At 48.6% G+C, this 71,776-nt stretch overlaps 3 protein-coding genes and 1 pseudogene across 3 annotated transcripts; 1 reads left to right on the forward strand and 3 right to left on the reverse strand.

Moving 5' to 3' along the window:
* Positions 1–15,471: 15,471 nt before the first annotated feature.
* LOC136466632 (large ribosomal subunit protein uL3c-like) lies at positions 15,472–16,895 on the forward strand. Its single transcript, XM_066465103.1, has 2 exons — positions 15,472–16,103; positions 16,473–16,895. Exons 1-2 carry the CDS (start codon positions 15,587–15,589, stop codon positions 16,760–16,762), a joined length of 807 nt encoding a protein of 268 aa, XP_066321200.1. The 5' UTR covers positions 15,472–15,586; the 3' UTR covers positions 16,763–16,895.
* Positions 16,896–17,079: 184 nt separating this feature from the next.
* Positions 17,080–23,804, reverse strand: LOC136466631 (uncharacterized). The gene is made up of 9 exons (XM_066465102.1): positions 23,491–23,804; positions 23,226–23,328; positions 21,911–22,264; positions 19,486–19,591; positions 18,574–18,762; positions 17,978–18,448; positions 17,779–17,862; positions 17,601–17,693; positions 17,080–17,426 (listed from the first exon to the last, which is right to left on the reverse strand). Exons 2-8 carry the CDS (start codon positions 23,274–23,276, stop codon positions 17,626–17,628), a joined length of 1,323 nt encoding a protein of 440 aa, XP_066321199.1. The 5' UTR covers positions 23,277–23,328; positions 23,491–23,804; the 3' UTR covers positions 17,080–17,426; positions 17,601–17,625.
* A 2,370-nt stretch (positions 23,805–26,174) lies between these two features.
* On the reverse strand, positions 26,175–48,337 carry LOC136466633 (uncharacterized). The gene is given in 22 exon segments (XM_066465104.1): positions 26,175–27,133; positions 27,225–27,278; positions 27,698–27,771; positions 28,826–28,918; positions 34,897–35,041; positions 35,132–35,253; positions 35,363–35,649; positions 35,723–35,927; positions 41,598–41,700; positions 42,421–42,581; positions 42,938–43,120; positions 43,239–43,314; positions 44,071–44,182; positions 44,343–44,457; positions 44,822–44,888; positions 44,970–45,106; positions 45,371–45,552; positions 45,643–45,730; positions 46,119–46,186; positions 46,287–46,585; positions 47,141–47,250; positions 47,252–48,337. Coding segments are annotated over 22 exon segments (3,894 nt in total). The 5' UTR covers positions 48,155–48,337; the 3' UTR covers positions 26,175–26,823.
* A 21,143-nt stretch (positions 48,338–69,480) lies between these two features.
* The window catches only part of LOC136465145 (probable protein kinase At2g41970), a 6,339-nt pseudogene continuing 4,043 nt past the window's right edge, over positions 69,481–71,776 (reverse strand).

The following is a 71,776-nucleotide window of genomic DNA, read 5'->3' on the forward strand; positions in this document are numbered from 1 at the left end:
CCCTCTACGAGCTTCTCAACGAGGAACCTGTATCGCTCTCCAGCTCAGATTCCAGTAGGGGGAGCCACCACCCTTCCCGGGAATGCTACATGACGCAGACCCCCGAGGGTCACGTCGAAAGCGCCTTCAGGGAAGAGGCCACCCCTACAAACAATCCTGATAGCAGATCCGGGGAAGAAGGGACAGCCCCATCTCACCTGAGGATGGGGCAGCTAAGGGCTCGTCAGCAAGAGATCGATGAGGCCGGGCAAGGGCTCGCACGGGAATACGCGGACATCAATCGCGAGATTGAACGCCGCAAAGACGGGGGGCGCGCGCGCGCCACGGCCCGCACCGTACATCAAAGGATCCTCACCGACGATGGGACCTTTCCTCACTTTGCTCGAGCCAGCCAGAACATCGCCGCAGCAACTGCCTTGCTGCATGGCCTCCCGAAGGCTGCGACGTCCGAGGATCGACGCGCTTATCGGGAGATTCGCACGTTGCTCGAGCGTGCAGCAGCGCAGCAGGCGGAAAGTTCGTTGTCTCGACGACGTCAACCCGACACCAGCCAGCGCACGCCCTCAGTGCGTCCCACCAAGGACGCATCCGTACACCAAACGCCGCCAGCCGGCGGGCAGCCCTCCGTCGTCCCTATACATCAATGCCTCGATCGTGGCCGCGACGTACGCAGCATCATCAACGCCCGGAGACATGCCCACGGCGACGAAGGAGAAGCAGCGCGCCGCGGCTATCATCCCCGATGTGGCGGGCGCTATGACAGCAATGAGGACCAAAGCCCGAGCCCCGTCCTGCCAGGCCCTCAGGCCTTTGGCCGGCACATCCTCAACGCTGCGTTCCCTCTAAGGTATCGACCACCTACAAACATTCCTAAATATTCTGGCGAAACAAATCCCGGGCTTTGGCTCGAAGACTATTGGCTTGCATGTCAGGCCAGTGGTGCAAGTGATGATAACTTCATTATTCGCAATCTCCCGCTGTTCTTGGCCGACTCGGCGCGAGCATGGCTGGAGCACCTACCGTCCAATGCTATTCAGAGCTAGGCGGATCTGACTGAGATCTTCGTGGGTAATTTCCAGGGCACGTACAAACGCCCTGGAAACCCATGGGACCTCAAGAACTGCCGTCAGAAGGCCGATGAAACCCTCCGTGGGTACATCCGGCGCTTTTCCCAACAGTGCAATGAGCTCCCAAATGTCGCCGACGCCGACGTGATAGGAGCCTTTCTGTTCGGGTCGACCTGCGAGTCCCTGGTCCACAAGTTGGGACGTAGGGGCCCGCGAACTACCAAGGAACTTCTGGACATCGCCACCAGTCACGCCTCTGGAGAAGAGGCGGTCGGAGCCATCTTTGATCGCTCTGACGGAAAGACAAGGCGGGACGAGGACGCCAGCGAAGGCGCCTCCAACCGTCCCGCCAAAAGGAAAAATAAAAAGCAACGGCGCGACAACTCACTTGCGGCCGCTGCCGACCGCAAAGGTGGCCGGAAGCCTGCGGAGGGCACTCTGAACCACTTCGAGAAAATGCTCGAGGGGCCATGCCCAAACCACGCCTTCCCGACCAAGCACCTATACAAGGAATGCGGCCTTAGGCGCAAATACTTGGCCGGGGGCCTGAACAAGGAGGAGCAGGGGAAGGAGCCTGTTCCCACCACTAACGACACGGAGGAGAAGGACGACACCTTCCCAACTCCAACCGGTGCCCTCATGATCTTCGGAGGATCGACGGCCTACGACTCCAGGCGCCACCAGAAGGTCGCACGTCGAGAGGTCTATACCGCTGGACCGGCTATACCAGCTTATCTCCGGTGGTCGGAATCCGCCATAACCTTCGACCGGACCGACCATCCGGATGCCATCCCACACCCGGGAAGGTATCCGCTTGTCGTCGACCCGATCGTCGGTCCAAAACGGCTCACCAAGGTACTGATGGATGGGGGCAGCGGCCTCAACATCATGTATGCCAAGACGCTCGACGAGATGGGTGTCGACCGAACGCACCTCCGTCCCGTTCGAGCACCTTTCCATGGCGTCGTGCCTGGAAGGCAAGCCGTGCCACTGGGGCAGATTGACCTGCCCATCACTTTTGGGGATCGATCCAATTACCGGACCGAGACCCTCACCTTCGACGTAGTGGGGTTCCCAGGGACTTTCCACGCCATTCTGGGGCGACCATGTTACGCGAAGTTCATGGCCGTACCCAATTACACATACCTGAAGCTGAAGATGCCGGGCCCCCGTGGGATCATCACCATCGGCACCTCCTTCCAGCGCGCTTACGAGTGTGAGGTCGAATGCTGCGGACACGCATCCGCGGTCATCGCATCCGAAGAGCTCGCCACCCTGAGGGAGGAGGTCATTGAAGGGACACCCAACGCAAAGAAGTCGTCCGAATCGTTCAAATCAGTAGAGGGTTCCAGGGACATCCTCTTGGATCCCAGTAGCTCTGAGGGTAAAAAAGTCCAAATCGGGACCGCGCTCTCCTCCGCATAGGAAAGCGCGCTCGTCGACTTCCTCCGCACCAACAAGGACATCTTTGCGTGGAAACCCTCGGATATGCTGGGCATCCCGAGGGAGGTCGCCGAGCATACTCTCCAAATCCTCCCGGGCTCCAAGCCAATGAAACAACGCCTGCGCCGCTTCGACGAGGAGAAACGCAGGGCCATCGACGAGGAGATATCCAAACTACTGGCCGCAGGATTCATTAAGGAAGTGTACCACCCAGAGTGGTTAGCAAATCCTGTTCTTGTCTGGAAAAAGAGCGGGAAATGGAGGATGTGTGTTGATTATACTGGCCTCAACAAATCGTGTCCAAAGGATCCATTTCCTTTGCCACGAATAGACCAAATAGTCGATTCCACCTCAGGGTGCGAAACCCTCTGTTTCCTTGATGCATACTCAGGCTATCATCAAATCGCGATGAAAGAGTCCGACCAGCTCGCGACATCTTTTATTACGCCCTTCGGATCATTTTGCTACGTTTCAATGCCGTTTGGTCTGAAGAACGCTGGGGCAACGTACCAGCGCTGTATGCTTAGTTGCTTCGGAGATCTCATCGGGCGAACCGTTGAGGCCTATGTCGACGACATTGTAGTCAAGTCCAAGCGGGCTGACCACCTTGTCGCCGACCTTGAACGCACCTTTGCGAAACTCCGAGCGAACGGCATCAAGCTCAATCCCGAAAAATGTGTTTTCGGGGTCCCGAGGGGCATGCTGCTCGGCTTCATCGTCTCCGAGCGTGGCATCGAAGCCAACCCAGAGAAGATATCAGCCATCACGAGGATGGGCCCGATCCAAAACATAAAGGGGGTTCAGCGGATCACCGGGTGCCTTGCCGCCCTCAGCCGATTCATTTCACGCCTCGGTGAACGAGGACTCCCCCTTTATCGACTCCTGAAGAAAACTGACCGCTTCGAGTGGACGGCCGAGGCTCAGGAGGCACTTGACATGGTTAAACGATTTTTAACTAAGCCACCGGTCCTAGTTCCTCCATGCGATGGAGAATCTCTCCTACTATATATATCAGCCACCACCCAAGTGGTTAGCTCCGCCTTAATAGTAGAGCGGGAGGAAGAGGGGCATGCCTTCAAGGTGCAGCGCCCTGTATATTTCATCAGCGAGGTGTTATCCGACTCCAAAACCCGCTACTCCCAGATCCAGAAACTCCTCTACACCGTCCTCATCACCAAAAGGAAGCTACGCCACTACTTCGAGTCACATCCCGTAACAGTAGTGACGTCGTTCCCCCTCGGCGAGGTCGTTCGTAGCCATGACGCTACGGGAAGAACCGCAAAGTGGGCACTCGAGCTGATGGATCAGGGCATTTCTTATGTCCCCCGAACGGCGATCAAATCTCAGGCGCTAGCTGACTTCATCGCGGAGTGGACCGAGGTCCAGATGCCACCAGCAGCCGTCGACCAAGAGTACTGGATAATGTACTTTGACGGATCGCTAATGAAGAAGGGCGCTGGAGCAGGACTAGTCTTTGTATCCCCCCTCGGGGTGCACATGAGGTACATGGTTCGGCTTCATTTTCCCTCATCAAACAATGCTGCAGAATACGAAGCGCTCATCAATGGCCTACGAATCGCCATCGAACTGGGCATCCGACGCCTCGACGTCAGGGGCGACTCTTAGCTGGTCGTCAACCAGGTCATGAAAGAGTCAGGCTACCACGATATCAAGATGGAGGCATACTGTCAAGAGGTCCAACGTCTGGAGGACAAATTCGATGGCCTCGAACTCAATCATATCCCCAGACGCCTCAACGAAGCGGCCGACACACTCGCAAAAGCAGCATCCAACCGAGAGCCAGTTCCAACAGGCGTCTTTGCCAGTGATCAACACAAACCCTCGGTACGCTATGCGGGGTCAGAACAAGCCGACGATGGCCCTTCAAGTCCGACCCCCAGGGCCGATCCGCCAACTGCTCCTCCCGACCCCGAGGTCATGGAGCTTGAAGAAGACCCAGCAATGGAGTCCGATCTTCCCAATGACTAGAGAACGCTTTACCTCGACTATCTCCTCCACGACGTACTACCAACCGACAAGACAGAAGCCCGATGGTTCGCGTGACGCACCAAATCCTTCGTTCTTGTAGAGGGCGAACTCTACAAACGAAGTCACATCGGAATTCTGCAACTTTGTATCCCTAGCGAACAGGGAAAACTCCTACTGAGCGACATCCACGGTGGAGCATGCGGTCACCATGCCGCACCAAGAACCTTGGTTGGGAAGGCATTCCGACAGGGTTTCTATTGAAGCTCGGCCAATATCCACAATCAAATCCGAGCAAGCTGTGCTGTTCTTTCTCGACATCATCCATCGCTTTGGAGTACCGAACTCCATCATCACAGACAACGGCACGCAGTTCACCGGTAGGAAATTCGTTCGTTTCTGTGATGAACATCACATCCGAATCGATTGGGCAGCCGTCGCGCACCCCCGGACGAACGGACAGGTCGAGCGCACAAACGGCATGCTTCTTCAAGGCCTCAAACCCAGAATTTTCAACCGGTTGAACAAGTTCGGCGCGCGTTGGCTCGCTGAGCTCCCAGCTGTGCTCTAGAGCCTAAGGACGACTCCTAGCCGGGCCACCGGCTACACACCCTTCTTCATGATCTACGGTTCTGAGGCCGTTCTCCCGATGGACCTCGACTATGGAGCACCAAGAATCAGAGCATATGACGAACAGGGAGCCGAGGCATCTCACCAAGATGCCATGGACCAACTGGATGAGGCCCGCGACATCGCCCTCCTCCGTTCAGCTAAGTACCAACAAGCGTTACGGCGGTACCACAGCCGACGGGTGCGGGGTCGAGCCTTCAACGTCGGAGACCTCATCCTCCGTCTTGTGCAGAGCAACAAGGATCGCCACAAACTCTCCCCGCCCTGGGAAGGGCCCTACATCATCGCGGAAATACTTCGCCCAGGCGCCTACCGGTTGAAAACCATCAAAGACGAGGTCTTCACCAACGCCTGGAACATTGAGCAGCTACGTCGTTTCTATCCTTAAAATAAGCTTACACTTTTCCTTATCAGTTTTTGTCTTAACAGAACCCCGATCCTTAGTGACTTCCGACCCCTGCAAATCGCGAGGGGTCAGACCTCACTCAGGGGCTGGCATGTGATCGTAACATATGTCATGTGAAATACAAAAATCCCTGTGTTATACTTACAAACATTCTCTAAGTTTTCCATTCGCCTCGTAAACGAGTCTCAAGGGCTAAGATCCTGGGAACCAATTCTGAATACAACTGGTAGGACTGTGAGACACCCACGCCCCAGCGGCTGCAAACTCTTTGCTCACCAGTTCAATCAGAATTAGTTCCCAGGATGTTCCTAGCTTCCTATGACTTAGACCATGAGAAGAGTTGGAAAGCGTTAAAATGACTTGCCATAAGCAAAAGATGTAATTTTGTTCATTTTTTGCACAAATTCACCACTTACAAAGCGATGTCATTACAAAAAAGGAACAATATACTCTGAGAACTGTTTACTTGGGGGCCTCCCCACAACGTTATTTCATTACAGTCTCGGTTCAGCTCTACCACAAGTACTACTGCGGTCGCCGCGCCACGCTCTCCATCGGTGACGTCCGGGGCATGTACACGGCCCAGCTCGTCTACTGCGATCGCCATGCCATGCTCTCCATCGGCGACATCTTCGCTGGATCCTCGAAGGTGCCACCATCTGCGACGCCTCCGCCGGAGCGTCCGGGGACTACGCCATCATCGTCAGCCGCAACCCCGGCAGCAATGCCACCGCCATGGTGTCTGGGGACTACGCCATCATCTCCAGCCATAACCCTGACAATGGCGTATGGGCAGGAAACGCCTCCCGCCAAGGGAGGAGCGCGGCAAACGACGGCGCAGTCAACGACGTACGACGCCCACCGACGCCTTTTTTCCTTTAGCAGCAGCGACTCCTCAGCAAGGGCCGCGCGCACCATCTCATCTACGTTGGATAACCTCCAGCTCGACATCACGCACCAGACTCACAAGCAAGTTTGTAAGTTCTCTATCTCTCTCTGGCATTACTCTTCCTCACTCAGGAACCACCACGACGCACGGACGCGTTTGGCGGAAAGGAAGAAGAAGGAGAGATAGCGGCTCGGAGGCAGAGGGGGAGGTGGGATGAGAACTCCTCTCCCCCTCCCTATTTAAAGAGGAAGCGCTGTAACTAAGGAAAGGCGAAAGGTCGGACGAAAAACCCTCTCCCTTCCCCTTTTTTAACACGCAATCAATGCTGATTGATATCTGAGGGGACGCGCCAGAGGTAACGGGACGAACCCCGGTCTACGAGGCGTCCCTCTTTGGTCAAACTGAACACTGCCTGGGTATGGCCCGCCACTGACCCGCTCCAGACGCGGCGATTAAGGCACCCACATAGGCAGACAACTTTTTCGCCTCCCCATGCAGGACCACGGACGACCCGGCGACAGGACCTTTCGGATCTCCTGGGTCGGCCGTTTGGCCCAGAAGACACGACGAACGAACGACCAAAGAAAGATAAGCCTCTTAGCTTTCTCACTTTATGCGTTAAAATTTGTTCGCAAGATTCCGACCCCGTCAAATAGCAGGGACGCGAGCATCACTCGGGGGCTGTCGAGGATGACTACCAATCTAGACATCCTCTCCACCCGACCCCTCCGTACGCTTGAAACTAAGGGCGCGACATACAGGCACAAAGCTTTGGGTAAAACTGGACGAACTAGCAAACCCTACGCCCCGATTGCTACGGTGTTTCTATTCACCAGAAAAATCATGCTCAACGCCTCTCGCGTCTCTAGTTTCGACGTCTGCCTCCCCAAAGAGGGGATCGGAGGGGTCTGCCTACAGAATCTCCCCCAAGGGAGAAGCTGTCAGGTTGCCCAAGTTAATCAAACAGCTCGGATTGTCACCGAGACACGAAAACAAAGAATAGCAATTCTTACGTAGGCTTTTCCAACCTCGTCACAAACGTCAGGGCCCGAACCCATCTGGTAGGAGCTTTTCCGCCACTCATACCACCAAGGTAACGTCACCGCCTTTACTTTCAATTAAATCTTGCATTCAAAATGCAAAAAATTGCATCCCAACGATTCGTGTCGCCCCACGAAACGGCTGTCGCCTCATTTCGATATAGGCAACCACAGGCTGAGGTTCGAAGGTCGGCCCGCAAAGGGCTCGAGGCCGCCTCACGCCGAACAGAGCCAGGGAGAGATAACCAAGACAAGCCCCAGCGGCCCTGCCCGACTTTGCTCAGAAGCGAACCGGGACGTCTCGACCTTCTCTCATTCGATTCTAGCCTCGAGCCAAACCCACAGAATCTCCATCGAGGAGAGGCCATCGGGCCCCTTGAGCTTATCGAATGACTCAGGCATCTGCCGGGAGGCGGGTTAAGAAGTTGTGGAGTGCCCCCAAAGGGCTCTGCCGACCCCATCAGCAAATGATGGACCCGGATTCCGCACGAACGTACCCGTTAGTGAGCTCGTTGAGCGCGGTACTCAAGCCGTCGAGGCAAGTGTCGTTCCCTCAGCCCCTCCGATTGCGAAAACCGACGACGGGGTAACACGCAAATAACGGCCGACCCCTATCAGACCCTAACAAGGATTGGGGGCTCGGGCCAAACAATGCAGGGACAAAGGCCCCACCTTGCCGAGCCCATAAAGTCCCCAGTGGGGATTTCTGTTGGAAGACAGGGCGGGGATTATTGCGCTGACATCCATTGTCACCAAAACCACGATTCCAGTCTCCAGTAACACCCGACCCCAGTAGGTGCGGGGGTCGGACCTTACTCGGGGGCTATTAAGATACGGCTACCTCCTCAATCTCGTCGCATTATAATCAGCGGCATAATTCAGGGGAACATATTGGTAAGACCGTAAAAAATAAAATCGCAAAAAATCAAACAAAACAAAATTAAGACGCAAAAGCACGAAAGGCGTCCAGACTCAAAAAGTACCGATACTTGTCCACATATTACATATAAGCTGTTCTCAAAATTGTTCGATTAATTACTCCCGCGAAGGGAGAACCATTTCTTTCAGATTGTCTGCCAGGTTCTTCGCAAGGGGAGCGACCATCTTCTCCATTTCCTCCAGCTCTTCATCCTCGTAGGTGGACGGAAAGCCTTCGCTCATCACCTTCAGGTTTATTTCCTTCTCATAATGGGCGTGGGCGACGGTGAAGGCCTGGGTAATCTCGGCGTGAAAGGCACTCTCCTCAAGTTGGCCCACCTGAGCCGTGATACCTCCGACACGGGCCGCAAGCGGGCTAGTCTCCACTGGCTCCATCACATTCAGGGCGTTAAGGACCACCCCGACCGCAGCTTGTAGAAGATCATGCTCATCGTTCTCAACCTGAAGGGCCCTTCGCGTATAGGCAGCCTCTTTCTCCAGCTTGGTGGCGATGTTCTCAGCACTCAACTTTCCTTTCACCGCGTCATCGAGCTCCGCTCGGAGAGAGCGGACCACCTCGACGTCCTCGTCCACCTTTTGCTGGAGGGCTGTGGCCCTACTCTCGGCCTTCTGCCGGAGGTCCCGCTCCATCTCCAGCTCCTTCAGGACTTCACCGGCCTTCTCATTGGCCGCGGCATTCCTCTGCAGTAGCTCGTCTCGCTCTTTTTTGAGCCTGGCAATCTCCTCTCCATCCAGCTTAGACCTCGCCGACAGGTCCTCGAACATCCCATGTGCCTCCTCCGCATCCTGACGCGCCTGGGCCTCCCGCTCCTGGATAGTAGCAAGCTGGGCGGCCAAGTCTGCTCGCAGCCGGGCCTCCTCGGAAAGGCGATCCCTCTCCGCCTTCTGTTCGCGGAGGAATTGGGATTTATCCCGGCTACGAGCAACAAGAATCTGAGGAGGAAGAAGACTGATATCAGGAATACGAAAACACAAAAACACATGAAAAAAGAAGAAAGTCCAGAAAATACCTGAGTGGTAGGGATAACGATCTCACGGAGGGCTCCTCTGGCCTGGTCCAGGGTGTTTAGCATGGTCGAGATCCCGATGTCAAGACCCTCCCGCTCCATGCTCTCGGAATGATCATCGAGCGAGAAAAGAGCCAACGTCGGGTCCTGAGCAGCCATCCACTGGAGCGGTGGCTCCCCCCACGCAGGGGAGCGGCTTCCTCCCGACAAAGGGGTCGGTGGCGGCTCCCTCCTGACCCTGTGCGGCACCACCGCCGCACTCGAGGACCCTCCGGCTAGACCCTCCTCCGTCTGGACCGCTTCGGGCGCCACGGGCGGATCCACATGGGCGCCTGGCAACGCGGATTGCACCACGCCCTCGGGTGCCACCACGACCGCGTCCGGCTGATCCTGGCTTGGCGCAGTCACGACCACCTTCACCGGCGGTATGCGGTCCTCGGCCGGCTGTTCCACGTCCGCCACGGAAGAGACCGCTCGCTCAGTAACCTCCGCGGGCGTGGGAGCCACCATGGACGCCGTCGGCTCGGCCAACGCGGCCCCGACATCGGCACCACTCCTGCCTGAGATAGGGGTGACTCCAGGCGACGCCGTCTGTCCCGCTTGAAGGGCGAGACTCTTCTTGGGCGCCAGCCCCAGGGGGTGACCCGTTCGCAAGAACCTGCGCAAAGGTAATAACCATTAAGTCAAAATAAAAATGGAAAAAGGATAAAAACAGAGGAATCAACAGCTTACGTTGACGTCCTCGGCTGGCGGAAGCGTTTTGGGGATGGATCCCCAGACCCCTGCCCTGACTCATCTGGGCAGGACCGTTTCATGCCTGCCCCCTGCTCCGGGACAGGGGGGTTCATCTCGTCGGGCGCGGCACCGGAGTCGCTCCTCTCCATCGTCTCGTCGGGCGCGGCACCGGAGCCGTCCCCCTCCATCGTCTCACAGGGTGCAGCACCGGAGCTGCTCCCCTCCATCATCGCCTCGGGGATGGTGGCGACAGGCCCACCCTCCCCCATCCACCAGTCCTCGGCCGGCACGCCGTGCGAAGTGGCGGACTCGCCGGCCTCCACTGACCTCATCGATCCACTTCCCTCTGTGTGGAAAGGGAAGGGCCCCTACACGGATGGGTGGCCACTCGTCAGCGTGTCCTCGTCCTCCAGGACGCCCCAATCCACGTCGACGGCTACCTCGTCGTCGTCATCATCATCATCATCATCGTCGTCATCCTCACTACTCACGTCCTCTCCCCGATCCCGTGCCTCCTGCTTCAGTCGTTTCGCCTTCTTCATCTCATCCTTTGCCTTCTTGTCCCGCTCGGCCGCGAGTCGATTCGCCACCGCCACAACCTTGTCCTTCGGCAGCGGGGCCGGACTATCCTTGAAGACTAGCCCCCTCGGCTAGCCCCAACATTACAAAAGCAAGTGTTAAAAGAGGGAGATTCAGGAGAAAGAAAAGAGTGCGGGAGAAGAGGGCTTACGAATTCGAAGAACCCAGGCTCCGGCCGCATTGGAGGATGCCCAGGCACCGGATACACGATGTCGAGGACCCTGCCGGTGGAATCCTTCGTCAGCTCCGTCGCCTCCTTGATACGCTGCGCCACTTCCGAATAAGGGAGTGCCTCGTCAACGAGCACCGTCCCCTCGAACGATATCCCGGGCATCATCCGATGCAGGGGAAGCACACGCGCCATCAGTGGTGCCACCCTCCTCGCGTGGTAGGCGCCGATAATTCCCGACCCCTTTACACCCCGACCCTTCAGGGCATGGAGGGCGGAGAGAAGGTCGGAGATATGTTTCTTGTCTTTAGTCAGGACGCCCTAGCCCCACGACTCCGGAGCATCCACAATAAGACGTCCGATGTACTTCGGTAGGGTGGCACTCACATCATCCTTAACATAAAACCACTGCGAATGACATCCCTTGTTGGATGTAGCCAAACGCATGTACGGGTAACCCTTCGACCGGGTATGGCGCAGGTGAATGCTGGCACACCCCATCGGCGCATTCACTTCTTTCCCCCCAATCTTCCTCTTCGACAGACTAATGCTAAAGAAATACCGCCACAGATCAAAATGGGGATCGATCCCCAGGAAACCCTCGCACAGGGCAACGAACGCCGCCATATGCTGAATCCCATTGGGAGTGAGATGCTGCAGCTCTACCTCATAGTAATCTAATAGCCCCCGAAGAAATCTATGCGCGGGTACCCCAAATCCCCGCTCATGGAAGATGGCAAAGGAGACGACATACCCTTCAGGCGGCACCAGCTCACCCTCGTCACCGGGGAGTAACCACTCCTGGACGGCGGATAGTGGGCGGAGAAGGCCACGGTGGACGAGGCCCTCCAGACGCCGGGAAGTGATGCTTGATCTGCCCCACAACTCCATTGAAGCAGGAGGGGGGAAGGGCAGGCGCGAGCTTAACGGCGGCTGGAACACGAACGTAGGCCGGTCGACGGTGGCGATGCGGGCGCGAGAGGCTAGGAAGATTAGCGGCGGATGTTTCAGAACGCAAAGGAAGGGGAGTGAAACACGGGACCCTGGGGGCGAACCCCGCGGTTTTATAGGGGGCGACGAACACGAGAAGGGCAACCGTCCACCTTGATCTCCGGGTCTGCCACGCGTGCCACCGTGTCACGTCGCGGGACACGCGCCCGTAGTCCCTATCCTCTCATCCCAAAAAATCTCGGCGGACGGTTCGCCTTCCCCAAGCGAATCCGGACTCTCTACCCACCGGGGAAGCACAAGCCACAAAGGCCCATTCTTTTCTCTTTGGCCCACCTAGGGCCCAGCAGCTCGCCGGCCGGCCCAACTAAGAAGGAATCCACGAACAATCTGCCACCAAGGGCAGAAGCACCAGTGAGGACGGCCCCGAATCAGTCCCTAGCGAACGGGACGCCACGACCCACTCGGAAAAACACCCAGTTGATAAAAAACTAAGTCCTTCAGCCTTACCCGCGAAGGGGCCGATACAACCCCCCGGGCGACTCTACTCGAGTCACCCGGGGGCTCGGGGGCTACACCCATCGGGTGCGCTCGCGCGCACCCTCCGGCAAATTAGCTTCAACGAAATCAAAAACACCCTCTAGGCGGTTCTACCCGAATCACCTGGAGTCTCGGGGGCTACTATCGGGGACCTAATACCAGGGTACCCCAGAAGGTGGAACCGATGACCACCGAACGTGAAAAACTTCTAGATGCGTAAGGGCTCCATGTCATCCCTTGTTCGAGTGATAGGAGTTCGGTTCCGCCTCGCCCGACACCTTCGGGACGGGCTCGGTCTCGCCCGAGGGCCGAGGGATAAACTCCGCCTCGCCCGACGCCTTGAGGGCGGGCTCGGTCTTGCCCAACGGCTGAGGGATGAATTCCGTCTCGCTCGACCCCGGAGGGGCAGGGTCAGCCTCACCCGACGCCTTTGTGGGATAACCCTGCCTCGCCCCAAAAGCTCAAGGCTAATCTCCGTCTCGCCCGATGCCTATAGGGTGGGCTCGGTCTCGCCTGAAGGCAAAGGGATGGATTCCGCCTCGCCCGATCCCAGAGGGATAGGTTAGGTCTCGCCCAAGAGATAGGGATTGGTCTCCGCCTCACCCGACGGCCCAGAACGAGCCTCGCCCTGATCGATATCTATCCCTCATAATGATGGGTATAGGACGAGACAAGACGTTCGGGTCAACCATGGCTCCAACGACCATACCCTGCGCCCTGGCAGGAAAAGGACTGCCAGGGAACGACAGGACTGATGCTTTAGACCCTTCCGGGCGCCACAGAGCCCAAAAGGTATTACAGGTGCGTGCACCTCACCCTGTAGAGTTGTAGGCGCCGCCTTCAGCTCTGGGACACGGAACCCGATGAAGATATACGACAACCGCTACGCTCCAGGAAAGGATTTGCTATCTCCACGAACGACGGGTATTCCGTCACCACACGGTGGACCCGAGGGAGCGGCGCCCGCTTCCCGACCCCTTAGGTCCTCCCAGTCAGAAGGCCTTGGCCACGGCGTTACACCGGACCCCGACCCCGCATTCTCCCAACGAGGACTCATGAGAACCAGAAGGCGTGTGGAGCAAGGCTGGGGGAGGCTCATAAGTCAAAACCACTGTACTGCAGCCCATACCCTGCGCAGGGCAGCATTCTGTGACTAACCTGACATCCTACAGAGACATCGACAACATTGTAAACACTTATCTTCCTTCGCACTCATCAGAGTGGAGGACCTGACCAGGTAGACGTGAGCCACAAGACTAAGTAGAGTACGCGTCCTGGGGCCCTTACCCTTGTAAAGCCGGCCCCTTCATCTATAAAAGGGATGCGCTTCCTCCATCAAGGAGGGCCCGAGGAAAAAAGACCGAACAAGAGAACGCACTCATACGCACAGTCAAGCGGCTACGAAGCTCTTGACCACCTTTCAACCCTTCCACCAGAGACTTGGGACCAGTCCCTCTCTCGATAGTTTGTACCCCTCACTACAGATCGTTCATGGTGCTAATAACACAAGCAGCAGCAAACTAGACGTAGGGACGTTCCGCCCGAACCAGTATAAATCTTGTGTCCTTTAGCGCACCATCCGAGCCTAATGCGCATTACTATAAATTTACTTGCCGGTGCTTGTACGAAACATCGACAGCTTGGTTGATAAGCCATGGCTGAAAGTACTGTTAGCTGATTTATTGTGAGAGAAAAATATTGTTCGTTGGCTGAAAAGTACGACTTATAAGCCAAGCGAACAGGACGAAACTCTTTCTAATCCTAATGATAACACTTTTAACTGTCTTTGTGATCTACCAAAGTGACAGTGCAACAAGGGATCATAATTCTTTAGACTATATACGGAAATACTGTGGGTAGGGCGTCCGTTTCTTCCAGCCGTGCGTTTTTGGCCTCGACACCCGCCCGAACGGCCAACACTGCCATCCGCATGGACGCACCCATCTCATGTTGCTCAAAATAAAAATCTCCGTCACTTTCCTCTTGAATCGCCGTTGCGTCCGCATCCATTTACTCGAACCCACTCTTGAATCGCTGTCATGCCCGCACCGCCACGGCGTGCTCCACCGCGACACACGCTGCCGGCAGCTAAAACACGGCGGCGTGCTGCACCGCGCCCAAGCGCCGCCGCCTGCCTTCCTATCTCCCGATCGCCACTCACCACTCGCCGCTGAGTTCTTCGAGCGACGCAGTGTAGTCCACGAAAACTGCTCCGCGTGCGGCGTTCTTCACCATACCCAGCCGCTTGCCTGCCGCCATCCTCCCTCTCCACTGCACCCGAGCGCCGCTTGCTGGCTACCGCAGTTCCCCACCAGGTAGGCTGTGGCCGCCGTCGATGTCGTGTTTCAAGTGTTTTCAGGTGTTTTATAAGTATGTTTTCAAGTGTTTCATCTAGATATTGTCTATGTTGCAATGACTATGTACGCATATTGCAAGTATATGTTTCAAGTGTTTTCAGTTGTTTTAGACGTATGTTTCAAGTGTTTTATTTGGACATTGCAGAAGTATATGTGGATGAAGCATAACATGCATGCTTCAAAGCGTATGTTTCAAGAGTCTCAGGTGTTTCATAGGTATGTTGCAAGCGTTTTATCTGTATATTGCAAAAGTAGATCTGGATGTTGCATGCGTTTGCAATGTCTTTCAAGTGTTTTCGAGTGTTCTGCAATTAGACGTATGTTGCAAGTGTTTTAACTATTTCGAACGTATGTTGCAAGTGTTTTATTTGGATATTGCAAAAATAGATCTAGTGTTGCACATGTTGCAATGGGACCAACTGCCGTAGCCGGCTGCTGCACTTGCTGCGCCGCCGCCGAGTGGGTGCAGAATGTCCCTGCCTGCATGCACGTGGAAAGCGTACAAGGCACGAGCGGTCTCCACGTGTTGTACGGGTGGACGGTGCGAGCCCCACGTGGGCGCACCAGGGTGCAAGCGCTGGATACAGGGTGACAGACGCATCCGGACGTCCGGGCGCTGGCAATTTCCAACTGTATATGCCCGCTGGAGGTCTAGCCGTACAATTTCTAAGCAAATACATATACGCTTTCTTTGTATGATGGCGTATTGGTGAAGTCGCCTCCGAGGAGACGACGTCATTAGGATAAGGGGACCTAGCCGCAAGCGAGAGCGCCCTATCCGCATCCGCATAAATCCCAGTCAAATTGAACAAGAGCGCCACTCCCCTCTGCTAATCCCTCCCGAAGCAAGCATGGCCATGGCGGCCGTGGGCGTCGGCGGCGCAGTGGCCTCCCTCCTCCCGCAGCGCCGCCGCGGTGGCACTGTCACCTGGAGCGGCGCGGCGGCCTGCAGCGGGCGGCGGCGGGCATCCGTGGCGGTGCGCGCGTCGTACGAGGCCGGGGTGGGCGTGATGGCGACCAAGGTGGGGATGATGACCTACTTCGAGCCGGAGACGGGGAAGCCGGTGCCGGTGACCGTCGTCGGGTTCCGGGAGGGCGGCAACGTGGTGACGCAGGTGAAGACGGCCGCCACGGACGGGTACGACGCCGTCCAGGTCGGGTACCACGGCGTGCGTGAGGACAAGCTCACCCGCCCGGAGCTGGGCCACCTGGGCAAGGCCGGCGCCACGCCGCTGAAGCACCTGCAGGAATTCAGGCTCACCGCCGTCGACAGCTTCGAGCCCGGCCAGCCGCTCGACTTCGCCGACCTCTTCAAAGAGGGCGACCTCATCGACGTCTCCGGCAACACCATCGGCAAGGGCTTCCAAGGTACACCAATTCTCGCACCATCCGTTACTGCATTTGCAATGCCAGCAACAGCAATTGTCCACATTTCTGCTAATTGTATCCACAATCCTCCGGCTTTATGTATCATTCCGTTTCTTGGAGAAAGAAGTTAGCAGCATTTGCAATTCCATTTGCAGCCCTTGGCTTCGCTGCGCCGATTCCATTGATCTGTCTTGCTCGCCAGCACTGTAATGAGCTGAGAACTGTTTGCCTGGCAGTTCTTGTCAAACCTTGGCTGTAGGTGTAGTTTCAAGGGTTTGCATTTGCAATTGCAATGCCACTTGGGAAATCCCCTGTCCTACAATGTTCTTGATCCGTTCCCGGGCGGTTGCTTGGGACATTGATCGGCAGGTGGCATCAAGAGGCACAACTTCAAGCGCGGGCTGATGACGCACGGTTCTAAGAGCCACAGGCAGCTGGGTTCCATCGGAGCCGGGACGACGCCAGGGCGCGTGTACAAGGGGAAGAAGATGCCCGGGAGGATGGGAGGGACCAAGACCAAGATCAGGAAACTCAAGATCGTCAAGATCGACAACGACCTCCGGGTGCTCATGATCAAGGGCGCCGTACCAGGGAAGCCCGGGAACCTCCTCCGCATCACGCCGGCCAAGATCGTCGGCAAGAACATCCCCAAGAACTAGACTTCTTTTTTTGAGGGGGTGAACGTTGAGTGTTTCCTACCCTGCTGCAAACTGGATGTAATTCTTTTCCAATCGCCAGTCTTTGTACACATGCAACTTCAGATTAATAAAACTGATCTTCAGATGACTGTCATTCTTTTGCAAACTTCAGTTTTAGTACGGGCCACCATGATGCTTGGGTGGGCGATAAACTTGCAAGCGGATTAGAGTATGACCGTAGATCATTCAAATAGTTAATTAATGTGATAGTAGATCATGCAAATATGTAATGATCTGAAGCAGGAAATGCAACCAAAACGGAACCATGAAATGCGAGAAACAAGAAATACTGCAGATATAACCTTGTGCAACAGGAGCAAAAAGGAGAACTTTGACGTAATCGTAAAGCTTCCACCATAGCTAATCATAACTCAACTGAACAAATACATTTGCTACCACATTACCCTCAGAGAAGATACAAAGAAGATGGATTTTTTGGGGCATCCTTCAATACGGATTATTTGATCTAATAAGCTTTCGAAGAAGCCATCCATGCTTCTACTCTAAGAGCACAAAACCTAACACAGAAGAAGCAGCAGTTGCCACCAAATCAGCTAGTTCCACGATCACAATTGTAGATATTTTTCTGCCCAAAATAGTATGTACAAATGGATCACCGCTCAACCTGCACATAAAGAACAAACGACCAAACAAGTTAGGAACAGTAGGGAAACTGCTATGACCTGCCACAACCTCAACCAAATCGAAGCCAAGCTCAGGAAAATAAACAAGCAAATTGAAGCAAACAACATCTACTTCCTTGTAATTGCAAAAACTATGAAGTTGTTTACGAAATTACCATGTGCAGTGCCATCAAAGGTTTATTAATCACTTCCAAAATCTTCAAAATGAACACCCTCAGATATTGTATCTAGCCGCCTATTTCCTATTTCTGTTGATAACAAGGAAACCATTAGATAAATTGAGCATTTCAGTACTGCATCAAGAGCAATGTCGAGGGAAGGGCAATGGTTAACCTGTATGTTCTCCAGTGGTAGACTCTGGGAAGTTATTCGCATCGGAAGGGATGAAAGGGGATCGACCATAGTTCTCTAATATTTCTGCACATGAAAGACAGAAGATGCTTTATGTATGCAATATAAATATATAAAGTAGCAGCAATGTTGAAAGGAAAAAACCAAAAATATATAGATCAGCAATATTGCATAGAAGTACCTGCGCTGTGGCTGAAATCCTCTGTCAAATCCGAAAAGCTGAAATTACGAGGAATCTGGCTCAAGAAACCATACGAAGATGAATCCATGTCCAAAATTGGATCGCCTAGCGGTTGTCCATTCAACTCAGAGCTGCTAAAGGATCCACCTGATACATCTCCAACTGACTGCTCTAGGAACACGTTCTCATTGCCGAATCCAAAATCTGAGTTGCTCGAGTAGCCAGACTCTGTCTTTATTGTTGTTCCATTGTGTCCATTAAACTGCCCAACAGTCGAATTATGTGCTGCTAGAAGGCTTGATGAAGCATCCATGCCACCAGGAAGGCCATGAACAACTTTACCAGCATAGATAAATTGGTCATTGGATGGAGCACCATTTACTATACTACTAGAACCTCGATTATGCAACAAGTTATCTTGCATTGCAGTACTGGGGATAGTGTCTGGCAGAAAGGGCACGTTTTGGTTCACTGAGACAGGCAACAATGGACAATATTAGAACTTATTCCTTCCATGGTTACATTTTAGCTGAAAGAGATTATTGTAACTATGTCAGTTAGTACAGATGTATAGCTGCTGAAGAAAAGAAGCTTACATGTGTTAGAGTTTGAGCCATTAGGAGCAGTAGGAGGCATAGAAGGCATCCCAGAAGGATGATCTTTAGTCATAATCTGATACTGCTGCTCAAGGAGCTTATTGAAGGCCACTATTTGATTCATAAGCATCAGCCTCACATAGTATGCCTTAAAAAAATCACGATTCTCTTCCTCGAGTTTCTGCCAGACTGGAGAAAAAGAATGACAGTCAAGTAAATAAACCCAAACGGCCAAACCAAAGAGACCATCTAGTTATTATCTTATAATGACAGGACGAAATTCATGTCTTTGAAAAGTTCCACCAATCAGAAAGGCATTCACACCATCCCATTTCCAAACAAAAAAAGTTAGAGCACAGTGCAAAGCCACACGTTGATGAATTGATTATAGATCAGAAATTGGCTGAGTGGTGGTCTCCATTTTGCTGATGCTGAGTCATTGATTCTAGGTCCATGACAGAGGACATACAAAATCATCATTTTGTTTCTGGTTTATAGATCATGCATAATTGCCCAAGAAAGACTGGGGGTGATAAATAGATGGTCTAATAAAAATGGGAAAACAATGCATTCTGAGATTTCATCAACAAAAAATAAAAATATATGAACTAAGCAAGTTAAGTTTTTGTCCCAATAAACAGTATTATTTAGGACAAAAAAGGGTTTCCTGTGTGACATCATCATGGCAATCAAGATTTAACAAAAAAACATATACACCACTCTAATGCAATAAACCATTGTTCCTCCAATTTCAAGGGAAGTTTATGCTAAGTGAATTTACAATAGCAGAGCTCACAGTGTTGTGATCATGATGTGTTATCATTTAAAAAATCGAAATCTTGTATCAACTTGTGAAATAAGCTAAGTGCTGATTGAACAGGGAAGTCACTTATGGTAATAGAAGAGAATTACCAAGCTCAGTGAAACTAGGTTCTATTTTTGCCTGGAAGGATAGGGTGTCCACCACTTCTTTCTGGTTCATATATAGCTGAAGGCAACGTTCAATGAGATTCTGGACCTGTAAAACAGTTTTTCCATGAGGCCTTATTGCTTTAAGTACACACTGCAAAAGAAAACTAGCACAAAATCCTACCATAACGAACAAACAATTCAATCAAAGATGAGAGAACAAAAAACATATACAGTGGGCTTTGTTGATTGTGCACAGAATGTGATAAACGGATGCAGGCACATTTCAGGAACCATAAGCCAGATATCTGTATGTGATAATGCCAGAGGCAAAATGAGAGTGAAAGCAGAAGTTAGACATAGGACACTGACAACGAGTCAATTTGGTCAACAGGATTGTGCAGTCACAGCTACATGTTCCCCACCAGGAATTAATTTCTTACTCCCTCTGTCCTATTATATAGTGCATTCTAGGAATTTTAAAACAAATTAAGAGAGAACATAAAAGACACATGTACCCTCATTTTATTTTCTAATCAGACGCTATCATCAACATGATTAATGGTGATTGGTTGATAAATAGAAAGTATTTAATATACAACAACAACAACAACAAAGCCTTTAAGTCCCAAACAAGTTGGGGTAGGCAAGAGTTGAAACCCAGCAGAAGCAATCAAGGTTCAGGCACGTGAATTGTTGTTTTTCAAGCACTCCTATCTAAGGCTAAGTCTTTGGGTATATTCCATCCTTTCAAGTCTCCTTTTATTACCTCTACCCAAGTCAACTTTGGTCTTCCTCTGCCTCTCTTCACGTTACTATCCTAGCTTAGGATTCCACTACGCACCGGTGCCTCTGGAGGTCTCTGTTGTACATGTCCAAACCATCTCAACAGGTGTTGGACAAGCTTTTCTTTAATTGGTGCTACCCCTAATCTATCACGTATATCATCGTCCCGAACTCGATTTCTTCTTGTATGACCGCAAATCCAACGCAACATACGCATTTCCGCGACACTTATCTGTTGAACATGTCGTCTTTTCGTAGGCCAATATTCTGTACCATACAACATAACAGGTCTCATCGCCGTCCTATAAAACTTGCCTTTTAGCTTCTGTGGTACCCTTTTGTCACATAGGACACCGGATGTTTGGCGCCACTTCATCCACCCTGCTTTGATTCTATGGCTAACATCTTCATCAATATCCCCGTCTCTCTGTAGCATTGATCCTAAATATCGAAAGGTATCCTTTCTAGGCACTACTTGACCTTCCAAACTAATATCTTCCTCCTCCCGAGTAGTAGTGCCGAAGTCACATCTCATATACTCAGTTTTAGTTCTACTGAGTCTAAAACCTTAGGACTCCAAAGTCTCCCGCCATAACTCCAGTTTCTGATTCACTACCGTCCGACTTTCATCAACTAGCACTGCATCGTCCGCGAAAAGCATACACCAAGGGATGTCCCCTTGTACATCGATTGTGACCTCATCCATCACTAAGGCAAACAGATAAGGGCTCAAAGCTGACCCTTGATGTAGTCCTATCCTAATCGAGAAATCATCCGTGTCTCCATCACTTGTTCGAACACTAGTCACCACATTGTTGTACATGTCCTTAATAAGCCCGACGTACTTCGTTGGGACTTTATGTTTGTCCAAAGCCCACCACATAACATTTCTTGGTATTTTATCATAAGCCTTCTCCAAGTCAATAAAAACCATGTGTAGGTCCTTCTTCTTTTCCCTATACCACTCCATAACTTGTCTTATTAAGAAAATGGCTTCCATGGTTGACCTTCCGGGCATGAAACCAAATTGGTTCATAGAGACCCACGTTATTGCTCTCAAGCGATGCTCGATAACTCTCTCCTATAGCTTCATAGTATGGCTCATCAACTTAATTCCTCGGTAATTAGTACAACTTTGAATATCCCCTTTATTCTTGTTGATCGGTACCAATATACTTCTCCTTCACTCGTCAGGCATCTTGTTCGATCGAAAAATATGGTTAAACAGCTTGGTTAGCTATACTATAGCTATGTCCCCAAGGCATCTCCACACCTCGATTGGGATACCATCCGGTCCCATGGCCTTACCTTCTTTCATCCTTATCAACGCCTCTCTGATCTCAGATTCTTGGATTCTCCGCACAAAGCGCCTATTGGTGTCATTAAAAGAGTCATCCAACTAGAAGGTTGTGTCCGTATTCTCACCATTGAACAATTTGTCAAAATACTCTTGCCATCGATGTCGGATCTCATCCTTCTTCACCAAGAGATGCTCCCTTTCATCCTTAATGCACTTAACTTGGTTGAAGTCCCTTGTCTTTCTCTCACGAACCCTAGCCATCCTATAAATATCCTTCTCTCCTTCCTTCGTACTCAAATGTTGGTAAAGATCGTCGTACACTTTACTCTTTGCCACACTTACAGCTCGTTTTGCAGTCTTCTTTGCCACCTTGTACTTCTCTATGTTGTCCACACTCTTGTCATGGTACAAGCGTCTATAGCATTCCTTCTTCTTCTTAATAGCCCTTTGGACTTTCACGTTCCACCACCAAGTATCTTTAGCCTCGCCTCCACTTCTTTTGGTTACTCCACACACCTCTGAGGTCACCTTCCGAATATTTGTTGCCATCTTCTCCCACATGTTGTTTATGTCATCTTCTTCCTTCCAAGAGCCCTCTTTGATAACCATTTCCCTGAATACCTCTGACGTCTCCCCTTTCAGTTTCCACCACTTTGTTCTTTCAATCTTAGCTTGTTTATCTCTACGGGCACGCACCTGAAAACGAAAGTCTGTCACCAAAAGCTTATGTTGAGAAACAACACACTCCCCTGGTATCACCTTGCAACCCAAGCATGCTTGTTTGTCCTTTCTTCTTGCGAGAACAAAGTCAATCTGGCTAGAGTGTTGTCCGCTACCGAGGTCACTAGATGAGATTCTCTCTTTTTAAAGAAAGTGTTGGCTATCATCAGGTCAAAAGCTACCCCGAAGTCCAGAACTTCCTCCCCCTCCTGATTCCTACTACCATACCCAAAACCTTCATGAACTGCCTCGAAAGTTTTTGCCTTATAGAATGAATTATATTTGAGGACAAACTTTTAAATGCTAGAATGCACTGTATTACAGGACAGAGAGAGTAGGTGAAAACTGAAAGTTCAACTGAAAGATCCGACATCCAAAAAAGGCAAACGGGCATGTGAAAACAGGACAACTACAGTGAAAATTCAGTAGATGACATAACTCAACTTCATCGAACTTCCAAGTAGACATTCTGCTTTTGCATAAGACAACACAGAAGCGCACAGTTTCTCCTTTAACACACATCATTATTACAGATACCAAACAGTAGCAGCATCCATAAATTCCCCACTCATTTCTTACCCATGCAAGCCCCTTTCCCCTTCATCCACCTTTGCCTCTTCCTCCCCCTGTTTCTGTCCCATACAAATACACCCCCCTGCTCATGCTCTGATGCTCCTCCCCTCCGGCTCCGTGTTTATGAATCATGACCAGACAGGACTGGGACAGCACTAGCACATGACCTAGTATGCAATCAGAGCCCAAACGAGGGCATGCACTGTTGCAACAACACAACCATCTGTAACCCTAATCGAGCCCATTTACTTCTCATCAAGCCTATCAGGTAACCAAATATACATATAGCAAAAAAACCCCGGAAAGCAAGTACTAAAAAACAAGATGGAAGAGGAGGGCGGGAGGGATCACGGGGGGCGCTCACAAGCTGTATGTCCTGGCGCGAGACCTTGCGGACGTCCTCCCCTCCCGGCATGCCTGACGCCCGTCTCCTTCGTGCTCTGCCCGGCTGCCCTAACCAAATCTCCCTGCGAGCGACGCCAAGCCAAGGTTATCAAAAGAACAAAGTAAAAAAACAAAACGGCACAGCCGCGGACGGCGATTGACCCCAACGGGATAACCAACGACGAAACGGAGCAGCAGGAATCGTTCGATCCAGCTGGCACGGGCGGACGCGGGGAATCTCTCACCTTGAGGCTTGAGCCGAGGGAAAGGGGAAGCGGAAGCGGAAGCGGAGCGGAACACGAGAGAGAGGAAGGGCCCGCGCGTTGCGCGCGCGAGTTTGACGGGGTCTCTCTGATGAGGGCTGAGGCGGCGGGGAGGAGGAAGGCGACGGCTCCGGCGATCAGGTGGGGGCGCCGCGCAATGTGGCGAAGCAAGGGCCAAAAGGGGAAGGAAGCAAATGGGGGGAAACAGCCAAGTTGTCGTTGGTGGGATGCTAATCCGTCGGCTTATCTAGGTGTTATCCGGTTTAACAAAACGGGGAAGTGGAGGCCTAGTGGGACGGGACGGACACCAGATTCCGTGCTCCTCTCCTCTCCTCTCCTCTCCTCTCCTCTCTATCTCTTCACCTCCGTTGACAGCTGGGACATCCGATCTTTTCCCCTCTGTTTTCAGTGTACTCCCTCTGTTTTCAGTGTACTCTCTCCATTCTAAAATATGATTCTTTAATTATGAATCTTTCGTTTATCGAGAAACAACTTTGATTAAATATATATAAAAAAATATTAATATTTATAGTACAAAATTATCGGTGTTTTCGGACCACCGACGAGTAAATTTGTATTTACGCGTTTGACTTGGATAGTGTGCTCAGAGGACACAAGGATTTATACTAGTTCAGGCGGAACGTCCCTACGTCCAGTTCGCTGCTGCTCGTGTTACCGGCACTTGGTTTGCAGTAAGGGTTACAAACAGGCGAGAGAGGAAAATGATCCCAAGTCTCTGGTGGAAGGAGTGAACGGGTGCTAAGAGCTCGATTGCCGCTCAGCTGTGTGCTCGTGTCGTGCTCTTGTGTTCCGATTCATTCGTTGCTCGGTCCCCCGGTAAGGGCCCCCTGCTTTCCCTTTTATAGGCGAAGGAAAAGCGCGGGTTACAGTGGAGAAAAATGAGAAGAACGAGAGAGAAGACTTTCAGGATCGTCGAGTCCTTCTTCTCCTTCATGCGGGTCCCGCAGATCCTGTAGATGTCAATAGGGACGGCTCTACGTCGTGGCCCTGTTCGTCACTGGCGCCATGCGTAGGCGTCATCTGCCGGTCATGGCGTTCCATTCCGTCCCGACGGACGTCGTGGTGAACTGACGCGCCTGTCAGCATTCGTACGAGGGTTGGGCAGAACAGTACCGGTACGCCCGACACTGTTCTTGATGTGAATCCTCGGGTATAGCCTGTCATGGCCACGGGTTACATCGAGGCGTGCCAATCTCTTCTTTGGTGTTAGAGTTTTGACCCAGGCCCATACGTTTGGACCTGGAGTGGTTGGCGACGGTATGGGTCCCCGTCAGACGAGACGAAAACCGTGTCCTTTGAGTCGGGGGAGACGGAGCCCGCACCCAAGGGGTCGGGCGAGACGGAGCCCGTGGCCTTGGGCGAGACGGAAACCGCGGCCTTGGGATCGGGTGAGACCTTTTAATACGTCTTACTTCATCTGGGGAAGTCAGCGTGGACGCTAACCTTCTTGCCTTGGGTATCCTAATATCGATAGCGGACAAAAAATAATATCATTAAATAGATCGTTGAATCTATTTTCATAATAAATTTATTTGAATATACAAATGTTGCACGTATTTTCTATAAATCCAGTCATAGTTACAGCACGAAAACAAAAAAAAAACGATAGTTATTTAGGAACAGATGGAGTAGACTAGATATGCATGTCCAAAACACAGGAATATAAAACAGGAAACACATGAATATGGTTGGGGTGGTGTAGTAAATCAGAGGAATGGGAAAACACATGAAAAGTATAAGAAGAGGTGTTTGGAACCAAGGAAGATGTAACCCAGGAAAACTTAAAACATTGAAATAAATTAAAAGCTAATTGTACTTAATTATAGGCTAAATAACATAGATATGTGCCAACGTGGGGCATTAGTATTTATGTTATTTTTACTTTGATCAGGGACCAATGATACTCAAAGACAATCTTTCTTAAATCTATCTACCTCCACGGTTCCTACTTTACAGGCTACAAATAACTAATCTACTTCACTCAGATGAGTTGAATGGCATGGCTGCCTCGGGCTTCAGCGCAGGAAACAAAAACCAAAGGTGGGAGCAGATGTTTATTTTCATGTGAAATCTTGCTGTTGCTACAGTATTTTAGAGGAAAGGGTCTGTCCGATTCCTTTGTTCCAAAGGCCCTGTTCGCTTCGCTGAAAAAACAAGTCGAAACACTGTTCCGGCTGATTTGTTGTGAGAGAAAAACACCGTTCTCGCTGAAAAAACAAGCTAAAAAGTACGGATTATAAGACAAGCGAACAGGGCTCATGAATTTTTCCTATGGAAAACCTTTATCCCAAACAAAGCCTCATTAATTTTGAAACGGAGAGTATTCTAAAATACATGATCCTTTGGCTATGAATTTGGACTGGACATGCTTGTCTAGATTCATACCTAGAACTAGAAGGTCATCAATTTAGGAATGGAGAGAGTATAGTATCAAATCGGTACGACAATGCCCGTTTTTCTACCTACTAGTCTACGTTTACTTTCACGAGTTAATTACATTATCCAAAACAGTATCATCACCCATAATGGTTAATGGCCAGCTGTGCTTTTGGTCATTGGACGATTGGGGCCTATATTGATAGGGATTTCACGTTTTTAAAGAAAATCAAATTATCCATCATCTATAATCATTATCCATCATCCATAATTATGTTCAACTGGTATTAAAGCCGGCTGATAAGTCGGCTGAAGCTAATTTATTATGAGAGAAAAATACTATAGAGTCTAGCTGATAAGCCAGCTGACAAGTAAACGAACGAGCCAGTAGCTTTCAAACCTCCAAAACAATGTCTCCACGGATCAGCAAGGACGATTGATCCAATGACAGCGATGGCTCCAAGGCCTGAAGCAACGCATTTGCAGATAAGCATTTAACCATCTTTAGATAAAACTGACATGGGTGTACAGGTGTAAGTGTATCGTCTGCGGTTGTCTCGATAGCATCTATTCTCATCTCAGCCACAAGACAAGTTTCGCTGCACACTCTTCGCACAACAAAATCTACATATTTTTGTACTTATATAAACAGTGCCAACCATTGCCACCTACAATACAGCACTTGCATGCCTATTCCTGCCTCCTGTCATCAGATTCTGCCACATCAGCAGTCCTAATCTCTTGTCTGGTACCAACAGACAAAACAAAAAACTTCGCAGAAACTTGGAAGCAACTTGCAACCTGTTGATAATAAGCTTAAAAAACGGAGAATCCAAAGGTAGACGCTGAGGATTACAATTACTCGAGCACATCAGACCACAGGGCATGTGACATGGCGGGCGTGCAACTGTGCAAGGTTCAATCAGCTGTTGGCTCGGCGTCCATGCAGAGATGAACCAGTTTCTGCTGGTACTGCCCGAAGACCTCACTGACTGCAATCAGGTCCTCGTCGGCCACATTCTTGGAAGGGAACCGGAGCTTCTCGGTCTGCTCCGGCGTCAGTGCTAACCCGGAAGTGTCATCCTCGGCCTCTGATTCTGATAAGATTTGTGAGTAGGTCTCATGGCAGGCTAGCAAGAACATGGCTGCGATATCTGGGCGCTGGTTCTTGCGGAGTGTATCCAAAGCCTCTGGCAGTGCTCCAGCAGCAACGTATAGTATAAGAGCTCTATAGAAAATGCAACCACTGTGTTAGTACCACCAAGAGAGAAAAACAATCGAATCTTGTTACTTGTTAGCTGTTCAGGGTCATTTTTTACCTCCACATATTATGCTCGCCACGAAGAACATAATCAGCCCACCTCTGCAGTACCCTGCACAAATCAAGCACCTTTAGTACAAATCACAAAACAAAAGGTTATTTACTGGCCGGCTTCAGAAATAGCAAAGCTACATTTGGGCATCACCCAGTTCTGCAAAAAAGATGTGGGCCCATTGGTCTGTGGTTCCAGTTTGGCCCAAGAAAAAATTATATCAACCAAATATCAGGTTGTTAACTACACTGATGACTAGATCATAAATTTGATGCCACCAGCTTTTTAATTTACTTTCATATTCCATTCAGCTTAGTTGTAAAATTCACAAAATCACAACCATGGGTGGATAGGCCAAGCAATATATTGATTAAATAAGTTGAAACTTGAAAGACAAAACCAAGGCGGTTTTTGTAAGTACTTAGGGAGCACAATATTCATCCTTTCAGATATAATAAATTGGTATAGTTGAATTATACCTTGCATAGTCAGATCCTTGCAAATGGCTTGCGGCCAAAGTAGCTGCATCATTCCAGCACCCAGCATCTTGAAGCTGAAACAGAACCAAAAGGTTATGTGGTTGGACCCATATTCAGTTCGATTCACATTATGCTCAATAAAATTTAGGAAAACAAATATTGCAATAATAAAAAACGATCCTTTGAAATGCTACAACTTTGAAGGGCATATTAATTGGAAAAAGGAAGCATTCTGTAAATGTGGATTGATTATTATTGTCTCTAAATCCCAGCTATCACTGAAAAAGTGAAAAATAATGCCTCATTATTTAACAAATATTTCGTCAGCCAAACTAAGAGGAAGCAATTTGGTCATATTTGATCTTTCAAAGCTAAAAGCCATCATCTTTTTCAGGTCTAACTCATCATTTACGCTACATCTAGAGATGACAATGGCACTACTAGAGGTCTTCTCAATAATTATTAAAATTGTAATTATCCACCACAGTTTTACATATAGAGATGGCAGTGATTTAGTGGAGTTCCTGCACCAGAGTGTCATAGTCAAATAAATTAAACATAGCTTCTATCTGCACCATGTGACTTACAAAACTTAATAAATACTCTGGCCGTTTCAAATTGTAAGTTGTTTTAGCTTTTCTAGATATATAGTTTTAGAACGCATATCTAGGTGCATAGCAAAAAACTATGTATCTAGAAAAGCCAAAACGGCTTAAAATTTGGAACGGAGTACAACTTTGCTGTTCTATGATATGCCATATTGCCATTACATAAATAATCAAATAACTAGCTTATAACCCACATATCATGCTGATCGTCCATTGCATACATCAATTGAAAGAGGAAGTCGACAGTAACATAAAGAGCCTTAACCAGAGCTACTTACAAAACTAATTGACTGCAAGAACATGCTCATATAAGGTAAGAAATTTAATACTGAGAAGGCAAAGGTAATTTGTATTTGTCAACATTCTATATTTATTAGAACAGCAGCATGGTACATTATTTCATATCTGATAAGTAAATATGGAGAATGGACAGAGAAAAGAGATTGACTCTCTTGCGTGTTCAAGGAAAGAAAAGAAAAGAAAAGAGCATGATTGATTAAGCCAAACGTAAGAATAGTACCTGTGAACATGCTTCCTGATATCTTCCAACAGCACAGAGAAGATGCGTGCCAGACAGCGATTTGTCCGTTCTAACCATATTGGCTGCAACAACCTACATAAGATCATTACTTAGAAAAGACCACCCTCTGCACAAAAATATCTATCACCATGGCATTTATCAAAAATGAGATCCTAACAGACTAAGTGTTAATATAACACAAAAAGTATTTAAAGGATTAACTGACTAAGAGTTAACGAGGATCAAGGATGCTAGTGTGGTGTAAAGTACTTATGTTTAATTTATGTTGATGGATACGCTGTAGAGAACACTTAGTGTTTGCATTTTGCCATTGAGAACACAACTGGCACTGCAATGTTTGCACCCTACAATTGGGAAATGAATAATGTAGAAGTTAAGTCCTGCTCCCAGTTATCACTTAGTTATCTGTGCTTAATTATGTTTCTGCTATTAAGGCCTTGGGCAGCACAAGTGACTGTGCAAGTACCCAGGCAGTTAGCTGTTTAGTTAATGCTCTAATGAGCCATCAATGTAATCAATGTGCTACTTATCTCCTATATATGAAAGAGCAGTCGCCTGGGTGTGTAATCCCTGGCTGAGTAAAAACACTCTGTACCTCCAACAATTGGTAGCAGAGCCTAGGTTAGACACCTCTCTCTCATCTTCTACTCGAGCCCCCTTCCCTGCTTTCTCATCCATGGCCTCGACATCTTCTGAGCGCCGAAGGAAGGCTGCCAAGGGCGTCAGCGATGCGGAGGACTCCTCTGGCCGGGCCGCGCGCTTGAAAGCTGCAGAGGAGGCAGCTGCGCAGGCGGTCCAGGCGGCGCGGCAGGCGGCGGCGGCTGCAGAGGAGGCGGCAAGGACCGCGCGGGTGCTGAGGGAGGAGATTGCAGCAGAGAAGGAAGAAGAGGAGCTGGAGTATGAAGAAGGAGAGGAGGAGGTCAAGAGCCCGCGCCGGAGGTCTCCATCTCCGCCAGTCCGCAGGCGTGGCCGTGGTGGCGGGCGTCGGGAGTCGCCTGTGTACGACAGGGTCGTATACAGGGACTCGGGCAGCGGCACGAACTGGCCGATGCTGTCCAAAACGAACTACCACGAATGGAGCCAAGAGATGAAACTGCGAATGCAGGCCCGCGATCTGTGGGACGCAGTTGAAGGAGAGCGGGTCTCGTTCCGCGACGACCGGCGGGCTATGGAGGCGATTGTCGCAGCGGTTCCCAAGGAGATGGGGATTCCGCTCATCGACAAGCGGACGGCGAAGGAGGCGTGGGACGCCATAGCTGCTGCGCGCATCGGCGTGGACAGGGTCCGCCGCGCGACGCTGCAACGCATCCGCCGCGACTGGGAGAACATCAGTGTCAAGCCAGGAGAGAGCGTCGAAGATTTTGCCTTCCGCCTCTCAACTCTGCATCGACAGCTTGTCCTTCATGGTGATCAGGACATCGATGAGAGGCGTGTGGTGGAGAAGTATCTGCGTACAGTACCGTCGAAGTATGCGCAGATTGTGGTTGCTATTGAGCAGTTTCTGGACTTTGACATGCTCACGCTTGAGGAAGCCACTGGGAGGCTCAAGGCTGTTGATGACCGTGAAGAGCAAGCGCCTACCGAGCCAATCACCATCGGCGGCAAGCTCATGTATACTGAGGAGCAATGGCGCGCACGCTGGAAGAAGGAGAAGAAGGGCGGCGGGGATGATTCTGCTGGCTCTAGTTCAAAGAATCAGCGCGGCGGCGGCCAAGGCGGCGGTGGTGGCCGCGGTCGCGGCGGCTGGCGAGGAAAGGGCCGTGGCGGCGGCCGCGATGGTGGACGCTGTGGCGATACCTGCCACAATTGTGGCCAGGAGGGCCACTGGGCAAGAGACTGCCCTCATCCACGCCGAGACAGAGATGGTGACCGTGATGGTGGCGGTGACCGCGGCGGCGGACGGGGCAGAGGCCGTCGTGGCGGCGGCCGCGGTGGCAATCAAGGCCAGCACGCTGGTGGCCGAGGGGGCGCAGGCGGCGGTGACGGCGGCCACAATGGCCGTGTGCAGTATGCAGAATGCGAGGATGATGGGGCTCTGTTTCTGGCGCATGGGCTCGTTGATCTTGATAAGTGCGCGCCGGCATACACCTATGCTGCTCAAGAGGTGAATCTAGAAGAACCAAAAGCCCGCGCCTTCCTTGGTGCCAATGGCGATGAAGAAAAGGCAGATGTGTGGTACCTTGATTCAGGAGCTACACACCATATGACTGGACGGCGTGAGCTCTTTTCTGACTTGAACACGGACGTGCGAGGCACGGTCCGATTTGGAGATGCGTCCAAGGTTGACATCAAAGGCATCGGTTCGATTGCTTTCGAAGGAAGAACTGGTGAGCATAGGGTGCTGCAGGGTGTGTACTATATACCAGCCCTGAAGAATTCCATTATCAGTCTGGGTCAGCTTGACGAGACTGGCTCCAAGGTGGAGATATATCACGACGTGTTACGTATCTGGGAACACACTGGCCGTTTGATTGCCAAGGTGAAGAGAGGGGCTAACAGATTGTACACACTCCAACTTCATGCAGCCCAGCCATTTTGTCTTGCAGCATGCAGAGGAGATGTAGCGTGGCAGTGGCATGAGAGGATGGGGCATTTGAATTTTGATGCACTCCGCAGACTTGGGAAGGAGGAGATGGCGCGCGGTGTCCCGGTTATTGACCATGTGGAGCAGGTGTGTGACACCTGTGTCACCACCAAAATGAGAAGGCGCCCGTTCCCAGCTGCAACACAGTACCGTGCCAAACAGCCCCTTGAGCTGGTGCACGGCGATCTTTGCGGACCAGTGACACCTGCAACACCTGGAGGGAATCGATATTTCCTGCTGCTCGTCGATGACGCTAGCCGTTTCATGTGGGCAGCGCTCATACCAAGCAAGGATGCAGCAGCAGAAGCCATCAAGCGCATCAAACTGAGCGCAGAGGCGGAGAGTGGTCAGAAAATCAGGGTGCTTCGCACCGATAATGGAGGAGAATTCACAGTTGCTGATTTCGCTACCTACTGCACAGAACAAGGCATTAAGAGGCACTTCAGTGCTCCCCACTCACCTCAGCAGAATGGGGTAGTTGAACGGCGCAATCAGTCAGTAGTAGCCATGGCAAGGGCACTGCTTAAGCAGAGGGGCCTGCCAGCTCGGTTTTGGGGGGAGGCTGTGATGACAGCAGTCCACATACTGAACCGATCACCGACACGTGCGTTGAAGGGGATCACCCCATATGAGGCCTGGCATGGACGTTCACCAACTCTGGGACACATGAAAGTGTTTGGGTGTGTGGCATACACAAGGAAGCTCAGTCAGCTGCGCAAACTTGATGACCGCGGTGAGGCCGGCGTGTTTATTGGTTATGCAGAAGGAGCTAAGGCATATAGGGTGTTTGAGCCTGTGAGCGGGCGTGTCAGGATCAGCCGTGATGTTGTATTTGATGAAGAACATGGCTGGGATTGGTCCTCGCCGGAATCTGGGCCATCAGCTGTGAACAGCAGTGAATTCACAGTTGAGTATGTCTGGTCAGAGGAGGTGAGCGAACCAGCGCCGCCGTCGTCGCCTCTGCTCCCGGATTCACCAAGAACACCCGCACCAAACAGCCCAATTGGAGTTGAAGGAGCAGAGGGCTCCGCATCAACTCATCCTCAAGCTAATTCTGCTCCAGCGGCACTGGAAGTGTCACCACCGCCACCAAGTCCTCAGATTGAGCATGCCACGCCTCTGGAGGATGATGATGATCGACTGGATGCTTATCACGAGGATGAACCACTTCGCTACAGAACTGTCAGCAATATCATTGGCCAGCAGCCCACACCGCCACCTGCAACTCGCCTGTTCGCAGAGCTGCATCTAACGCACTCTGGCGAACCAACTTCGCATACTGAAGCCAAGAGAGATCCAGCGTGGTGCGCAGCAATGAAAGAAGAGCTGCGATCAGTAGAGAGAAACAAGACCTGGGAGCTTGTGAAGCCTCCTGCTGGTCACCGTCCAATCACCCTGAAGTGGGTGTTCAAATTGAAGAAGGACGAACACGGTAATGTTATCAAACACAAAGCCAGACTTGTCGCTCGTGGCTTTGTCCAGCAAGAAGGCGTGGATTATGATGATGCTTTCGCCCCTGTCGCACGCATGGAATCCGTTCGAGTCTTGTTGGCTCTGGCGGCACAGGAGGGTTGGTCTGTTCATCAGATGGACGTCAAGTCCGCATTTCTGAATGGAGACCTCAACGAGGAGGTATATGTGCATCAGCCGCCTGGCTTTGTTGTTGCTGGACAAGAAGACAAGGTGTATCGCTTGCGCAAAGCTCTGTATGGCCTACGGCAAGCACCAAGAGCATGGAATGCAAAGCTTGATTCAACATTGAAGAAGAAAGGTTTCAGACAAAGCAACCATGAAGCTGCAATCTATAGGCGAGGTTCTGGAAACTCTCTGTTGCTTGTCGGTGTGTATGTGGATGATTTGATCATCACAGGGGCCAAAGAGCAGGATGTTGAAAGCTTCAAGGCTGAAATGAAAGCAACATTTGAGATGAGTGACCTCGGGCTCTTAAGCTTCTATCTGGGCATTGAAGTACAGCAGAGCACCGATGGCATCACCCTTAGACAGACTCACTATGCCAAAAGGATACTAGAATTGGGTGGTATGGTGGACTGCAACCCAGCAGCCACTCCTATGGAGGAAAGGCTAAGATTGAGCAAGAAGAGTACAGCCAAGGAAGTTGATCCAACACAGTACAGGCAGCTGGTTGGAAGCCTGCGATATTTGGTTCATACTCGACCTGACTTGGCATTTGCAGTCGGGTTTGTGAGTAGATTTCTGGAGAGGCCCACCATAGAGCATCAGCAGGCAGTGAAGCGTATCCTTCGGTATGTGGCAGGCAGTCTGGAGTATGGCCTGCACTTCACCAAGGCATCCAGTGAAGCCAGATTCATTGGCTACTGTGACTCAGACTTGGCTGGAGATATTGACTCAAGCAAGAGCACTACAGGTTGTCTATTCTTCCTAGGCAACAATCTGGTCAGTTGGCAGTCCATTAAACAAAGAGTGGTTGCCTTATCTAGCTGTGAAGCAGAGTATGTTGCCATGACTACTGCTGCAACACAAGCTCTGTGGCTGTCCAGGTTACTTGCTGAATTGTTGGGAAAGAAAGTGGAAGTAGTAGAGCTGCGAGTGGATAACAAATCAGCAATAGCACTTGCAAAGAACCCTGTCTTTCATGACAGAAGCAAGCATATCAGAATCAAACGACACTTCATTAGAGATTGTGTTGAGGAAGGCAGCATCAAGACTGAGTTCGTCGCCACAAATGATCAACTGGCAGACATTCTGACTAAGGCCTTAGGCAAGGCCAAGTTTGAAGACATGAGAAGCAAGATTGGGATCATGAAGATCAAGGATGGGGGAAGCAGGTCTTAGGGGGAGAACTGTAGAAGTTAAGTCATGCTCCCAGTTATCACTTAGTTATCTGTGCTTAATTATGTTTCTGCTATTAAGGCCTTGGGCAGCACAAGTGACTGTGCAAGTACCCAGGCAGTTAGCTGTTTAGTTAATGCTCTAATGAGCCATCAATGTAATCAATGTGCTACTTATCTCCTATATATGAAAGAGCAGTCGCCTGGGTGTGTAATCCCTGGCTGAGTAAAAACACTCTGTACCTCCAACAAATAATGCATTCTACTATTCCCTTTGAGCTTTGAGATCTATTCCAGTTTATAATTCTGAGCGTTTGAGAAATATATCTAACTTAAACTGATATCTGTTTTTTTAGGGGAATACAATAGGGGAAACCCCTACTGTGGTAGTAAATATATTAATATGTAAAAGAGTTAGCAATCATTCCTATGCTATTAGCTCGTCACAAATATCAATAAATTTGAATAGACCCATATCAAAATTCAAAAGATTTGATTGCCATGCATACAAACTGCCCTTCTTTTCTAACAAAGATAAATAAGCATGCAAAATGTCTTGACCTTTAACACGCTTGCCCCCTAATAGTGATCAGAGTTATACACTGTGTAGTACAAAAAAAAATGTACTGAAGAATGTTTATTTTAAAGATGCTCACCTTCACTGCAAGTTCATGCAAAGATTGTGAGACTGCAGATGACAGCACAACTGCTCTTAATGCATTTGGGTAAAAATTTGATCCTTCAGGGGGCGTTGAAAGTAACAGTGAGACAGCAGCTTCTAAGTTCCCAAGAGAGACAAGCCTGTGTTCGTAGAATATGATAAACATGTGGCACAGGTAATTACCAAGATATATATTACTGATGAACAAGTTTGAAATAATTGATTCTTACTCATGAACACGTTTTTGCAAAGCCTCTTCACCATCGAGCTTATCATGCCAAGGTATCCTTTCATTTGCATTGAACCATAGTTGCTCTTGCTTAAATGCCATTGAGCTTAATTGCCCACAATTCTGCACAAAGATTAAACTTCTAAATTCAAGAGAATAGACATATTTATACAGAGTTAAAACCGTGCACTCGTGCAGTGTTGAAGTACAGCGCATCAGATTCAACGATTACCGCAACATTTTTTGTGAACTTTCCGGAAACAGATCTCTCTCTTGAAGTTATCCGATTAAATGTAGAGCCTTGTTCAGAATCAGGATGTAAACTTGATTGTGAGATCTTCTCTCTTGATCTACTTGTTGATTTATCCAGGAAGTGGCGAAGAGCTTGAGGCAGCTGTAGCCAGAAAAGTGCTTCTTGGAAATCACCGAAAATTGCAGCAGCAAATGCAAACCTTGCACAAGCTCCCTTGTTCACTATAGCTGAATATAATCTGGCTCTTCCATCATCAAGAATGCAACCTTCCCAAAAAAAAGTAGTGTCAATATGCCAAATCATCTACTGGGGGAAAAAATTAAGTTGTTGCTGACATACCCTCCTTTCTGTACGGTTCCAACACTTTAAGGAGCAATTCTGCCACAACAACATCACCAATAGGAGGGAGTGTTGTCTCAATCATGTAACTACGAAGATCTCCAAATGCTGGTGCTACCTTAAAGCTGTCCCCAGCTAATTTATCATTATTATTGCATTCAAACCAAGAAGGCTTCACCCCAAGTTGCAGAATCATACGCAGAGCCTAGGATCACATAAAAAGCACAAGTTGCTGAGTGTTTGTGGTTCAGAATTTGATCTTTTGTAAGGACAAAATGCCATGCCCATGACCCGAGGAAACTAATCATAATAATGATTCATGAAAAACCTGCAGCTACTTTCCCTCTTAATGAAATATGTACATGAGAACGATCACTAAGAGGAAAACCCTGCATCGACTGACTTTACATTTTAGGAAGGTGATTGATAACTGTTAGAATTAATTGCTATTTAGTGTAATCACCTAGTCTCTTGTGTAATCTAGCTTCATGTGCCAGGTTAATACCCAGCTGGCCCATTGGGTCTCGGTTTGACTCTTGGGGACTCGGCTGACCCCTTGGGCCATCCTCCTCCTCTCTATATATGTAATCCTCCAGTAATCTCCATAATTAAGTAATCTAAGCCTGTTAGGCTATTGTCTATCATGGTATCAGACTAATCCCGATCCATCTGCTTTCGCTACCTTTCCTCCTCGCGCGCGCGTCCTGCCGCCGCTGCGCGATTCTTCTCCTCTCACGCCCGCGCGCCCCCTGCTGCCGCTGCGCGCGCCCATGGCTGCCGCTGGCTCCTCTACCGCGGCTGCTGCGGCAAAGCTCCGTGATGAAGCCCTCTTGGCGGCCAAGCGCCTGGAAGACGAGGCCTCCTCCCTGCGCTCAACCAACTCCGCGCGCAGCCAGCAGCTCGAGGAGGCGGCCACCATCCTCAAATCCACCGCTGACGCCCAGGAGTGCGTCCGCGCCGCCGCCGATGCCCTGGACAAGGAGCGCGCGGCGGCTGACGCCCTGGAGCAGCAAGCCGCGGCCCTCCGGACTCGAGTCCGCACCGAGTTCCCGGACGACGACGCCGACGCCGAGGACACCTACTCTGCTTCCTCTGAAACCGAGGCCGTCACCCGCCTCCACAGTCAGGCGGCTGCAGTCCAGAACATCAAGAACTTAATTCCTATCGTTCTTGATCTTCAAGCCTCCAACTACTCCAAGTGGCGTGGCTACGTTCTCCTCATCCTCGGCCGCTTCGCGTTGAAGGAGCACGTCCTCAGCAACGTTCCCTGCCCCTACGATCCGGCATGGTCGCGCATGGACTGTGTCGTCCTGTCCTGGATCTTCAACACCATCTCCGCCGACCTCCTGGACGTCATCCACGAGCACAACGCCCCTACTGCCCGGGAGGCCTGGCTCGGCCTTGAGCAACAGTTCCTCAACAACCGCGAATCTCGCGCCATGCTCCTCGACTCCGAGTTTCGCACCCTCTGTCAAGGTGCCCTCTCCGTCGACGACTACTGCCGCAAGATGAAAAGCATGGCAGATGCCCTGGCCGATCTCGGCGAGCCTGTCCTGGACCGTACTTTGGTGCTCAACGTTCTGCGAGGACTCAATGAACGGTTTCAGTTCATGTCCCAACTCATCACCCGCCAGAAGCCGTTCCCACCCTTCGCCGACGTCCGTGCTGACCTCCGGTTGGCTGAGCTCAACATGGGGACGCCTTCCGCCCCTCCTTCGGCCCTCGTCGCTGCCGCCGCCTCCACCAAGGCGCCCACCCCGACGTCACTTGCGTCTCCTCGTCCTCAGGCTGCTGCTGGACAGACTGCCGCTGGCCAGGTCTTCAGCAACACCCGCGGCAGACGCCGTCGCGGCGGGCGCGGCTCTGGTGGATCTCCGGGTAGTGCGCAAAGCCGCACCCCCTCTGCCACTCCTCCACCGCAGTGGCCGTCGCTCCTCAATCCGTGGACTGGCTCCATTCACATGTGGCCAGGATCCACCGCCGGTGGGGTTCGTGGTCCTCCACCACGCGCCGTCCAGCCCGCTCCTCCGCAGCAGGCTCTGATGACCGGGGCGTCCCCTGCCTACTTCGCTCCACCACCAGGCTCCGGGACCTACTACCCACAGGCGTCTCCCGCTTGGATGCCATGGTCGCCCGAGGGTCTCGCCAGCGCCTTCAGCACCGTCTCCCTCACCCCGCCGCCAAGTTCCTCCGACTGGGTGATCGACTCGGGTGCCTCCTCCCATATCACTGCCAACCCTGGTATGGTCATCGCATCACCCTCCTCTTCTTTTCCTTCCTCCATTATCGTGGGCAACGGTGCCACTCTTCCCGTTGTTGGCACCGGCTATTCTGTCCTTCCCGGACCCTTTCGCCTCGATAATGTCCTTGTAGCCCCTGATATCATTAGAAATCTTCTTTCTGTTCGAAAATTTACTACTGATAATCTCGTTTCCGTCGAATTTGACCCTCTTGGTGTCTCTGTGAAGGATCTCCGCACCCGGAACACCCTCCTCAGATGTAACAGCACAGGGCCCCTCTACACCCTACAGCTGCCGTCATCCACCGCTAGGTCGTGCGCCCTTGTCGCCACTCCTTCTCCGACTACTTGGCACCGGCGCCTTGGGCACCCCGGCAAGGCAACTCTTCAGAACCTCGCTCGCACTTCCTCCATTGTCTGCAGCAAGCCTGAAGACGACTCCCTCTGCCATGCTTGTCAGCTTGGGCGTCATACTCGCCTTCCTTTTGCTACCTCCATGTCTAGAGCATCCAAGAATTTCGATTTAATTCATTGTGACCTATGGACATCTCCTACTATTAGTGTCTCTGGTTTCAAGTATTATTTAGTCATTCTTGATGATTGCTCCCACTTTCTGTGGACTTTTCCGCTTCGTGTTAAGTCCGATGCTTTTCCCACTATTTCCCTTTTCTTTGCTCATGTGTCCACACAATTCGGTTGCACTGTTAAATCAGTCCAATGTGACAACGGTCGCGAATTCGACAACTCTGCCTCCCGCGCTTTCTTCCTTGCTCACGGCACCACTCTTCGCATGTCGTGTCCCTATACCTCGCAGCAAAACGGGAAAGCCGAGCGCATGATCCGCACCGTCAATAACATCACCCGCACCCTCCTCTTCCAGGCTTCCATGCCTCCTGTCTACTGGGCTGATGCTCTTGACACTGCCACCTATATTCTCAACCGCCTCCCCACCAAAACTCTAAACATGAGCACCCCTTTCTTCGCCCTCCATGGCAGCCTCCCCTCCTATCATGATCTTCGAGCGTTTGGGTGCACCTGCTATCCTAACCTTTCTGCCACCGCTCCCCACAAGCTTGCCCCTCGCTCTACTCTCTGTGCATTCCTTGGCTATCCACCGGATCACAAGGGCTACCGGTGCCTTGACCTCGCCACTAACCGGGTCATCATTTCCCGCCACGTTGTCTTCGATGAGACAACGTTTCCTTTTTCCCATAGCCGGCCCTCCCCACCCCTGCAGGAACTTGATTTTCTAACTGACGACGACGCTCTCCCAGTGTCTCCTCTTTCTGCAGGAACATCCGGAGCTGCTGGCCCCCGGCCACCACCTCCCTTGGCGCGTGCTCCCTCCCAGCCTCCCGGTTTTCCACCTCCGGGGCCTCCGGGGGGGTCCCCTGTTCAGGCGCCCATGTCTCCAGGGCCCTCTGACCAGGCACCCTCCTCTCCAGCACAACCGGCCGTGTCCGGTGGGGCACCTGCTCAGACGCTCCCCGCACCACTCGTCCTGAAGCCGTCCATCATTCACGTCTACAGCAGGCGTCCTCCTGTCCCTGCCCCGGCTCTCGAGCGCCCGGCAGGGGCCTCTACTCGACGTTCCAGCATGATCCCGTCTCCACCGCGCTATGTCAAGAGCGCCCCTCCGGTCCCTGATGGTGCTATCTCCATTCCTTCGGTCGCCAACTCCCATCGTATGGCGACCCGTGGAAAAACAGGGTACCGGCAGCCTCGTCTCGCCCTGCATGCCGAGGCCCTCTCTCCACTCCCGCGGTCCTGCCATGATGCTCTTGCTGATCCTCATTGGCGCCGGGCCATGGAAGACGAATATGCAGCACTTCAGGCCAACCACACTTGGGATCTTGTCCCCCGTCCTACCAAGGCCAATGTGGTTACTGGGAAATGGATCTTCAAACACAAGTTCAATGCTGATGGCTCTTTGGAACGCTACAAGGCTCGTTGGGTGCTTCGGGGCTTCACTCAACGCCCCGGTGTTGATTATGACGAAATTTTCAGTCCGGTTGTCAAGCCAGCCACTGTTCGAACAGTCATCACACTAGCACACTCCAATGATTGGCCCATTCATCAACTTGATGTGAAGAACGCCTTCCTGCACGGCACACTTTCAGAGACCGTCTACTGCTCTCAGCCTACCGGGTTTGCTGATTCTACCCTGCCAGAGCATGTCTGCCGGCTCAACAAATCCCTCTACGGCTTAAAGCAAGCCCCGCGGGCCTGGTACAACCGGTTTGCTTCTTTTTTGATCTCTCTGGGGTTCACTGAAGCCAAGTCCGACACTTCTCTCTTCATATACAGCCATGGTACAGAGACTGTCTACTTGCTCTTATATGTGGACGATATTGTCCTCACAGCTTCATCACAACAGCTCCTTCACCGTGTCATTGCTGCATTGAAAAAGGAGTTCGCCATGAAGGACCTTGGCCCTCTGCATCACTTCCTTGGCATTTCAGTTCAGCGCCACAAGGATTCAGTCATCCTCTCGCAGCGCCAATACATACTGGACATCCTCGCTCGCCATGGCATGAGCGATTGCAAGCCCTGCTCCACCCCAGTTGACACTTGTGCAAAGATACCTGCTGATGCCGGCCCCCCTGTTGCTGACCCCACCAACTACCGCAGCCTTGTGGGCGCCCTCCAGTACCTCACTTTCACCAGGCCGAACATTGCTTATGCCGTTCAACAAGTATACCTTCATATGCATGCTCCGTGTGAAGTTCATCTTGTCGCTGCCAAAAGGATTCTTCGCTATCTCCAGGGTTCCCTCGGTCATGGTCTGGTCATCCCCCGCACAGCTTCGTGTGTACACTGACGCTGATTGGGCAGGCTGCCCGGACACCCGCCGCTCCACCTCCGGCTATGCAGTCTTCCTCGGGGACAGCCTGATCTCCTGGTCCTCCAAGCGGCAGCCCACCGTCTCCCGGTCTAGCGCCGAGGCAGAATATCGGGCTGTTGCCAACGGCGTCGCTGAGGTCATTTGGCTGCGGCAGTTGCTCAAGGAGATTCACCATCCCCTGGACTCCGCCTGTCTTGTCTACTGTGACAATGTTAGCGCCATTTACCTCTCCTCCAACCCCGTGCAACATCAGCGCACCAAGCACGTGGAAATCGACCTCCACTTCGTCCGTGAATGGGTCGCCATGGGTGTTGTCCGGGTTCTTCATGTACCCACCACATCGCAGTTCGCCGACGTCTTCACCAAGGGCCTTCCCTCCTCCGTCTTCATGGATTTTCGTTCCAGTCTGAACGTTCGTTCCACCGACGCTCTGACTGCGGGGGGGTGTTAGAATTAATTGCTATTTAGTGTAATCACCTAGTCTCTTGTGTAATCTAGCTTCCTGTGCTAGGTTAATACCCAGCTGGCCCCTTGGGTCTCGGTTTGACTCTTGGGGACTCGGCTGACCCCTTGGGCCATCCTCCTCCTCTCTATATATGTAATCCTCCAGTAATCTCCATAATTAAGTAATCTAAGCCTGTTAGGCTATTGTCTATCAATAACTGGTAGAATTACTTATAAAATGACTCTTTGTGAAGAGAAGAATATAAACAAATATATCCATGCGCCAGAGTTCATGCATAATAATAATATATAAAAATACAAATCTTTAAATATTATATGCACCTTACCAAAGCATGGGCCGTTGGAAATAATACTGGCAAACAAAATGGCATTGGCCTAAACCTCTCTTTCGTAGCTACTGGCTTTGAAATGGAACTGCCCTTGGTATCACTGGTGAAATAAAAAGGAAAATAAAAACATTCCACACGTAAATTTTCTGAAAAGGGAAAATAGAGCATCAGAAATAAGGTCATCAGCCACATCAAACAAACCAAATAAGGTCTAAAGCATCAAAGAACGGTGTCAAACCATTTTTTAAGTTAGAGTACTTTATGGTTACAGAAGATAGAAAAAGGGACGGAAAGGATTAACAGGTGGGAGAATTAGGTGGAAAAGAAATAACTTTCCTACCATAGTGACCTATCATGTTGACACTTGACAATAATATTTGTGAATTGTGAGGAGATATAATGACCAGAAATTTTCTTCGAATCAATTTCTTAATTTGTTTCAGTTTAGGGCTCAAAGCTTTTTCCCATTATTCTTACATTTATGTAGTTCTTTTTTTAGTGTTACATGTTGGAAAGCTATTTAGAATAACAAATAGGAAAGATTATATTCAGCATACAGCTCAACGAACTCAGTGTAATACAACTAGAGCGAGTTAAAGAAGCAAGCTCATATTCTTCCTTCTCTGAGCTCATAAGCATGCTGTAGGAGATGATTGCCTTATAGATGCAGTAATAAATAATAACACACCTTAACAGGTCAAGTTTCATTTATAGATATCAAATAGAGTTCCAGTACAGAAACATATTTAAATCTAAACAATAAACAGAGTAACTCTACACTGGAATTAGAACTATTACATGCATGATTAAAATGACATACATGTTAACCTCAATCAGTCGGAAGCTACTATCAGCTCCGGCAATGCATAACATAAGTGGCTCATCCTTCCTTGTTCGGGTTGACAACCAATCAAGCTCCAAGACAAGGGTACCAGGAGATTGCGGTTGAAGAAGGGCATTCGCCAAGGGGTCTGGACTATCCTAAAACATAGTTCATGAAATCAGTACCATATGAGACAGTTGCATATTCCTGCTGAAACATAAAAGGACAGCAATATTGGAAACAAACAATAAATCATGCATGAATTACATTGAGGAATAAAGATGTAAGAAGAATGCAACCAAGCATCATCCGATAAAACAATACTAGGGCAGTCCTACACAATCATTTTTTTTAATCAAATGACAAGTGGTTGCTATATATCAATATCGAAAATATATGCAACAGGGTGATCGATATAACATCATTTAGAATCAAACATTGAAATCCAATAGTGCAAAACCATATTCCACGGGTATTATACACGAGATCTAGAAGAACTGAAGATAATACTTACCAGGTCAAATATCGAAAATGTATTATCATAGAAAAGCACAGCGATGCGCCCTCTGCTTCGATCACCATGAACAACAGGAGAAAACTTTATCCTCCTGATGCCTTCCCTGTGAGTGCTAAAAGAAGAAGAAAGGCCTGTTGTAACATCCCACCATCTAATGTTGCCTGATCGATCCCCCATTACCTATAAGATAATAGCATCTCATCAGAGTGTCCCAAGATAACCTGCCTTGCAGATAAAAAAATATTGTAAATGGAAGTATGGACCTTATAAAAGAAACACAATGCTAAAATATACATACAACATGGGGAAGGCGATAAGCCATAGCAGTAACCAAACCATCTGAAGATGCAAATGATGATGAGGGCCACTTTGGCCTGCAAAACAGAAATGAAGGCCATGTGCATCACAATGGTGATGATAATGTTTAACTTAAAAATAAACTGCAGAATGCATAAAGCAGAAAGTCCAAATGCTTCATTTCTAGTCTTGCTACGTTAAATTTCATAGTTACACTCAGTCTCATCCGAAATCACAAAGTATATAATCATTAGCTTTTTAGATACTGTCATTCCTCAAATACCAAAGCTAATCATGTTTTCGTACGCCTCATTCTAAATGCGCCAAACATCTCCCACCTGGCTTAATGAAGCCAAGGGAATAGGCATCATTTGGGCAAGTACCAGCACATTGCATGATTTTATCACTTGTAAATTGTAATCAATATACACACAAAAAAACAAATGCCACGTTTCTGTTTCCTGCATTAAAAGTGGAAAAAACAGAAAAGAAAAAAAGAACATCATTTTATGGTTGCTAAATTAAACAGCTAGAGGTAGCCGCAGGCATATCATTTTTTTTCCAAATACATAAGAGCTGTGTACTGTTCTGAGCCTGGTAATACATATTATGTTTACTGTTCTGAGCCTGATAATACATATCACATTTTTTTGGTCTATCGAAAAGAGTGATGTACCAATGCTAATGCTCTAGTGGAACAAAGTTGATGACTATATAAATCAGATGGTGCGTATCTAATGACACATGCTAGAGAAAATGGATATTGTATGTCTTCTGATGAAAGCTGCATTTACTTTAATTGCTGAAAGCTACAAGGACAGAAACTGGAGTACCTAAAATCTCGTATTCGCCGCCCGTGCACTTCAAACACACCAAGAGCACCATTGACTAATGCAAAAGCAAAACTTTCACATGTTTCATCAGAATTTTCTGCACCAGAAGCCTCTGCAGACAAAAATAGATCATGTCATCTAACAGTATAGTCGGTGAATGTTTGGTCAAAAAAGATCCTGATAAGAGTTGAAGAATTTCTCCTTAATAATAAACTGATTAAGAAGGCAATCTATCCAGTCTATATAGTTTTGCTAGTGAATGAAAATTACACCTGCTGATCGCTCCTTGGAGGTTGAAGACTGCTTAGATGATGCATTTTGACCTGGCCGAGGTGCAGCTGGCAGTGTCCACTCTAATACTGTAAAAGGAAGCGCCAAGGACCTAAGCTACAAGTGCAGAACAATTATGAATACCATGCTTCTTTCGCCAACTGAAAGAACTGATTTGAATGTATAATATAAAACAACAAAAGGGAGGCCATTTTAAGAAGAGTAACTAATAACTGTAACTCCAGCCTTCTTTCTGGCAGACAGTAGCTGAACTTACATTTCAGGCTAAACTAACTTTTGATTCCCATTGTCACCTTGAAGAACAACGTTTAGCACAAACCAATTGCTCATTGCAACAGTCAATGTGGTAACATAAGGCTTTGCTTTTTCTTAGAAGAACAAGTTCATAAAATTTTTCATCTCAACTGTCAACAGTCATTTCTTTCCATAATTGCATAAATACAGGCAAAGGAAGTAGTACCATCATGGGGTTCTTTGTCATGGCCCACACCTCAACAGGAGCATCGCGAAACAGAATCAGAAGGTACCTGAGAAAGAATATTATGCTTGAGAAATCAGAACAAACGTAGTACTGGTACATCTGCATAGTTTAGAAACATATAGCTGACCGTCCAGAGGAAGAAGCCTTCAATGCTCTAATTGGTGCACGTTCAGGCTTTTGGAGCACACGGAATGAGCGATTTAGCCCACTTCTTAAGCATGTAATAACAAGCTTATTATTGTATCCACCAGTTTTATCATTAACCTACAGTAGTCAAAGTGTCAAACCAATGAGAGAAGTAACATGCCGGCACACTGAAAACCATCAAGTTATACAAGAACGCATAAAGTTACAAGTACCTAAGCGCAAACTGAATGAAGCCAACAAGTACCTAAATTAAGGAAAACATCATAATAGTTTTTATTGCCAAAAGTAACCTAGCAGTCTCATTGACAAATTACAGAAACACTTTAGTGCAATCACAATTCACAATATACAAGAGTTAAAACTATCAGAACATGGAGGCACCTGATTATATGAGAATGAAACAAGACGTGAGTTTCCAAGCCATCTCAATCCCCTCACTGTGCTGCTATGAACAGAAAAGCTGACTGAAACTGCATTGGCCACAACATCTACAACTTCAATAGTTCCATTCTGAGTCCCCAGAGCAACAAGTGGCACTGCTGGAGCAGGATTGTTTCCACCACCTTCAGATAGGAAATATTTGGATGTGTGAAATTTGATGACTAGAAATAATTCAGAACATAAAGCAAGGGGTATTGTGGCTATGGACATACGAGCTACTGTGGCAAGCAATGAAGGGGACGGCACTGCTAGTGTAGTGACAGTAGATGACAAAAGATGAAGCTGGCCCATCAAATTAATCTGCAGGGCATAATGAATATGAGCGAAGTAGAGTAGTAGGACATAACACAGGAGGGTATAGACACTAGAATTACACAAGGCCAAAATTTAGGCCCTATTTGGCACGGCTCCAAACAGCTCTGGCTCCTTGCCACAGTGCCGAAGGAGCCAGAGCCGGTGAAGCCAAAAAATAGTGGCTTCACCAGCTCCTAACAACGGCGCAGAGGAGCCAGAGCCGGCCGAAGATCCACCAAACGAGGCCTTAAATAACTAAACAGATACATCAAAACCCTGGCATAAGGGTATGCATTAATCATTACCCTTGTGATACCCACTGGATTATTGATCCTACTTAATCATGGCAATTATCTATTATTGACAACAAAGAGAAATAGTTTCATGCTGTAACCTTTATTGTAAAATCAGGTCTATTGGAGGATGTGTTGGCAGTTGCAGCATTGCTATGGCTCGGTCTACCTGGTTCCTTCCCAATATTAGTGACAGAAATGGAAACATTAGCAGGTTTTGATTGAATAGATAATTACATTTGCACTGGAATGACCACGTAGATTCGCACCTCGATTAGCTTTGTTAGGAAGTGAAGACTTGTCAAATTTCAAAAGCCACGACCAGATCTTGCCATCTTCTGATATCGACGTTAGATATGTCATAGTCCCATGACAAGCATTCTGGTCTGAATTTGTATCAGTCATGAAAGAATATGTTTGTGCCAAATCCTGACATTGTTTGTCAATGTTTCGGAAAATAGACTCTGACTGCCATATTGTAGCTGCAAGAACAGCCGGAGAAGGAACAACAGTACCAATTGAAGGCATTAGCTCTTCCACAGCACATAATAAATGCACTTGTTCACCCCTGCAACCAAACATTAAAGGAGAAAATCAAAATATTTGAAAACGGCAATGCTAGCATGTAATACATGTATAGATATACTGAAACTATACATATGTTGGTGCATAGAATTGTTAAAACACGAATGTCAATATACAGATGGTATTGCTCAGTTTCAAGGAAACATACATAGAGTAATGTCCACGACACATAAAATGCACGGTTCCTAGAACCATATGTCTTTCCATTTAATGGGGTTCATTTTGATAGGAAAGGAAAAGCTTTCCTTACTGAGTAGTGTGCACACAAACTGACTGTAAATTCATTTATAAATGTTCCAATTTTTGTCAGCACACTCCTGAGGTTTATCGTGTAGTGTTTACTAATTGTTGCATTGAATCCTGTTTTCTTTTCTCTCTGCATCCAGACTAGGGCACTGATAGCGTTTTTATACAGCTCAAATGCAAACCAGAAATGTCTATCATCACATTTTGGGCACTCAGTAAGCTCTAATTTATATGCGTGTGTTTTGTCGAACATCCAACACTACCCACATAAACAGTAGGACTGCAAACTCACTCCTTACGCCTCCAGATGCTCAGCTTGCCGTCGATATGAGTGCAATAGAGCATGTCGAGATCAGGATCGGCCATAACATCCGAGAACTTGCCGAACCCCCTGGGCAATGGGGGTAACAGAAAGCGCAGTGCTGTAGCTGAGGTCAAAGACGATGAGCTCCCGCGGGAAGGTGACGAAGAGGATATGCCTCCACAGCGGGGAGAAGCACATTCTCGAGGCAAAGAGCGGGAACGCCGCCAGCGCCGGGGCCGGTGCAGGTGCCGATATCTCCTTCTCCAGCCTCTGCAGGTCGGCGACATCCCCTGCACCGCAGTTCACCCGGTGCTCCTGCAGCGAGATGTCGGAGTCCTGCCTGGGAAAGGCAGAGAGGAGGAAGCCGCGGAGGCCGATCGCGCAGAGGTGCCTGGCGTCGAAGGGGTCGCGTCGGAGGCAGGAGAGGTACTCGGGCGCCGCGTCGAACATCCAGAGGACGCGCGGGGTGTTGGACGTCTCCCAGATGCAGAGCAGCGAGGGCCCGTGGATGGAGGCGAGGAGCCAGCCGGAGCCGTGGTGGACCCAGCAGAGGTCCTGCACCCCGCCGCCGGAGCCCGGCGCGACGCTGCGCGCCTCGTCGAGGTTGAGCCAGTGGAGCACGGTCCGCGCGCGGGCGTCCCAGACGGCGATGCGGCCGTGACGGTCCCCCGCGGCGAGGCGGAGCGGGCGGCGGTCGTCGTCGTCGTCGTCGAGGGAGGGCGTGGCGGGGGGCGCCCAGCGGACGGCGGTGACGAAGGAGGCGAGGGAGGAGGAGGGCATGGGGAGCACGCAGAGGAGCTGCATGGAGCGCGGGTCCGACACGACGACGCTGCTCCCGGCGCCGTGCGCCAGGAGGCCCGTGGGGCTGAGGTCGATGCAACCGCCGTTGCCGCGCCCCGGCGGGCCCGGGAGCATCATCGCCGTGGCGCTGCTGCCGGCGCCCGCCGCATTGCCGTGCGATCGCGACGACGGGGAGGCCGGCGGCGCCACGGAGGACGCCATCGCGTGGAAGGCTGCCGTGAGGAGAGGGGGAAGGGGACGACGGGCCTCTGGTGAGGCGCTCTCTCTCTCTCTCAGATCTCGTCGCGGATCACCATTTCAGTTTGGGAATTGAACAGGGGTCTCGTGTCCTCGCTCGGTCGCTCCTCTTCACCCGTGGAAGGAGGGAGCTGGAAAGGAAGACTCGTTCGGCCTGTCGGTCCGCGGAGATCCGAGATCTGATCTCGCCCGTCGCAATTGAACCGCCAGATGCTTTGAGAGTCGGGCCGTCCTGATGGGACGCGGATCCTATGTGGCAGCAGCACGCGCGTGGGATATGCGATGCCCCCGGTGAAGTCCTGGTACTTTTTCCTAAAAAAAAGTCCGTGTACTTTTTTTTTTTGATCGGCTGAGGAGCGAAGGCCTAGATCACCTCCAAATACTTTTTCCTAAAAAAAAGTCCGTGTACTTTTTTTTTGATCGGCTGAGGAGCGAAGGCCTAGATCACCTCTAAATTCTAAGTTTTTTCGCTCTCTCTTCATCACGTCAATTTTTGGACGCATGCATGAAGCATTAAATGTAGGTAAAAAAATAATTAATTGCACAGTTTGATTGTAAATCACGAGACGAATCTTTTAAGCCTAGTTAGTCCATGATCGAACAAAGTTTGTCAAATACAAACGAAACGTGCTACAGTGTCTAGATTGCAAAAATTTGCAATCTAAACAAGGCCGAAGTAGTTTTGAGTGAGAGCTTACAAACTTTCAATGCCAGTGATACATCTTGCAACTTTGCCTATAATTTATTTATTATGACTTTGTTCGGTTTGATAAGAAATGGAAGGAAATTGGAGAGGGTTCGAGATTACTAGAACATGAGTAATTGTTTTTTTTTCTTCCTGCTTTTGCAGTCCAGATATCAATTTATATCAAAACTCGCATACTCTATTTTATTAGGCTGAAGTTTTTTTTGGAAATTAGGTCAGTTATTTATAGGTTTGGCCAATGGTTCCACTAAATTCTCTATGAACTTGTCTATATTTTTTTGGAAATTAGGTCAAATATTTTATTAGGCTGAAGTGCACTATATACATTAATCTCCCTGTATAAGTAACGTGTCTATATTTTTATTAACTGTCTAACAAAAAGAACAGTTTGAGTTTATTACTTTATTTGCATTTGTACCATTTTATCTATTGATTGAAATGGGAGGTTTTGATAATAACTAGGTTAATGCTCTGTTTGTTAGAATTCTGATGGCATCGCTATTCTCTTCAGGATAAGCAACACTTTTGACCTGACATATTACCTTTCGTAGGGCTTGTTTGGATCCATGTTAAAATAAGTTGAGGTTCTATTTGGACCATCAACTAATGTTTTACTGACAATTTCTACCTACGTTCAAAATAATAAGATGTTTTGTTTTTTTCTAGACATGTAGTTTTTATTATGAACTTAGATATAAACAATATCGAGAAGCATAGCAAAATAATGTACGTAGAAAAACAATCCAAACATACCTTAGTCTTAATCATCTACTTTTGACACCCGACGAGAGCGAGCGTGTCGTAGTGTTTACGTGCGTATATAGTTTAGACAGAACAGTTATCAACTATATCAGGGGATCCATTGCCCCTACAAGCGATTTTTTTTATTTTGGTATATTCCTTAGCACTTTGGTCTCTGTCAGATGGTCCCGTGTCCGGCTGACGCCAGTCTGTCCGGGTTTTCCATTGGTACGCACTCTTTGTAATCATCTTCATGAGGCTTCGCTCGTCCTGGAAGGTCTCCGCGCATGAAGCTCCCGGTTCCAGAAAATTTTGCCAAATTTTTCAGATTTTCCGTCACATTGAATTTTTGGACGTATGCATGAAGCATTAAATATAAATAAAAAATAAAACTAATTACATAGTTTAGACGAAATCGACGAGACGAATCTTTTAAGCCTAATTAGACTATGATTGGACACTAATGGCTAAATAACAACGAAATGTGCTACAGTGCATTTTGCAAAAAAATTTGCCATCTAAACAGGCCCAGTTGGTACTTTCCTTCTTCAAAACTTTTGTTTATTAGTTTTAAAAAACTATTGTTTATTTATCAAGAGTCGACTCGTGATCTAGCATCGGTTCATTCTCTCTCTCATCCATGAGTTGCCGTGTGCAGTGGTCCAGTCAATTCATGGGTACGCCACATCAAATGATGAGTCGGTTTGCCATGCCCACTGGAGAAGCCCTTAAGAACCATTTGTGAAAATCATTCTCACCTCTGCTTCCAGTACAAATTGACGGCGATATATTATATCATATGGCGTTTGCCCTTAGATCGGCTCCAGTAACATGCTCGCTCATGAGACAATGGCCACTACAATAAAATGGCGTTTGCACAGTAAAGTCTCCAAATCGAACTCCTTGCATTCGCCATGCCAAAGAAACGTGCTGCGCGTGGGCCCACAGGCACAGACAACAAAGAGATTGACGTGGGTACAGAAAAGAGAGCGTGAGCGCAATCAAGTCAAACCCGACTTTCTGAGACCGTTTTCATCCTCACGGATACCGCAGAACCCATGCCCTACCTGCGGATGCCGCGTTGCCGTGAATCATCAACCCGCAACTCTTAGGGCACCCCAACGATGAGAGCCAGTTACCAGCTCTAAGCCACTTTCTCCAATAATGCTAACTTTTAGCGCATAGCTTTTAACATGAATAGCTCCACATGATATTCTCACATAACCTTGAAATGTGATCAAGCTTTTGATCAAGAGCTAGCTTTTCTCTCTCTTCTATTAAGATATGAAAAAAATGTTTAGAGCTAGTTTAAGAGTCAACCGTTGCGGGTGCCCTTAGATTCATTCTATTCGCCCATTACCTGGCCGGTAGGCTCCTGTGTTGCATCTGCTACATGTTCAACCCCTCCAAGCATGGCAACGACGTCCATGGAAACTGCTACGCCTTCAACCCCTCGCACCATGGCAGCAGAGGTCTTCCCAAAATTCACATGGAGGAAGAAGCCTTCCCAAAAGGGCAAGTCTAGAATATGCCCCACGGAAGGTTAGAACGCCAAAGCCGCTGCTAACCCGCTAGGAAAGCGACGATCCACAAGGCGAGGAAGAAGAAGACGGAAGTCGGTGATAGCGTCGTCGTCAAAAACCCCGTGCGTCATAGGCTCGACCTAGAGGAGGAAGCCGGTGACGGCGGCGCTGGCGAAAACCCCGTGCTGGTGCGTCGTAGGCTCGACCAGGACGATGCCAAGATCGACAGCGGCACACCGCTCTGCTGCTTCAACAGGGCCACGCTCAAAGACAACCTGAGATCCTTTGCCAAACTCGCCTTCACTACTACAGATTTACTTTTCACTGTCACCACTTTCACTGCCGTAGCGATAAAAATGTCGGTGTGATACTTCCACCGTCGGTTAGACCGATAGGGAGGCCTCATAAGAAATGAAATCGACAGTTGAAAACCATCAATGCGGCGGTGGTAGTGGGGTTGAATTCCACCGTCGTTTGGAATATTGAGCCGACTGGGATAGGCGTTATGGCCGTCGGCCCTACACGACCATTTGGTGTACCGGCGGTAGTAAATTTAGCGTGAGTTATTTTCCCATTTTCCAACTACCCATAACATAGTTGTGTCACCATTACTTTCCTATGGAGTATGCCTCGTCTTCCCTGATGCTTATATTAACTGCTCCTCTATGCTTCTCTATCTTCAAGGTTGGCCTATTTAAACCGGGTCTGGATGCGCTTCTTGGCAATCCACACACTCCTCCTTAGATACAGATAGATACAGACAAAGCTCTTGAGCCAACCATCTATATTTTCTTCATCGCCATGGCGCTCCATCTCAAACTCCTCTGGTGGCAGCAGCGACGTTGGGAGAAGGCCTTCAAGATTGGGTACTACCGGCATCTAGGCGCAGCGGGGGTTGCTCGATCTAGGTACTAATGGAAGTTATGCGATTAAGGGGTTTCGCTTATTTGGACAAGCCAAGAGGTGCTCAATGCACTTTGGTATCCCTAGTTTGCCCTGCGCATTTCTTGTGCCGATTCACCATTTCAGTGCCCTGGCGATCCTCCTTCCTCTGGAGCAGCAGCGACGGCGGCGGCGCTTCTCTTCCATGCCCTCCTCGCGACCATGAGACATGAGCACCACCATATCCTAATCGACAAGGAAGTTACTACACAAGAAAGGTGGACAAAAAATGGTTTCCTTCATTTTTTCCTACTGCTAAACTTACATGTTGACAATTAGTCATCCTATGCAGGAATACGCATGCCCGCAACCATGAGAGGTGGAGATGCTCCTCTTGCTCTCTCTCTCAACCGTGAGAGGTGCAGCAGGGAAGGTAAAGCACCTCACTGAGATGCTCCTCTTCTTGCTCTCTCTCTCTCTCTCTCGACCATGAGAGGTACAGATGGTAGTGGAAGTTTTGCGAGGTGCTGCCTCGTCCTTAGCTTGCACTGTCTATCTCCGGACTCGACTATGGGATGTACTAGTACTCGTCAGGTCTTTGTTATTGTACACCCCGTAGTCTTTGGTAGGTCATTGTTATTATACAACTATGGAATGTAACTAAAATTATGAATGAAGTTGTTGTGATGATTGTTACTGTGTCGTTTATATATAGTTTTTTCTTAAAAACAATTAATAACTGAATGGCGATGCTTGTTACTCTATTTTTTAAGTGTCGTAGTATTTGCCTTGGCTACATAGACGTGAGATAAAGCACCTCACTGTGATGGTGCTGGGGTGGACGTATTTGCCTTGGTTAATTTGCAAATTGGTTTGTTGTGTTTGCAAATTGTCATTATTGCAGCTCCCGTAGCCGTTTCATACGGTGATCAAGCGTTAGTGTTAGATCGCAAAGTGCAGGGAATCAAATGGTCCACGTCATCTCTTCCCTACTCCGTCGCCCGTGACTCGCGTGGGTGGCCATGGATGTCACAAACCTTGACTGTTGCCTTCTCCGCTCGTGTTTATTAGTGGAGATGACTTGACTAACTTGTATTAAGAAATTTGAAACATGTGCAAGGGAATCTAAACTGCATCATATGAGAAGGAAGGTAACTATAACGAGTTTAGAAAGGAATTCTACTTGCGTATCATTGAATTAAGGAGAATGAAGAGTTTATCATACAAATCCCCGTCATCCAGATATATACATATCAACATTGATCTACACAGAATCTACCACATTGATCTGAAGAACCTATCACACTCATTACGGATCCTACACTCCTCGCTACAGAACATAGTCCACTCCTCCCAACCTTCCCATCCTACGTGGACATCATAGCCTCCGCCTCCACACTGATGTCCATCCTAGCGACGCACCGGCATGGCCAGAGGAGGTAGAGGACTAGACTCACCCGGCGCCGGCCGCCCAGCCAAGTCCTGCAACACGAACATGGCCTATTGGAGGCGTCGTGTACATATCTCATTCTTCCATGTCACATTTGCCGTTGGACCTGCTTCATCACCTTCGACCTTCCTCAACCACCGCCGGGCAATGTTGTCATTGCCAGCACCGCTATTGGACCTATGGAGCACATGGGAGAGAACAAATACAGCAACATCATGGCTTGCTATGGCAGAGCGCTCAAGCATGTCGAGCCATGGCATGAGCACATTGCGGTCTTCTTCAAAGACGGCACGCATCCTAGCGTAGAAGCAGGCCTCTAGGTTGCCGACGCTAGCAAGCCTGGCGATGAGCTTGGCGCGATACTCATGGTCGTAGAACCAGATCTAGGTCCCAAGGTGTATCCCACGTAGCAACACCCGCCACAGTGGTATGCTCCGTCCCACTACGACGTCACCGCACATCCTACGCATCTACGAATAGGTTGCCCATAGGCTGCCATGATCTTCCATGGGATCTGCTGCAGCCACAACGATGCGGCTAGCAATCTCAACAGCCACATCCGTCGAGAGCTTCTCCATGGAACGAGGACACGCACGGCGGCTACAACAGATAGATTCTTGGGTTAGGGAGCGATGTCACGGCAGCGTAGAGCACTGGGGAGGGGGATCGGAGCGGAGCAAGGTGAGTTCCAAAAAACCCTCTTGGCCCAAAACTAATGAATTGTCATCCTCCATGTGATTTTATGATCACTCCATTCTTGAAGGTTCCATGGTGTGGGGATGTCGAACGTCTCAGGGAAGTCAATCGTCATCCTCCGTGTGAATCGTGTAAACCGTGTATGAAAATGCAAAAAAAATCAGAATGAGAGTGTTCACACCAAAATTTGGAAGAGGAATTGTAGGGACTCAAAAGCTCTCAAGATCTTGTCATCGAGGAATCGATCGCATGAAGGTCGGTATCAGCTGATTCGAATGCAACACTAAAATTAACTTTCTTCAGATAGCGCCACCAGATAACGACAAAAGCTATGATCGGCGCCAGGAAAAAACATGGTGGACTCTATAAAAAGGGAAAGATTAGGGTCCAAGTTATCTTAAATTAGAAATGTTTTCTTCTATGCCGAAGATTGTAATGAGTCGTGCTCGAGTAGGATTCATATTTAGGCTCCGGATATAAATATCGGACCCCGGCTATTGTAAGAGGACACACAATCAATCCAATATAAGTTACTTACTTTTTTTGGCTCTGGCCACCCCTTAGGAGTAGGAGTAGAGTAGATCTCGGTGTGTTCTTCAACGAGTAGGGCTGCATCGGTTCGGCCGACCTTCGGCTTGTCTGTAAGTACTGTCATGGCTTATACTTCTGTTTGTATGGCTGCATCGATCCGGTCGACCTCCACTGCAACTCTGGTATAAGCTAGTTATTGACTCTTATTTAGTTCAAGTACGTCTGCGTTGATTCGGTCGACCTCCACTGCTCGATATAGATTAAGGTCAAGTTATCAGCTCTATCTAAGGGTGGCATCCTTCGGGTAGATTCATTAAGTTACCGATATTGCTTATTGCTTTCATTGTTTATTTAGTTACAGCAATATCACTTCGCCCAATTGGGATTGATCTAGATCAGCCTTATATCATGTTTAACCCATTGTTTGTTAATCTAAACTGATCTAATCTGCATCTTAAATGATGAGTTATATTTTATCAGATGTTTTATGTCAATCTTGATCGTGCATAGTGTGCGGTTAAGGCATGTTTGGTCTTGAATAGATCTATTGGCTAACAAAAATCGTTCCATGGCCTGTTATCACGGCCTGTGTGATTCTGCCTCACACCCCACTGTTAGCACCATGGAGTGGGGATCGTTATTTGGTAGATCTGTTCCTGATAGGACATGACTTTAACTGTGCGCTATGCCTGAATCGGTTGTTTTAGCCGATATCGAGTGCTTTCACATATGCAGTTCACGTCATGAGACCGTTGAAGTAAAGATAGGTTGAAAGATGTGTTAGCCCCATGAGCTTATTATTGTATTACGACCTACATGATTCTGCCTCATGCCCCACTGATATTAGTAATAAGTTAGGGTCGTCGAATTTATCACTGTTTCTACGGCCTGCATGATTCTGCTTCATGCCTCACTGGTCATAACGATAGATGAGATCTAATATGTTCATTAGATTTATCTCTATTAAATGGTTAAATGATGATGAGCTATTTTTTATATAAAAAGGGATTCGATTACTTGCAGTCATTGGCTTAGCATAAACTGATTATTGTTGACATCCTATTGCCATTGATTAATATTTGTCTGAATAACGAGATTCATCCTGAAAGATAATTGATTTTCCTTCCATAACTCCATGAGCTTTAACTGATTTATTCTTATGTGTATGCTGAAATCGACTATTTAGTCGATCTCCTTCCACATCGGCTCTTAGAGCCACACATTTGGGACTGTCTGACAGCACCGGCATGTTCCGTCTTAAATTACTGATTAGCTTTCTCTCCTTGTTAATTACAGGGTCAAATTGATTGGCACGTCTCGAGAGAAGTCCGTAGGATCGATAATCCCTGCGTTGAAGCTAGGCAGATCTCCAGCTCTATCGAGCAGACCCTTTTGGCTTGCTCGTGTGCCTCGGCACGGGACGAAATTTCGTACCGACACATGTTCTGGCATGCTCGGTGGGACCCCACAATCATCATGGCGGTTTACAATGACATCCTTGTGGTACATTACGAAGACTTACCTAATGGAGATAAAGGTGTTATTAGCAAAGCTATATAAGAATTTCAGAACAAGTGTTTGTTGTCCTATACCAAAATACGTGACAATACAATTATTCAAAAATATTCACTACCAAGAGTTCTATTGCACGGGCAAACAGATGCAGATGAAGCTGAAGATAGGCGTTTCTTCATGAAAGCTATAAACAAGTCTATTCGTGATGCCATATCAAGTCATAATGAAGCTTTCTTGGATACATTCTATAATACCATGAAAAATGTGTTTCATGGGTTTCCAGTTGATCAGATCGGGCCAGCTTATTATAATATTCCACATCCGTTGACTCAATGGACTAATCAAACAGGTACCAGCCATCAAGAAGCAGCACCAGCTAGTGATGATGATGTCCAGGTAGTTCAGAGTTCATCTAAACAAGCTCAATGAGTTACTGCAAATCAGATACAGTATAATCCTAGATCATCAGTGCAGCATGTGCAATAGTTAGTGGGGCAAGGTTAGAACCAGGTGATTAATTTTGGTATATCAGGCCACATACCATCGTTAGCTCAAAAAATAGCACCATCAATTCAAAGGATCCGTAGAGATATAAATCCTGATGTCTATAACCAGAGACTTCAAGCAGCAAACTAGCAAAGGACCCAGCAGATACAGATTCCACAAGGGTATCATTATGGCACATATTATAACACCCTTCATATGATTATGAATCCAGGATATCAAGGCACACGGGATTTTAATCCACAGATGGGTCAACAAGTGCAGAGAAATCCAAATTCACATGCTAACAAGTTGTTGCTAATGGTGACCGAGATGATGAAGAATCAGTTCAGTCTGAAGCCAAAAGGGTTGACCTTCTCGTACAAACGCCCATATCCAGAATGGTATGATTTGGTCATTCTTCCTATAAATTATAGGCTCCCAGAGTTTGCTAAGTTCACTGACCAAGACAGCACAAGCATAATAGAACATGTCAGTCGGTATCTTACACAGTTGGGCGAAGCATCCGTTGAAGAGGCACATCAAGTTTGTTTCTTCTCCTTGTCCCTATCAGGGTTAGCCTTCACTTGGTTTTCGTCACTGCCAGTCAACTCCATTGTCAATTGGGCAGACCTCGAGAAGAAATTTCATACATATTTCTATACTGGGACTGAAGAAAAGAAGATCACCGATTTGACAACTATAAGACAGAAAACTAATAAATCAGGCACTGAGTTTCTTCAGAGGTTCTGAGAGACTAGGAATTTGTGATTCTCATTAAATTTGGCAGATGATCAGCTAGCCGCTTTGGCCGTTCAAGGGATGCTACCAACATGGAAAGAAAAGCTGTTGGGATAAGAATTTGACAACTTGGGTCAATTGGCTCAACGAGTGGCAGCGCTCAATAGCCAATTCTATAGTATGTGCAGAGATACTCGATTCCAGAAGAGTACCACAGTGGCCGAAGCTTATAATCCATATTCAGTCAATGATGGCTATGAAGATGAAGAAGAAGAGGTTGCCGCGGCTGAATGGAATTGGGGCAAAAAGACAGTAATGGTGCCAAATCCTTGGGGAAGAGGAGTTGAGGAGAGCTATGACTTTGACGTCACAAAATCTGACAAGCTATTCTATTTCTTGCTTGGGACAGATCAAGTTGCCCGATAATCGTGTTATGTTGTCCTCTGATCAGTTGAAGAATAAGAAGTTTTGCAAGTTCTATAATGCTACTTCTCATTCCACTAATGAATGCAGAATTTTTCGACAGCATATACAGAGGGCTATTCAGCAAGAAGGACTCAAATTTGATATGCCTCGGAAAATGAAAGTTGATGATAATCCTTTCTCAGGAGATCAAAACATGGTCGATGCTAGACTGCTCAAAGGAAAGACTAAGGTCCTGACATCAACCAAATCAAGAGAAGCCGGAACAGTCGATCCTGAGATGCAAATATCGGCTGACAAATATAGAGAAATTAGAAGACGTCATGACAAGCAAAAGAGCCAATATGAGCTGGAAGAAACGTCAAAAGAAGGGGCGATAAAGCTGCGGGTTACATCTCGAATTCTGTTAAATAAATGGCAGTGAAAGAAGAAAAAGGATTATCAATGTTGGTTAGAAAAGCAAGAATACCAGCGTCAATAGGAAAAAGAGAGGTATGAAAGAAAGCAAGCTGAATTGCATTAGAATTGTCCTTTCTTTAGATATTACTGGAACGAAGGTTTGAAGTTGCCTACCAGGAATAGCTATCCAGAGTGCAGTGATCAATATTGGGAGTTTAGGCAATCTCGATCCAACCGCCAGTCTATCCATGCTCAAGATGCTTATCATCATGATAACATGGATCGGCGCTTAAAAATGGAAATGTTCATAATCGGCTTGGGAAAAGAGTTGTTGATCAAAACTGGGCTGATTGTGAAGAAAGTAACGAGAGAGAATACGTTTGGCAGAAAGGCCAATGGTGTCCAAGAGGTTTGACAAGAAGCCAGAAGAGAAGGGTGCAACGCCTAAAGAATAAAGAGTTGGAACAGGCTCAGGCATTCGGTAAACCTTAAGTATGGCGTGCTAAGCAAACAACCGATAGAAAGCAACCATCGGCTAATATTCAGATGGCTTTCCTATTGCCATCAGAGTTCAAAGCTCCAACAGATCAAGAAGTTTACTCAGATTTTGATAAATCAGAGTATGAAGAGATAGTTGCCAAGCTGACGGTTATACAGCAAGCTATATTTGATAAACCAGTCAAGCATCGACACTTAAAGGTTTTATATGTAAAAGGTTTGGTTGATAGGAACCCGATAAACAAGATGTTGGTGGACGGAGGTGCTTCTATCAATCTTATGTCTTACACCACTTTTCGTAAGCTTGGCAAGGGACTAGGAGATTTGATTGAGACCGACATGATGCTTAAGGACTTTAGCGGTAATGCGTCTAAGACCCAGGGGACAATGAATGTCAAACTAATAATCGGGAGTAAGACTCTGCTCACCACATTCTTCATCATCGATGGAAAAGGGTCGTACAGTTTACTCCTTGGTCGTGATTGGATTCATGCGAACTATTGTGTACCATCGACCATGCATTAGTGTTTGATTGCATCAGTGTACCATCGACCATTCATTTCAAATTTGTCGGAAAGAGTTCTGTCGTTTTCTCCCTTGTTGAAGTTGAAAATGATCAAGAATTTAAGTGGGGTAACATACAACAAAAGGCGTTTGAAGAGATAAAAGGATATATGAAACGTCCACCTGTGCTGGTTCCCCCTCAGCAAGGTAAGCCTTTTAAGTTGTACATATCGGCTGATGACAAGACAATTGGATCAGCCTTTATGCAAGAGTTTGAAGAAAAAGAATGAGTTGTTTTCTATCTGAGTAGAAGACTCCTAGATCCAGAGACAAGATATTCTCCCACCAAAAAGTTATGCCTATGCTTATACTTCTCCTGTACTAAGTTGCGACACTACCTATTATTGGCCGAATGTACTGTTGTTTCCAAGGCTGATGTGATTAAGCACATGTCATCAATGCCAATACTAAATGGGAGAGTGGGAAAGTGGATTCTCGCGTTATTGGAATTGGACTTGAAGAACAAATCGGCTAAAACAGTCAAAGGACAAATAATGGCTGATTTTGTCACCCAACATCATAAGCCAAGCATTGATTATATAGAACCGATGCCTTGGACGTTATTCTTTGATGGATCATCATGTAAGCAAGGTGGTGGCATTGGTATTGTTATTATTTCACCCTAGGGGGTAAGTTTTGAGTTTGCTCTCCCAACTAAACCAATGATTACCAACAACCAAGCAGAATATGAAGCTATTCTTAAGGGACTTCAACTTCTTCATGAAGTAAAGGTCGAAGCAATTGAAGTATTTGGAGATTCATAGTTAATTGTTAATCAGTTGATCGGCCTATATGAGTGCAAAGAAGATGCTTTGAAAGGATACTGTGATGAGTGCCAAAAGTTGCTCAAAGAATTTCTTCATATCTCTTTCCAACATATTCCGAGAGCACAGAACTAAGAGGCTAATCGTCTAGCTCAAAGTGCGTCAGGATATCGAGTGTTTCGAGAAGTCCTGAGTAGTGAAACCTCAAATGATGACTGGAGAGTCGAAATAGCCGATTAACTTAGAAATCCGTCATAGAAAGTTGCCAGAAAGCTAAGATATAAATCGACTAAGTATGTTTTACTGGATGGTCAGCTGTATTACAAAACAGTCGATGGAGTATTGCTCAAATGCCTGAATCGAGAGGAAGCTAAGTTGTTGATGGGCGAGGTGCATGAAGGGATATGTGGAGCTCATCAATCGACTTATAAGATGAAGTGGATTATTTGCAGAACTGGATATTTCTAGCCAACAATATTGTAAGACTATTTTGAATATTACAAGGGGTGCCAGGACTATTAATGTTTTGGTAATGTCCAAAAATCGCCTGCATCGGTCATGAATCCAATAATCAAGCCATGGTTGTTTCGAGGTTGGGGAATTGATTTAATTGGCCAGATTTTTCCGCCCTCAAGCAAAGGACATAAGTTCATATTGATAGCAACAGATTATTTCACTAAATGGGTTGAGGCAATTCCTTGAAAGACGATAGCCTCAAAGAACATGGTTGATTTTGTCAAGGAGCACATTGCGTATCATTTTGGGATTCCTCAAACTATAACTACCGATCAGGGAACAATGTTCACATCAGAGGAGTTCGAAGATTTTGCTGCCAGTATGGAAATCAAGCTACTAAATTCTTCTCCTTACTATGCTCAGACTAATGGCTAGACAGAGGCGTCCAATCAGATTATGACTAAACTGATCAAGAAAAAGATTGAGGAACAGCCAAGGAAGTGCCATTCAACGCTTAATGAGGCACTATGGGCATATAGGATGGCCTATCATAGATCAATTAAAACGTCGCCTTATAAACTTGTGTATGGCCATAATGTAGTTCTTCCTTGGGAAGTTCAGACTGGATCGAGGCGTGTTACATTGCAAAATGATTTGTCAGCCGAAGTCTATAAGAATCTTATGATAGATAACTTAGAGGACTTGAGTTGCCTTCGGTTGCGTGCTCTTGAAAATATCAAAGCCAATAAACTGAGGGTTACAAAATATTACAATAAAAAGGTCAAGATTAAGCAATTTTCTGAAGGCGACTTGGTCTAAAAAGTGAAATTGCCGATCGGGTCAAAGGACAGTAAATTCGGCAAATGGTCATCTAATTGGGAAGGACCTTATCAGATCAAACATTGTGTGCCTAATAATGCTTATATTTTGGAAACACTAAAAGGAGAGGTAGAATTTGGTAGAGCAATCAATGGGAAATATCTAAAGAAATATTACCCTAGCGTCTGGATTAATACTTGACAACCGATTTATTCGGTCGTCGGCTCTAATAGCCGTTACCAGAAAGGTATCGCCTCTAGTGCAAAAATAAATCTGAAGGGGTAAAAGCCAGTATGATGTGTATCACCTATAGGAGCAAAGCAAACACATACAAAGTGATGCATGTAAGTACGAAGCAAAGGAAGATCACTCAAGACGGAGTAGGAGTAGAGTAGATCTTGATGAGTTCTTCAGCGAGCAGGGCTGCATCGGTCCGGCCGACCTCCGGCTTGTCTGTAAGTACAGTCATGGCTTATACTTCTGTTGACACAAAATGTGACGCACTGTGCCTCACACACAGCAAGCCGAAAAGCGTAGCTTCAATCGGGTTCCCGGGTGCTTCGTTATCCGGAAGCGTGCCAGTCAGTTTTGACCTGAAAAAAACTAACAAGGGACAAAACAATTAAATGTCAAACCGGAACATGTCGGGCAATACCAGACAGTTCCACATATACGGCCCAGAAGCCACTTACGACGACATACAGCTATAGAGAACTGTCTGCCAATGAGTTCATAAACCATTCAGCTAATAGTAAGATGAACACACGTGGAGACCTGATTGCCGAATACACGTGCATGGGAAGACACGTTTGAACAAGTGAAAATAATTATGAGTTAATGCATAACCAAGCTCGGTAGTTCAGCCGAATTGGGGTCCATGAAGAAGGAACGTGCAAATAAAAAACGATTAAACTAATCTAAAACCTGCGTCTGCCGCACGACACCTGGTTTTGTTAAAGCTTAAACGTGATTAACATGCATGAACCCGCGACACGTGACAATCTAGATTAAAATAATTCAGCCATTGTATGCACACTATCTAGTTGCAAAGGTATTATGGGAAGCCATGATCGTTGAAGCATGAATGAAACCACAAGAGATAGAAGGCCGAACAATATCAATCTAGACTGGGCAAAAATGTGTTACAAATATATATATAATATTCCGTAACATGCAACACTAGATAACTTAATGAATCTATTTAGATTTGCCATATCTAAAAGAGCTGATAACTATCTTGCTTCCACTAAGCATATTGAGCAAACGCCTGCCGCACGGTATCTACTCATAAACAAAGCATAAGCAAAGACTTCTTGATTGTCAAACAAAGATCCGCCGCACGACCATTGAAAACAAACAAGACTACTTGCATCACGTCTAAATCCACCGCATGATACTAAACATGATAACAAGGTTGTCGGAACTTACGGAGGTCGACGGATCGATGACTCCTCTCGAAGAACTCGACGACACGACAAAAGGACTCGAAAGTTGGCACGGGGCCGGTTGTATTGATTTGGTTGTGAACCCTTATTACACTGGTCGAGGGTCAATATTTATACCCTAGACAAAATGTGAGTCCCAAAGGACTACGATTTACAAAGGAACTTCTAAACAAACTTGGAAACTTACGATTCCTTACCCTAAACTTATAGATTCCTTTATTAATACAACTCTCATCTTTCCGATCGGTCTTGCCTGCCATCTTCTGTTTTCCCGAATGGAGTTACCGCCTTCCAGAATAACCGACCGCACAAGCATTTAGCCGACCGCTTGCGTTGTTTGCTGAACACTCTTCTTCCCGCATGTGGGTCTACCTGTCATCTTCCAGAATTGACCAAAATCCAGTGTTAACAACTATTATATATATGTGATAGTGCTATCTACGTGATTGTGATATTTGACACATTTGGAGTTTTATTTGTGTGATACACTATTACTTATGCATTCGTGTGTTTACTTTCATGCATACTATTATATATATGTGATAGTGCTATCTACGTGATTGTGATATTTGACATGTGTGATTTCTACTTGCATTATCTATATGTCATATCACTTGTGTAATGCTCATTTGTCTTTTGCTTCCGCGTTTATACTTCGAAGCAAATGAGCTTTGTTATTTGTACTCATGATTAATTCATATTCTTTGAGTACATTGTGTTGGCTTGGGTCATATAAGCTTGACTAACTCTTTTGTTCTTATTGACAAAAGCTTATATGAACCAAGCCCGTCAAAAACCTCACTCCACAACATACTCGAGGTAGTATTGTCATCAATCACCAAAAAGGGGGAGATTGAAAGCATCTAGGCCCCTAGTTATATTTCGGTGATTAATGTCAATACAAGATTACTATGACTAACGTGTGTTTTGCAGAGGCAATTATGTTAGGTCATGGTAATGGAGATCGGTTAGGCAATCGAAGTTGTCATGCCCCTACGATGGATATCGTTTTGGTTTTCAAAGGATGGACGACAAGGTTAAGGATAACTAGTTCTAAGTGTCGATTGGAGTTGGAGAGACACTTAGAGTAGTTTAGGACTTTGTTTTTCCTTTGGCCGTACTATGAAGGGGGGTATGAACGGGTAGCTTGACCTAGTTGAGTCTAGTGAGTTAGGTGTGGTGCACACTTGTTTAAACTAGCTCTAGGTAGCTCCTATGAATGCCCAAGATCCTATGGAGCAAACTTCATTCACATATGTTCGAATGTTGGAAGTGAATGGAGGGTCAAACACTGACCGGACGCTGGCTCTGGTGCGACCAGACGCTGGCCGCAGGGTTCGGTCAGTTCATTTGACCGTGAAGAACAAGTCTGGAGTGACCGGACGCTGGAAGGTCGTGTGACCGGACGCTGAGGGCTAGCGTCCGGTCGACTCCAGTAAGGGTCCAGACTTGGGAAAGAGTGACCGGACGCGTCCGGTCAGTGGTGACCGGACCCTGAGTATCTAGCGTCCGGTCGTTTACAGTAAGCATCCAAGAGCGACCGGACGCGTTCGGTCGGTACTGACCGGACCCTGACAGCGTCCGGTCATCATTTGAAAACTGTTCGCGGGTTGAACTGACCGGAGCGTCCGGTCAAAACGATCGGAAGCGTCCGGTCATCCCGCAGAAGCTCATAACGGTTCATTTTTCAGGCTGCCTTATAAATAGAGGCTCCACTCGTGAGTGGAGCAACTTTTGCTCATTCCAACAGCTGAGAAAAGAACGTTGTGAGTACCAAGAGAGCAAGGTCCTAGTGAGGTGTTTGTGATTTGAGAATCCAAGAGAGTAGCCTCACTAGCAAATCAAGAGTAGCAAAGTGTGCATCCATCTTCTTCATTAGGCTTCGCATGGTCAAGTGAGAGTTCGTGCTTGTTACTCCTTGGTGATCGCCATCACCTAGACGGCTTGGTGGTGATCGGAAGTTTGGTGTTCACCTGGCGGAGCTTGTGGGTGACCCACTCAAGTGTGAGCGGGCTTTGGGTGATTCGCCGCGACGGGAGTGTTGAAGATCAACCCGTAGAGAGCACTTGATCCTTGCGTGGATCAAGGGGAGCCTACACCCTGCGCGGGTTGCTCCAACGAGGACTAGTGGGGAAGTGGCGACCTCTCCGATACCTCGGCAAAACATCGCCGCGTTCCTTGCTCTCTCTATTTACTTTGGAAGCACTTACTTTGAGTATTTAATTTGAGGCACATCAATACACTTATTTACCATCCATAGAATTGCTATGCATAGAGTAAGTTTGGAACATAGGTTTGCGAGGAGGTTGTTGGTGGCATTAGTTTGTATATAACACTTTTCCTAGGCACAAGGGGTTAATTGGGCTATCCGTAGGATTTGATTAGTGCAAGAGAATTTAGAATTAGCCCAATTCACCCCCCCTCTTGGGCATCTTGATCCTTTCACTATACAAGCAAACTAATTACAAGAGCAACTACACCAAGCACAATGTATATGAACGTAATTACAAGCTTGTGTAACGAGGGATGCAAACCAACAGGAAGAATAAGTTGACACGGTGATTTTCTCCCTAGGTTCACTGCTTACCCAATATGTTAGTTCCCGTTGTGTCGACCGCTCACTTGGTGGTTCGGTGGCTAATTGGCATCACCCGCCAAGCCCGCACGTCGGGCACCACAAGAACCTACCCCAAAAGTGAGGGTAGCTCAATGACAACGCTTTACTAGAGTTGCTCTTCGCCGCTCCTACAGGGCAAGCACAATGCCCCTCACAAAGCTCTTCTCTAGAGCACCCGGACAAGCTTTTTGTGGGCTTCGACGAAGACCACCACCAAGCCATCTAGGAGGTGGCAACCTCCAAGAGTAACAAGCACCACCCGGCTTACAACTCGATCGCCTAGTGCCACTCGATACAACCTCATGATGCAATCGCACTAGAATCGCTCTCTCACATAATCGGATGATCACTATCAAGTATATGTGAGATGGAGGGCTCTCAAGCACTCTCAAGCATGGACACAAAGTCCCCCGAGGTGCTCAGTCAGAGCCATGGCCAAGACCACCTTCTATTTATAGCCCCATGGGCTAAACTAGCCGTTACCCCTTCACTAGGCAAATTTCGGGACGACCGGACGCTCCGATCAGATCGACCAGACGCAAGCATCCGATCACTCTACAACTATCCACGTGTCGCTCTGCATTCAACCGGAGCCACACTGATCTCAATGGTTAAGTTGCGCACCGGACGCTGCATAATGAATGACCGGACGCTGCTGTGCCTGAGTCCGGTCATTCTAGAGAGCTCCTCGAGCCTCTGTTTTACGACCGGACATAGACCAGTGTCCGATCGGTTTTGTGCCCATGCGCCTAACTCCAGTGCCGCCTACGTCACCATACGTCAAGCACTCACTGGATGCAGACCCTGAGCGTCCGGTCACTCTTCGAGCCAGCGTCCGGTCACGAGACCGAGATCTCGCGCTCACTGCTACCACTGACTGGACGCAGGACCCTAGCTTTCAGTCACTGTGTGACCAGCGTTCGATGCACTATGTGAAACCCTATCTTTCTTGTATAGGGCGCCGGTGGCACCGTTGGACTGTCGGCACTCTACGGGCGGACACTCCGTCGGTGAAATTTCGAACCCTTATCGCCTTCGTTTTAATCGTCAAGTCGATCCACGTCAACTCTAACTTTATCTCCTTTGTAATTGTACCAACACAACCAAGTGTACGCCACCATGTGTATGTGTGTTAGTATTTTCACAATCATTTTCGAAAGGATTAGCCACTCAACGTGCCATGCCACTTGACCCTAGCGACGATGCAAAGTTAGATCACTCGAGTGGCACTAGATGACCGATATGCAAATAAGTTTGCCCCTCTTGATAGTACGGCCATCTATCCTAAACCTGGTCATCAACTTCTCTACACACCTATAACCGGTGAAATGAAATGCCCTAGGTTATACCTTTGCCTTACGCATTCTATTCCATCTCCTCCAATGTTGATGCAACACATGCACCAACAAGATCAACAATGATATGATCCACTTCATATCATCACGTGATCATATTGGTTCATCGATCTTGACTTCACTTGCTTTTCACCGTTGCCTTCATCCATTGGCGCCAAGTCTTGCTTAAGCTTCACCTGCCATGCGGTCCATCGCTCCAAAGCCTCCAACTTGCCATTCACGCTTGCAAACCGGTCTAATCAAGCCAAGTCATGTCTTGATCTTCTCCATCTTGATCATATGACTCAATGTTATGTCTCATTTGCAATGAGCTACTTCATCATCACATGTGTGAGCTTTGCAACATCTCCAAACCATTTTCACCTTCATGGCATATGTTGGTCACACACATGTACCAGTGGACTAATCACCTATGTATCTCACATAAACACAATTAGTCCACCTAGATTGTCACTCAATTACCAAAATCACATAATGACCTTTCAGCGGCGGGCCCGCCTCGGCCTCCCTACTCGGCTTAGGCTCACCGTTGACACTTCCAACGCCCCCCACCAAGGCGGCCTCCATCCGCTCTCTGTACTCCCTCGCCGATCTAACCGCAGTTCCCCACTAGGTAGGCCTTGGCATTACAGGCAAGCGTTGTGTTTCAATTGTTTTAGACGTTTCAAACTTTTATTTTAAGTGTTTTATTTGGATGTTGCAACAATATATCTGGGATGTTTTTTTGAGCTTAGTATATCTAGGATGTTCCAATAAAAAAAATACTTTAAACGCATTCTGCAAGCCTATGTTTCAAGTGTTTCAAGTGGTTCTGACGTATGTTGCAAATGAATGTTTCATATGGATGTTTTAGAAGTAGATCTTAGTGTTGCACATGTTGTAATGGCTACATCTATATGTTTCAAGTGTTTTATCTGTTTCAGACTTATGTTGCAAATGTTTTATCTGGGTGTTTCAAAAGTAAATCTGGTGTTGCACATGTTGCAATGGCGCCGGTGGCTGATGGACGACGGCCTGTTGCAAGGCTTCAGCTCCTACCTCTCGCGACGTGCCTCGGCCTTTCCCTTCCCTTCCCTTCCCTCCATGTCGTCGTGGGCCGTTCGAGCTCGGTAGGGAGACCCTACCCAATGAGCGCACGAACGTCGGGTAGGCGTAGCAGCAGGCGCGGGGCGGGGCGGGAAGTGAAGCAGCTTGCGCAACGGGCAGGCGCGGGCGTCGTCGGACTAGGACTAGTGTCCGGATGTCCGGACGCTAGCCACGCCGAGGTGAAACTTTTCGAGCCTTGCAACTAAGCCCCTTGTTTAACATCGTGAAGACACCAATTATACGGTCAATCCTTAGTAACATCACCAGCGCGTTGGCGGTGGTGTGGTGCGGCGACCGGGCATTCGCGGTCATCGACTGACTCGGTGAGGGTGTCTGATGTCCAACGGAGAGAACTAACGCAAATGGGCCTCCAGCCCATACGCTGCAACAGAGACTTTGGAGTATCTATGAATGCATCCAGAATGTAAAGAGGAACGAGGTGAATGCAAAGACAACCTGTCTATATACAAATATTCCATGAGCACGATCCTCATTCCATAGCTATGTTCTAAGTATATCGTTTTAATTATTTAGAGATTCACATTCCTCTATTTGAACCGATCGTCCCAAATGGTGCCCAAACAAATCGAGAACTTGAAATTATCGATCCACATTGTGTGTACTGTGTTTCTTGTACCCTTCTTGGCCCTGTTCGGCTTAGCTATAGTTGGCTTGTTCGGCTTGTTTTTTTCGGTCGGAACAGTGTTTTTCTCTTACAACAATTCAGCCAGAACAGTATTTTCAGCCAGTTTCAGCCAAGATTTAGCAAGCCGAACCGGGCCCTTATCGGAACGTTGTGATTGTGACTGTGATTAGGCCACTAGGATACCTCGCTTGTCCATGTCTCAAGCGACTGGGTCCTGTTCATCTCGCTGAAAAGTTAGACTGAAAAGTCTAATTTGTTTAATAAAAAACACTGGCCGATAAGTCAAGCAAACAAACACCTGGCCATACTCCTCTCTGTCGGCTGTCGCATCAGTGGACGGCCGGCCCTGAAGGCCTCAACGTGCCACCGTTCGCGTTGTCCTAATTACTCATACTATACTCCATGTCCATGTACTTAAAGGATGAGCTACTGTCACGGTGACACACCGATGAGACTCGAGAGTACAGCAGACGGCAGGTGGGCCATGCAGCAGATCAGGGAACAAAGATTCAGCTGAAAGAAGGACCGGCTAGAGTCATGAGCAGTGACTGGGCCAAAATAATTCACGCGTGGGAGGCCTTTGTGAAAGGGGATTTATTAGTTGGGCTCATGGGGCCTCGACTCTTGTCAGTTCAGCCAATTTTCTTGTCCCAGATCGAGTAGAGCCCTGATATTTCTGACTTTAGAGCAGAGAATTTTTAGGCTGTTCAATTTTTTTTTTTTTTTGGTGAACTCTGGAGCGGCCGGGGCCCCTACGGCTTTTCATTCATGTTACAGCAAATTCTGGCCCTCGAGTTCCAACTCTGAAATTGGAGCTGAAGGCCTTCACTTCTGAGACAGATTATCAAATCTAATAACATGTCGCAGCGCATATATGGCCACTTATTTTTCAAGTCCAGTTTGTAACTTGTAAGGCCTGAATTTGCGAATAATAAATTGATTTAATTCCACATTTCGCACGCAGTGACACGGTTACACTCTCTTAAACAGGCCAAGCAGGCCGTTGCTGACAACATTTTGACGGAAATGCCGTAGACATGAATTACGACGTCCAAAAACTTGCTCGATCACAGCGGCGCAGGGCGGGCGACGACACTATTATGCCCACTCTCTGTGTGTCTATCTAGCTACTGGTGAGTGGTGATTCTCCTCCTGGGCGAGCATTCACGAGAGGCTGCAGAGCCTTGACGACGATCGTCATGTTGGGGCCTGAAATCGGCCTCGTACTGGACGCACAGCGCCCGCCACCGCCGCGAGCTGCAGATCGAGAGGAGCACCTCAGAACAGGATCACAATTCACAAGGGAAATGCTAGCGCAGAGGAAATGGGGAAATGCCGTGCGTGTTCAAACTTCAACGGCGGCGTACCTTGGCCACGGCTTTCGGCGGGTAGTCGTCCTTGAGCTTGGGATCCACGCACTGCTTCACTTTGTCCTCGCTCAGTCTCGGAGTGGCCTGGACATGCCAGAAATTTGTTGATTAATTAGGCGACTGAATTCAGGCAGAGATGCTGCATACGCAGTGAGATGTGAGGTTGGCATCTCGACCGGGTCGGCCATGGAGGAAAAGAATGGAGAGGAAGGAACCTACCCAGGTGACCAGGCTCTGCTGCCCCTTGGGCATGGTGTGATCCACGGGCTTCCTCCCTGTCAAGAGCTCAAGGAGCACGACGCCGAAGCTGTACACGTCGCTCTTCTGCGTCAGCTGCCCCGTCCATCGCGTACCTGGTCAATCGACAATGCAAACGCACGTTGAGGAAGAGTCGTGTCGTGTCGAGAATCCAACGGAGACACTAGTGGTGGCGCGCCATGCGTGCGTGCGTGCTTACTCGGGCGCGTGGTAGCCGAACGTTGCCGAGCACCTTGGTGGAGTGCAGGCGCGCGGCGGAGTCGGGGGACTGGTTGGTGAGGTTGAAGTCGCCGATCTTGGCGTCGTGGCCGTCGAAGACCAGCACGTTGCTGGAGCGCACGTCGCGGTGCACGATCGACGGCCGCGCCTTCTCGTGCAGGTACTCCAGGCCTCTCGCCGCCCCGTACGCGATCCGCGCGCGCTGGCTCCACGTCAGCACGGGCCCGGGCTCCGCGCCCTGCACCCCCTTCTTCCCTGCGATGCGATGCATGCAACCGATGGTCATGCGACGCCGTCATGGACTGATGGTGAGGCTCTGCTTTGCACCGTACCATGGAGTATGTCGTAGAGGGAGCCCATGGTGGCGAACTGGTAGAGCACGATCCGGTTGTTGAGCTCCAGGCAGTAGCCCAGCAGCTGGGTGAAGTGCTCGCACTTGAGCCGGGACAACCACGGACAGCTGCAGATTGCATTGCAGTTGCAGTCACCGATCGAGAGGAGGCATCAACGCGTTAGTTTTGGGCTATTCAGCCACGCGTAAATGGGGGAAGAAAGGCATGCTTTTCGTGTCACCTGTCGCAGAATTCGGCCTCTGACTGGCCGGAGGAGCTGCCGTTGTCGAACATCTTGACCGCCACGGTCTCCCCGGTGGCGAGCTTGGCGCGGTAAGACGCGGCCGTAGGAGCCTTCCCCGACCAGCGCCCTGTCCCCGAAGTTGCCCGTGAGCCGGTTCAGCTCCGACAAGCGCCACGGCCGGGACGCGTCGATGGCAGCACCTTGGGCCGCAGACGCGGCGCCGCTTCTCGGCATGTTCGGCCCTCTCGGCTGTGCTGCACTCACATCATCATTGGCAATGTAATGCGCACGGTGAGCTAGCTAGCGATAGCGAGCCATGGCGCCAGCAACAGCAAGACCCAAACGAGGAGAAAGGGAGAGGGAAGAACCTGGTGCTCTCGCGGCGGCGTCGCGGCCGGGTTGGCGGCCGCCAGCGGGGCGGCGTGGGGCTCGTCCTCCGCGCCGCTGCAGCACCACATCCTGAAAACCCCCCGTTTGCCGGGCCGGCCTGAAAACCTCAGATCCAAGGGGAAGCAGCAATGCAACCACGGTCGCTCGATCCGCGGTTCTGTACGTGCAAATATTGCAATTTGTTCGCAAAGCCGGCCGGCAAGCTTTGGACTAACCGATCTTTATATGGCAAGAGGGAGACGACGGACGAAAGGTGCGGAAGAGAATGGTAGCTAGCTGCTGTCCAACTGGGTAGTTGGGAGGGGAGGAGGAGGAGGAAGACGACGGACGACGCGATTCCCCGGCCGGCGGCCGGCCGCGCGTTGCAATGATTCGTCCGTTGGTTGGCCTACGTGCGGCCTACGCGGCTGAGCCTGAAATGAGGAGTTGCTGG

This window comes from Miscanthus floridulus, chromosome 7 (assembly GCF_019320115.1).
Source record: "Miscanthus floridulus cultivar M001 chromosome 7, ASM1932011v1, whole genome shotgun sequence".
Lineage (NCBI taxonomy): Eukaryota > Viridiplantae > Streptophyta > Magnoliopsida > Poales > Poaceae > Miscanthus > Miscanthus floridulus.

Excerpts from the sequence above, each read along its gene's own strand:
- LOC136466632 (XM_066465103.1), top strand. The coding sequence starts at position 15,587 with ATGGCCATGGCGGCCGTGGGCGTCGGCGGCGCAGTGGCCTCCCTCCTC. Across the intron at positions 16,104-16,472 it reads CATCGGCAAGGGCTTCCAAG|GTGGCATCAAGAGGCACAAC; the intron begins GTACACCAATTC and ends ATTGATCGGCAG.
- LOC136466631 (XM_066465102.1), bottom strand. The coding sequence starts at position 23,276 with ATGCCGGGAGGGGAGGACGTCCGCAAGGTCTCGCGCCAGGACATACAG. Across the intron at positions 18,449-18,573 it reads TGGCTCAAACTCTAACACAT|TGAACCAAAACGTGCCCTTT; the intron begins GTAAGCTTCTTT and ends TGCCTGTCTCAG. Across the intron at positions 17,694-17,778 it reads TACCACTGGAGAACATACAG|AAATAGGAAATAGGCGGCTA; the intron begins GTTAACCATTGC and ends TGTTATCAACAG.